The sequence below is a fragment of the Pelobates fuscus genome, chromosome 4 (assembly GCF_036172605.1).
Source record: "Pelobates fuscus isolate aPelFus1 chromosome 4, aPelFus1.pri, whole genome shotgun sequence".
NCBI classification, from domain to species: domain Eukaryota; kingdom Metazoa; phylum Chordata; class Amphibia; order Anura; family Pelobatidae; genus Pelobates; species Pelobates fuscus.
In genome coordinates, this window is record NC_086320.1 from 33,945,326 (window position 1) to 34,017,414 (window position 72,089).

Consider the following 72,089-nt stretch of genomic DNA (forward strand, 5'->3'; position numbering starts at 1 on the left):
TCCAATGCTTTCCTATTGAACCAATGCATCTCTATTGGGAGCGTTCAGCATCTCCATGCACACTGTGCAGCACTGACACAGGAAGCACTTCTAGTGTCCGTCTGAGTGACAGCCACTAGAGGTGTTACTAAACAGCAATATAAATACTGCCTATCCTCTGAAAGGCAGTGTTTAAATTGCTGAGCCAGCAGCGACATACTATACAAACCAGAACCACTACATTAAGCTGTAGAGGTTTGTTGTCTATAGTGTCCCTTTAATGACTCCTAATAGACAATGTACTCACAGTCTCTGCAGTTCCTGCAGAGCACACACATCTCTTCAGTATATTAGAGATCTACAGCAATAATAATTCAGAAGTTATTTTTACGTTTACTATTGAATTCAAAACGCTACAACTTTATTATGTACATTTGTTTTGTACAAGGAAAATATTGCATCTTAAATTAATGCGGTCAACGAGTATCACTCCAGGAACTAAAACTCTCAGGATACGTTGTCACTCATTTACATTGATGTCTTGGCTGTGTAGAATCTCTGTCTTTTGTGTAAGAAAATTTTCCATAGTGCTTTGCCTGTCAATAGACTGGGAGAGTATCTCGAGAGAGATGGCATTCTACAACAGCTTGGGGAGTTTCCCGTTGTCCTCTCCCTGCTTTAAATGTTCAATTGTCTGTTGCCTGCTCACCCCTGTGTCACTAAACCTGATACGTTTAGTGAATCGGCAATGCCTGATAAAATAATGCATTGTTCAAGTCTCTGGCAGATCAGATCTCTAATGATACAGCATGAAGTGGTTCGTGTTCTGGACGGGATACAGAATGACTGCCTTTTTTTTACTGGAAACCTTTAGTAAGCATTGATGAGATTACAGTCTCGGGAGAGACTGACGCACGACTGACCAGTTGCCACTGTTACGGTTCTTGATGAGAGATAGGATTGCTTGAAAAAATCCGAGCTGTAGCCACTCCCAGTGGAAACAAACACAAATGCATCCATTTCAGATACAACGTATTCCAATCCCACTCACAGACACATGACCAGGATCCAGTGCTTTGTTTATTTCCTGATTTCATGTGACTCACAGAACGAGCATCACACAACATGAGACATGAATCTCAATAAGTGACTGCTCACAAATACAAGTGTTTGGCCATACGTCTTCATTTAGTTATGTGTGTGCGTGGAGATTCATTTATTTATGTATCTAGTTAGAAACAGATATTGTGGAGAGAGAGAGAGAATTCGGTGAAAGCTGAACGTTGACACACGCATTCTATGAAAAAAATAATACCATCAGGGGTTTGGGATATATCAGAATGAACTATGAGAGAGACGTTCATTCTCTTCTGCCGGTATCTCAGAAATGAAGCTGAATTAAACCGTGTATTATGGGAAAATAATGCCGTCTTCAGTCTCGCGGTTAATGCTGATGTTTCAAGAATTGCTTTATTTTCCCATAATACTGTTAGTCTCTCGCCCTTCCTCTTTCTCTATATATATCACATTATACGTTCATTTATATCAACGAATTGAATGTATCACTTGTTACACCAATGTGATTACATTTTGACAAATCATGTCGCACAATAAAAAAAAGTTCTTGTTGGGCACGTTAAACTTCTTTATTTTTAGATGATTTATGAAAAGAAATGAAAAATAAATCAAATAAAAATGAATAAGAAATGAGACAGAAAGTGGTGGGGGCTCTGTAGAGACCGACACAATATTTTAGACTGTTATATCATTGGAAATCCAGTTATGACCACACATATTTCACTTTGCTGACATTCTACTACTGAAATATAGTTTCATCTTAATTTGGAATGAGTAAAAGGTCAATTTTCATTTCTGTCTGTCCTCTGGTCCTGAAGAAAAGTTTTAGAGTTGAAAAGTTAACCAGTTTTTCGTTTTTTCTTTTGCAAGGATTGCCCTATTCTGTTAGAGCCTGAGTAACTTAAAAGCAAAGCAGCGTCTGTTTCTTTAACAAGTTCTCTGCGTCCTTGTATATTTGATGTAAGGTACCGAGATCAAAGTAACAATTGCAGACATGATTTCCTAATAATCTTTACCTGGAATGCTGATCTGCAATACAACCACTGCAAACAGGACATACTGCTGAACAAACAGGTCTGCCGGCTTGCTTAAATATATAGATTTGTAGATATTGTCTCCTGACTGACCGTAAGTTCGTACAGTATAAAACCAGCTGTACAGCAGTACCTTTAGGTTCACCCCCCCCTCCTCCTTCTCCAGTAATGCTGAGAGCAAGTGTAATCTGGGTAGCAGACATGGGAAAAAAGAGGGGGGTTACTGGGACTCCAACTATGTAAACCTGGCAGAAAAAAGTTTATATGAATATCAGCTGTTCTGGGCCGCAAGCCAGATGTCAATTAAGGCCAGTTGAAAGAGCAAAGATACAGTCAGGATTCGATTCGAAGACCGACAATGTGCAGTCTACGGTGGTAAAATCACTAGGGAGGTATTGCCGCCTTCTCGGAGAGAGGTCATATGTTTGGCTTCATTAAAAGGTCATGAAGACGTTTCCTTTTTCCTACGACATCCACAAAGCAAATCATGGTTTTATTCACTGTGCCATCTATCAGGAATGCCATAGAAATTCTGTCGGGTCAGTTAACAGGAGGGTACCAATTATCTCACTGCTGGTTAGACGGAAAACTACAAGCAACATAACCACTACAGCGTATTGTAGTGGTTATGGTGCTAGGAAGTGCTCCCTGAAAACGCCCTTTTAAATCCTAAAAATGTAGATTTTTCAATGTATGGTGCCCGAACTCCACCCTGTCCATCATTTTGTTTAGCTTCTTCACTGGGCTGTCCACATGCTCATACAAAACATTAGTTAATGACAGATTTTTTTTTTAGAATGCCGATTATGTGTCTGCTTCTTATTTGCCCTCTCTTAAGCCTCCCACACACAGGGACAGTGGTCATTTACATTCTTTCACTACTATAAAAGCAATGTTCTATTGAGAATCTAATATGTCACCTGTCATATACGAGCAGATACGAGCAGGGGCCATAGTTTGGACTTGCAATGTTGTTCAGCCTGGGCTTCACCTGTGAAATCTAGGATAGGAATGAGTGCTAATTTTATGGGGGGAGACTTTTTCTGTTGTTGCCAGAAACATCATAAGAAATACAAAATCCAGGAAGAAATTCAAGGAGTCCTAACTCATGACGGTTTCATCAGACCTGGAAAATTGAGCATGTATGATTTTAAATGACTACGTGGAATTGTTGATCTTAGATCACTAGTTAATGCACCTAATACATTTTATATCCATCGTGCGGGGGTATGTGTCACCCTGTGTTCTTTTTGATAAATGTTACAGAAACTGGAGATGTACATTGAATTCTACTTTACTGAAAACGGTAATCCAAAGGTCCAATTTCAAGGAAAAGGAATTACCGTATTTTATGCCATTTCAGAAAGCCCTTGTACATGAACATGATAAATTAGATTTTAACCCAAATTTAAATACAGACATGGTTAAAATTTAGAAAAAATAACTATATAAATCATAAAAGGATAGCAACCTCACCTGACCTGGAGTAGACTGAGGCATGTGAAATCCTCCCAATCTATGCGTGAGACTTTCTCAAGGGATAAAGGGTATTTTTCAATTTCTAAAATGTTAGCGTTCAACCCCTTAGTGACCGCTTTTCAATATTCTTAGCGTTAAGGACCAGGGCTGTTTTTACATTTCTGCTGTGTTTGTGTTTAGCTGTAATTTTCCTCTTACTCATTTACTGTACCCACACATTATATACTGTTTGTTTGTTTTTTGCTATTAAATGGTCTTTCTAAATATACCATTATTTTCATCATATCATAATAATATGATGAAAAAAATTGAAAAAACACACTTTTTCTAACTTTGGCCCCCAAAATCTGTTACGCATTTACAATCACCATCACCTAATCTCCTTTTCTTTTTCTCTGGTATGTATGGCAATACTGACAATAACAGCATTGTTTATATCAGTGGTGTATCCTGGTTTTGTGCTGCCCTAGGCAGGACAAAACTCAGGCGTCCCTCCCCCCAACCCTTCCCCCCTGCCCCGCATTCTAAATACACACACATTCACTGACAGAAACACATACTCACTAACAGACACTCACTCACTAACAGGCAAACACACTCACACTCACTAACAGACACACACACACACTAACAGACAGGCACACACTGACAGGCAGACACACACACACACTAACAGACAGACACACACACTAACAGACACACACACTAACAGACACTAACAGACAGACACTAAGAGACAGACACACACACTAACAGACAGACACTAACAGACAGACACACACACTAACAGACAGACACTAACAGACACACTAAGAGACAGACACACACACTAAGAGACACACACTAACAGACAGACACTAACAGACACACACACACTAGCAGACAAACTCATTTTAACACTCACTTTTTTATTTTATTTATTTAGCCCCCCCCCAGCCTCCTTACCTTAAAGAATGCTGGGGGGGTTCTCCCTTTCCCTGGGGCTGCCGGTCGGGCTGCTGGGCTGGCTGCTAGGTGCAGGCGGCGCTGGCGAGGGAGCACTTTCCCCTGAGCTCTCTGCTCAGCTCCCGCGCGCGCCACCCAACGTCATATTCCGGCTCCCAGCCTCACTCTGCGGGCGGCGCGCGAGGGAGCTGAGCAGAGAGCTCAGGGGAAAGTGCTCCCTCACCAGCGCCGCCCGCGCCTAGCAGCCAGCCCATCTGGCATGCCAGTTAGCCGCAAGGCTAACAAGACATTTGCCCTGGGCGTTTGGGGGCGGCTTTTTTTGCCGCCCCCTGGAAAATGCCGCCCAAGGCAAATTCCTTGTTTGCCTCGCGGCTAATATGTCCCTGGTTTAGATTATACAGTGTACAGTTCCATAAACAGAACTTCCAAAACTGTGGACTTGGTGTTCACCCTTACAATATTAGATCCATGACTACATGCTAGTTTCCAAAAACATACAGCATAGCGTGACCATAGACAAGACAAGAAACAATGAAATGTGTGCCCTGGTTATGCCAAGACAGAAGTGAATTGTGATGTCAGTTACACTATGTTTAATATAAATGTAAATGAGCATCACACGAAAAAAAGAGTTAAAATGTACCAGTGATGGGTTATTAAAGTTAGGCTATATCCAACGCGTTGATTATATCATGTATCAATGTAATACATCATGTATTAAATATAAAAAATTAAATGCAGAATTTTGAGATGTACTCAAAAAATATGAGAACCTTGAGAACGAACAAAAGCTTAGTGGAACTCAGTAGCTTGTCCTTTGGTAAATGCCCGCTCAGGTCTCAACTTTTTTTTTTTGCTCACTCGTGCCATTACAGAGTGAACCAGTTTCAAGGCACATCAGACAGATCCCACCCATAAAGACAGAACCAAAATGACGGCAAGTTCTCTCTGCACAAATGATCGTTTCTGCCTTCTTTGGGCCTCATCAGCGAGGTGTAGATGATACCCCTCTAGGCACAGTGAGAACAGGGTACACATATGGTTTACACTTTTGTTGCAATATACTCATCACACCAATGATCTAGTGCCAGCATTTCTTCAGCTTAGTTGGTATTACTCTTCTTGTAACACCCATTTTTAGTCCACCCATGCTTCTAATCTCGTCACTGCTCGAGGATGCTTTTCCAAGCAGGACAAGCCTTTGTTGCCAGTATGCCGGCAACAGAACGGGCTGACATCATGTCACTCTGTTGCCGTACTCCCTAGTCAGTGCTAGCAGCGCTCCATGTCATATGGTTGCCATGAGTGGAGAGCAGTAGAACCGTGTGTGGAAGATCTTTCCTGCTCTCCCTTGTCAGTCAATTCTTTAGCATATAATCTATGGGGAACATTTGATCAACAGGTAGGACCTATTTTTGAATATGTTTTTCTCCCAAACTATACACTTGCTAGCAAAACATCTAGCACAATGTATAAATTGAATTTTATGGTCAATCAAAAGAGCGTAAGTTATAGGAGGCATGACAGATGCATTTAACAGAAGTTATAGGTGATTTTCAATGTTTTTAATTTTTTATTAAATGGTGTAATATCCAGAGATGTGTCAGTTTCCCTTTAAACCTTTTCCTATATTTGAAGAATGTTGTCCTAAATCACAATATTATAGACTGGCTTTATCAAGGCAAAACAGGTGTTATTTTGGGTACAAATTGCTAAATAAGTATAAGAATACTTATTCTCAGCACTTGGGTAATCGCGGGGTATTATTTGGTCATTGTTGATAGTGATGTCGCGAACATGAAATTTTCCGATCGCGAACGGCGAACGCGAACTTCCACAAATGTTCGCGAACGGGCGAACCCGGCGAACCGCCATAGACTTCAATGGGCAGGCGAATTTTAAAATCCACAGGGACTCTTTCTGGCCACAATAGTGATGGGAAAGTTGTTTCAAGGGGATTAACACCTGGACTGTGGCATGCCGGAGGGGGATCCATGGCAAAACTCCCATGGAAAATTACACAGTTGATGCAGAGTCTGGTTTTAATCCATAAAGTGCATAAATCACCTAACATTCCTAAATTGTTTGGAATAACGTGCTTTAAAACATCAGGTATGATGTTGTTTCGATCAGGTAGTGTAAGGGTTACGCCCGCTTCACAGTGACAGACCAAACTCCCCGTTTAACGCACCGCAAACAACCGCAAACAGTCCATTTGCACAACCGCAAACTCCCCATTTGCACAAGGTTGGATACCAAGCTAGCCATGTCCCGTTCCTTGTCCTCACTGATGTCATTGAAGGTCTCTTCCTGCACCCAGCCACGTACAACACCAAGGGTCCCTGAAATGTGACAACAAGCCCCCTGTATTTTTTTTTTTTTTAAATGTACACTACTGTTACACCAGATATGAGTTGCACTGGTGTGACACTGTGCCCTGGCAGGCCCTGAAACGCGCACGTGTGAAGGAAACTGACTGCTATTATTTCACAGTCAAATTTCTAGTTTTTTTTTTAACGTACAATACTGCTACACCAGATATGAGTTGCACTGGTGTGACACTGTGCCCTGGCAGGCCCTGAAACGCACACGTGTGAAGGAAACTGACTGCTATTATATTACAGTCAAACAAGTGTTTTTTTGTTTTTTTTAAATGCAAGCTATTGTGACACCAGATATGAGTGGTGGCACTGGGACCACCTTAAAAATATTGGATATCGCTAAAAATCATGATCAGTATATACTTTCTCTACAAACCTCTAAAACAAACCAAACTACTCATCCATCCGCTATACCACTTTATCCCACCTAGAACTAGTGCCCAGTTAAAATACTTGACTCTTACTTACCCACACTCAGTCATGCCACACACATTTCACCACTACTCTCACTGAATCCCTCTGACTACAGCTAAATTCATCTTCTACATCAGAACACTACTCCTAAGATTGGGTTATATCCATGTCTCGGGTCTTTCATTTAGAATAGGGGCAGCTTCGGTCTCCTTCAACACTGACACTCCAGTGCATATTATTAAAAGATTGGGCAGATGGAAATCCTCAGTCTACAACCGATATATTCCTCATCCCGAGAAAGAAATGAGGAAAGCTTTTAAAAGTTTGGCTTTGTAAATTTGATGCAATAAGTGTGTTTTTCTTTAATACCTTTTCACCCTCTTTGCATGAACCCGATTTACATATATTACTAATATGTTTCTGAACATATATATTATATTATTCACTCACTCACTCACTCTCTGGGCCGGCCTAAGACATCATGCTGCCTAGGTCCAACGATAAATGACTATGGGGGATAATGTATAATAAACACAGTTTACTGGCTATGGGAGGATAATGTATAATAAACACAGGTTACTGGCTATGGGAGGATAATGTATAATAAACACAGGTTACTGGCTATGGGGGATAATGTATAATAAACACAGGTTACTGGTTATGGGGGGGATAATGTATAATAAACACAGGTTACTGGCTATGGGAAGGATAATGTATAATAAACACAGGTTACTGGCTATGGGGGGATAATGTATAATAAACACAGGTTACTGGCTATGGGGGATAATGTATAATAAACACAGGTTACTGGCTATGGGGGGATTATGTATAACAAACACAGGTTACTGGCTATGGGAGGGATAATGTATAATAAACACAGGTTACTGGCTATGGGAGGATAATGTATAATAACACAGGTTACTGGCTATGGGGGGGAAATGTATAATAAACACAGGTTACTGGCTATGGGAGAGATAATGTATAATAAGCACAGGTTACTGGCTATGGGGGGATAATGTAAAATAAACACAGGTTACTGGCTATGGGAGGATAATGTATAATAAACACAGGTTACTGGCTATGGGGGGATAATGTATATTAAACACAGGTTACTGGCTATGGGGGATAATGTATAATAAACACAGGTTACTGGCTATGGGGGAATAATGTATAATAAACATAGGTTACTGGCTATGGGAGGGATACTGTATAATACACACAGGTTACTGGCTATGGGGGGATAATGTATAATAAACACAGGTTACTGGCTATGGAGGGATAATGTATAATAAACACAGGTTACTGGCTATGGGAGGATAATGTATAATAAACACAGGTTACTGGCTATGGGGGGATAATGTATAATAAACACAGGTTGCTGGTTGTGGGGGGATAATGTATAATAAACACAGGTTACTGGCTACGGGGGGATAATGTATAATAAACACAGGTTACTGGCTATGGGCGGATAATGTATAATAAACACAGGTTACTGGCTATGGGAGGATAATGTATAATAAACACAGGTTACTGGCTATGGGGGGATAATGTATAATAAACACAGGTTACTGGCTATGGGGGGATAATGTATAATAAACACAGGTTACTGGCTATGGGGGATAATGTATAATAAACACAGGTTACTGGCTATGGGGGGATAATGTATAACAAACACAGGTTACTGGCTATGGGAGGGATAATGTATAATAAACACAGGTTACTGGCTATGGGAGGATAATGTATATTAAACACAGGTTACTGGCTATGGGGGATAATGTATAATAAACACAGGTTACTGGCTATGGGGGAATAATGTATAATAAACATAGGTTACTGGCTATGGGAGGGATACTGTATAATACACACAGGTTACTGGCTATGGGGGGATAATGTATAATAAACACAGGTTACTGGCTATGGAGGGATAATGTATAATAAACACAGGTTACTGGCTATGGGAGGATAATGTATAATAAACACAGGTTACTGGCTATGGGGGGATAATGTATAATAAACACAGGTTGCTGGTTGTGGGGGGATAATGTATAATAAACACAGGTTACTGGCTACGGGGGGATAATGTATAATAAACACAGGTTACTGGCTATGGGGGGATAATGTATAATAAACACAGGTTACTGGCTATGGGAGGATAATGTATAATAAACACAGGTTACTGGCTATGGGGGGATAATGTATAATAAACACAGGTTACTGGCTATGGGGGGATAATGTATAATAAACACAGGTTACTGGCTATGGAGGATAATGTATAATAAACACAAACACAAAAAAAAATAACGAATGCAGCTTCAGAATTAATCTCAATTGTATGCTGTCTAGGAAGTGGGAGGGTCTGGGAGGGAGGGTCTGCTGCTGATTGGCTGGAATGTGTCTGCTGACTGTGAGGTACAGGGTCAAATTTTACTCAATGATGACGAATAGGGGGCGGACCGAACATCGCATATGTTCGCCATCTGTGGCGAACGCAAACACGCTATGTTCGCCAGGAACTATTCGCCTGCGAACCGTTCGGGACATCACTAATTGTTGATACACCACGTAAGTCCCTGAGGAAGTCCTGCAATTGGATGAAACGCGTAGGACACCAAGTGGTGACATGCATTGTTTTTAACTTAACTGTAAGTTATTACATTTCTTCTTTTTTATACTCTTGATGGTCTATTTCAACTTGATTTTATTTGCATTTTTTCCTCAGCTCATATATCTATGGAATAATGTGATGGAAGAATCCCGCTGACCTCTAAGAAGGCAATATTGTTCAAGGCTTTTTCACAACTGTGAGAGTGTGAGTGGCCATTTGTTACACAATCTGTGGTTCACCTATATACACAGTTATACGCTATGTGATAGCCCCCTATTTTTTGTATAAGTCGCGGGGTAGAATCTGAATTAGAATGATGCAAAAAAAAAAAAAAAAACAGATATAATCTAATTTAAGAGAAACAATTACAATGTTTAAAATAACAGTAGTGTGAATGTGCATTTTTTTTTTTTTTTTTACTTTTACAACCCATTTAAGTGGCAATCACTTTAAAAGTGAGGAAATCCCAGCTGTCGCCACTGGCTGGATCATGCCTGTTGTTTTATCTGGCTTTGGGGATTTGTAAAGTGCACATTTACAGACAGTAATATGGGACCTGCTGCATACATTGTATTCTGAACTCACATTATCTAACAGACGGAATCAGTGAGGCTTACATCAGCAGAGAATTTAAAGTGAACCCCTACAGGGGAGAGCTACCAGACTTTACATTTGATGCTGTTTAAACATGAGTGCTTAGTTGACCAGTGGGGTGTTAAAGGAGCGGGGTGACTGTCAATAAAGTAACAGATTTTTGTTTTCTGTAAACAAACCTACATGATATAATGCCCTGTAACACTATGTTTCACTGAATTTAGCTTTTACTGAACATCCTGGTGATTTTTTTAATATAAAAACAAATATTCGGTATCGATAGATTTGCTTGTAGAGATCTCTGGGTGGTGGAGACTCAGGGCAGGTTTTACCAAACCAAGACGTACTTCAATGAGGGAAAAATGTACAAGGTACACCAACTGTTCATATTGGATTTACACATCAGCTGCCCGTAGACACATAACTCTTAGTCACCCATTGCTTCCCCTCCCCCCAAAAAGACTAAAAACCATTTATATTCACTGTATATGTTTATGTAATATTTCCTATTTGAATCTGTACGTAGTGTGAGTATATGCTGATATGTAAATGCAGGTTACATTAGAAGTGGTTAGGTACAACTCTGATACAGGTGATACAAATCTCCCTATAAAATTATTTGGACAAAACTGGTTAAAGTGCATGGTCACAATTCTATCAAGTGAGGCTGGTCGTGATACACAAGATTGTACTGAGCGTGATGGAGAACGATTCTGGGAGTGAGATTTGGACCTGTGTCTGGGGGGCAGGTGGCCACAAAGGTATTTCAGCCCTGTTCACTTTAAGCACTTATATGTTTGTAAGTGTAACACTTCACATATCTGGATCTTTAATATTTTAACATTGGAAGTGTTATCTTTTTCTTAGTTCACTAAAAAGAATGGAAGAATTAGTCCACTGCATATGCTTTTCTTTATTTAACACTAGGGTGACATTGATAAGTGGAATGATTCTCAAGCTACAATTCACATTATGTTGGATTTATATAATAGCCATCCTACACCAGATTGTGTTTTTACCATAACGCTAGAATTCTCTAAAGATAACCTTGGCCTGACCAAGAGAGAGATTGACTGATAGTCCCATGCCAAGTGCCAAGAAACTTCAATGTAACACAGGAACTGCACTTAAGCTTCCAACCTTAGAACCAGGGTGCAACCAGATCCAGGGTTCAGCACCAAATCCCAAATGTAATACTTCAAAAGAAAGGATAAGGGCACTCCAAATGTTCAATTTCAGGCAATTCATTGTCACCAGAACGTGCAAAGCAACGTTTCGACCAGTGTGGTCTTTATCAAGCTGGATAATAAATATTTGACTCCTTTTACTTAGTACTTGGTGCCAAAACTCTTGTTGGCAATCATAGAGGTCAGACGCTACTTGTAGACGTTGTAGATGTTTCAAGTTTGCACACATCTCAGGAGGGATTTTGTAGATCCTCTCTAAGTCATTAAGGTTTCTAGTCTGACGTTTGGCAAATCGAACCTTCAGCTCCCTCCACAGATTTCCCATGGGATTAAGGTCTGGAGACTGGCTAGGTCACTCCAGGACCTTAATGTGCTTCTTGTTGAGCCACTCCTTTGTTGCCTTGGCTGTGTGTTTTGGGCCATTGTCATTCTGAAATACCCATCCACAACCCATTTTCAATGCTCTGGCTGAGGGAAGGAGGTTCTCACCCAAGATTTGACAGTACATGAACCGGTCCAACGTCCATTCGATGCGATGCAGTTGTCCTGTCCCCTTAGCATAAAAACACCCCCAATGCATAATGTTTCCATCTCCATGTTTGACGGTGGGGATGGTGTTCTTGGGGTCATAGGCAGTATTCCTCCTCCTCCAAACACGGCAAGTTGAGTTGTTGCCAAAGAGCTCGATTTTGGTCTCATCTGACCACAATACTTTCACCCAGTTCTCCTCTGAATAATTCAACTGTTCATTGGCAAACTTTAGACGGCATGTACATGTGCTTTCTTGAGCATAGGGATCTTGCAGGCGCTGCAGGATTTCAGTCCTTCATGGCGTAGTGTGTTAGCAGTTGTTTTCTTGGTGACTATGGTTCCAGCTGCCTTAAGATCATTAACAAGATCCTCCTGTGTAATTCTGGGCTGTTTCCTCACCATTCTCATGATCATTGAAACTCCAAGAATTGAGATCTTGCATGGAGCACCAGACCAAGGGAGACTGACAGTAGTTTTGTGTTTCTTCCATTTGCGAATAATCACACCAACTGTTGTAACCTTCTCACCAAGCTGCTTGGCAATGGTTTTCTAGCCCATTCCAGCCTTGTGTAGGTCTACAATCTTTTCCCTGACATCCTTGGACAGCTCTTTGGTCTTGGCCATGGTGGAGAGTTTGGAATCTTATAGATTGATTGCTTCTGTGGACAGGTATGTTTTATACATGTAACGAGCTGAGATTAGGAACACTTCCTTTAAGAGACTGCTCCTAATCTCAGCTTGTTACCTGTATAAAAGACACATGGGTTTCAGAAATCTTGCTGATTGATAGGGCATCAAATACTTATTTCACTCATTGACATGCAAATCAATTTATAACCTGTTTGACATGCGTTTTTCTGGATTTTTTTATTCTGTCTCTCACTGTTAAAATACACCTACCATTAAAATTATAGATTGATAATTTCTTTGTCAGTGGGCCAACCTTCAAAATCAGCATGGGGATCAAATACTTTTTTCCCTCACTGTAAGTGCCAAAATATAAACGAAAAGTAGACAAACAGGAAACTACAAAACATTTTTAAATACTGTTACAGAATTCTGTAACAAATCAGGAACACATTTTATTACGAGCCAGGAAATATGTTTTTGACATTCTACAATAACTATTTTTTTTTTATTTATTGTAGCAAATGCTAGTGATTTTGTTTGTTTGCTTTTTTTCCCACCATTTTCTTGGCATGAATAATTGAAAGACAAATATATCAAATCCATAGCTTATCATCATGTTACGTTTCTCTCCGTAATCCTTTTTCCAACAGGATACGAAGCAGCTGACTACCTAAAATCCCAGCTCGCCCCCTGCTAAAAAAAAAATCGAAACAAACCCACAAACTTAAAACTTAATACAAGATCAGTGGACCCCGATGACCGTAACCCTTTCAGGGTGAGCAAAGAGTTTCTCTGAAAAAATTATATTCCCACAATATAGGGGAGAATTTGTCATTTTGCCAAATATTCCCACACCCCTCCTTGTTTATCACATGGTAAGAATACAGATTTTTCCCATGCAGTATAATGTGACTTCACACTAAGAGCAACTGAGGATACTGAAGGATTTTTTCCTGCATTCAAAACAATATTAGTTGGCCTGGCAGCACTCCTTGAATGATTCTTCTTCGGCTATGACATGTCAATATAAGCAAAGGAAATTTAGTTTCCCTCTAAGTGCTAGATGAGGAGAGTGGAAACCGCGTGTTTTGCTTCCCTATCTTGATCTATGGCTTTATTATTGAATAGCTTGCAGCAACCACAGGTGTTGTGTTATTTTTGGAAATTCCCCATTAAAGATATGGATTTGGTTTGGAGCATTTGTTTCTTTACCGTTTCAACTCAAACTCTACCTCGTTTTATAGATGTTTGCTGCCAAGTTATAATAAACTGTAAAAGTCAAACTCTGAATTATTAATCAAAGTCTCACCTTACTGGGAGCATCTGACTTCCAATTTCACACAGCAATTCTAGGCTGTGACCACCTTGGGCTCTTCCATCTCCAGCGTTCTCAACCTATCAATGCTGTCCAAAGTTGGAAGTCTGATGCTCCCAGTGAAACGAGAGTTTGAGAAACGAGTAGTATCCTGTTTTTTTGTCAAACCACTCAAACAAAGTTTAACACAAAAACGGGATGGTAGCACACAAATTATCCTGCTTAGAGAACCTTTTCAATGTAGATTATTTTGACACCTAACAAAAGTCCAATGAAGGTTTTTGGAAGAACTGGTTTTATTAGACGTTATTAAGAACTTGACTTGTGTCTTGCAAAATACCTGTCAGCACCGGTGTGCCATATTGGCAAGCAGCTTTAGAAGACAAGGCATCTGAGGGTTACAGTTCAGCAAAAGATGGGAATCTAGCCTTTGACCACCCCTGTTTTTGGGCCAAAATATCTGCTTTGGAAAAATTCTCTAACTCAACTGTAGTCACATCTTTTTTAGTCTAAATTTAGAAAATCTGTTCTCAATTCAACTCATTTCACTGTGCCTTGGAAAACTGCCGATTTTATATAATTTAAGAAATTGCTTTTCAGCTGATTAAATATTTTTGGAAAAGCTTAAAAATATATATATCTTTTCTCTTCAAAATATCAAAAAAATATATCGTATAAAAGACAAAACAGTATAATATTTTTAAAAATATTAAATCATTTTCAAAGTTTATCCAAAAATATTTAATAATTTGAAAAGTTTATCTAGAAATAAGGCAACAGTAGGTGGTTTTGGACAATACCGCATCAGTCCTGCAGGATTCTGCATCAAGAAAATTCAAAGCACATAGACTGAAATCTATTATTACCAATATCTAAAAACTTCTGATAAAATAACATTAGCGCAGGACACAGACAGTTTATTAATGATCTTATAATTAACATAATGGTTTGTGTTTCCATGTGACGGGTCTACTGAGGCAGAACCCCGCAAGAATTATTTAAGGTCTTAAAGCAACTGAAATAATTAACACGAATCACTATAGCTATGCAAATTGAATGTTACACACTCACAGAAAGATCTCAAGAAGATATAGAGTTACTGGCCATTTGGTGTTGGTAGGAATGCTGACCAGTGTCTTCCCATAGCTTCTACTCTTGGAAGATCTGGGGTTATATTTGGACATCTATCCCCTTACCTCACTGGGTTTGCATAGGTCACATCAGTGCTACCCGCAGGCTGTAACCACTCCAGCATTGTGCTTCATTACGCAGCACATCCATGCATAGCTGTTGCATCTAAATTAAAACTTGGCACTGGTCGGTAATTTAAAACCTGTCTATTTCCAGATACCACCTTAGTGCTGTGAGTGATTGATGCCCCATCCGTGTAAAAAGATTTTACATGTGCACCGTGCCCTGAACATGGAATGTCAGTCATCAGAATGAATGAAACAAACCTGTTCTTCAAGCTTCACATTAAAGGGAAATGTCCAGTTATCATCGCAGAGGCTCGATATAACTCCCAGGGATTATGTATAATTAAGATTAATATCTTAATAAACTGGACAAACCTTTCATGATGTATATGTGCACAATTAACCATCATCATTAGATTTCTATATTTTATAGGTGTATTTGAAACCACGTGGCCAAATCTAAAAATGGAGAACTGTAATCAATAAAATACGGGGGCGGAGCCAAGCTGCCATGCGGATAGGTCGCACATGAGACAAGCTCCGTGCCAAAACGCTCTTATTCGACCCGAAAGTGGGCAAAAACCAACCAAAGCGACAAATAAACGACTTAAAGAAGTGAACACTTACCTGCAGAAGCCATGCTCCAACTTTTCCGACCAAAATCGGTGGCATCTACCCAGGGTTAGACCCGAGGCCTACTCGGACGAAGCGAGGAAGGCGCCCGACACCCACGCCGTCTGTAGCTACTCGCTCGGAGGTCTCCCAGGTACACTTCCTCCCCCCCCCCACCGGTGAGGGATATCCCGGTACCCTAAGCTCGAGACACAAAGGCAAAACCAAAACGGGGACCGTCCCACACGGCTGGAACAGCTCCGGCAACCACCAGGCAGCTGGAACGCAGCTAAGATGGCCGCCAAGCGAGAACCCCAAACGCGGAGCACACAAGCCCGACCATATACGTACCCCCTGGGGGAATTTGACCGGCTGTGCAAGAGCCTCTGGAACATGCTGCGTGAACGCGGTCTGTCTTACCACCGGGCAGCAAAGCTAGTGGCTACATGGATCCGTCCTGTAACCCGCCGGCGCCATTACAGGCACCCACCGCAGGCATCCGGGAAGGCTGCCAGGCTGCGCAAACACCGCCACTCTCAAGGGCAGGAAGCCACACCGTGCTATATGGATGACCACGCTGGCCCCCACATTAAGGAAACAACGACCACCAAACCAGCCTCCCACGCCAGCTACTCACCTGACCCGAAGACCGGCACCCGGAGGAGCTCGACTCTGTCCCCCCAAGCTACAACCGCAAACCGGGGTGACGCACGGCTATACACCCCACTGAATGCTGCTGGAACGGAGCCCCAGCCCAGGGACACCCTTTATGGCAAGAACCACGTCCACACTCCTGCGGCCCCCATGATTTCCCGGCTGAAAATGGGTATTGGCTGAAGGCCGGTATACAGAACCCCCTATCTCTAAAAGAGCAAGGTACCAAGGACTCTGTCACTGTTAACCCCAAAGGTCACTGCAACAGAGACACTCAGTGTGTACACCAGTTTGGCTCGCAATGAGACTCTTAAGGCACGGACTGTTTTGTTCCTAGATGTGTTACTCAGTTAGTCATATAGCCTATTTAACGAGGATGACAAGCTACTTATGCTCGCACGTTTTCAATATGTTATAACCTGTGCACAGCTTAACCTACCTAACCAGCTCTACCAGCTCTATGAATATTTGTTCTAGCTAGTATACGTATAGAAAAGACACCATCAATATGGTGCCTAGCATATCCTAAAAGCGTTTTAATAACTCTAGCCAGCCCGTACCAATCACCAGCATGTACCACAAACGTAGAACGTTAACTTACATTATCAACACAGACTGTTAGGCATGCCTACATTTTTATGTTATGTCAACCTACTGTCTTCTCACCTTAATTCAAAAAATGTGCTGTCTATTCTTATGCATTGCTATGCTTGTTTTGCCTGTTACCATACTACTTGCGACGGCTGTTGGGGCTACGCAAGCATACTGTTCTTTCATGCACAACGAAAAATAAAGAATAAAAAAAATAAATAAATAAATAAAATACGTGTAGAACATAACAAAAGAACAAAAGGCAGCTGGAAGAACTGGGCTGGAATTATTATTATTATTTATAAAGTATCAACAAATTCCGCAACGCTTAACATAGGTGGGCAAGTATTTGCAACAAGATGAGCTGAACGCACAGAAACAGAGGTGCTGAGGGACCTGCTCAAACAAGCTTAGATTCTAGAGGGAGTGGGGAAAAGTAACACAAGAGGTATACTGCAACATCTTCATATCTTGGAGAAATGGTGGAACAACAAAGGAGTGGCCTTCTCTAAGTTCCATATTTTATAAGAGCAGAAAAAGTACAGAGTTTTAGATCTTGATTAGGGAGAAAGTGGAATAGGCAGCACTGAAAAGTATTTGAGTTTGGGTGTTCTACTAGGTGCAACTCTATATCTAGAAAATGAGGAATTGCACAAAATATCCACAAGTTAAAGGAACACTGAAGCCTTAGGAATACAAACATATATTCCTAACCCTATAGTCTTCTCCTCCTCCCTATTTAGGCTCAGGGGTTTTACTTACCTTTTTTCCAGTGTTACAACTCACTCACTCGATGCAGCCACCTGCTCCTTCTACTATATCATCCCACAGGCATCGCTACTTCGTCTTCTTGTCCATTCCAATGATTTAGGACGAGAAGCATATGAGGAGCATTGAGAGGAGATGACATGTGAGAACCAAGTCTGACTTGGATCTCAAAGTGGAAGAACCTCTAGTGGGTGTCAGAAAGACAACCATTAGAGGTGTATTTTGCCCTGTAATGGAAAAGTGGCAGTATCTATTAAACAGCAATGTTTTACATTGCAGGGCTAAAACGCTAAAGGGACACTAAAACCACTCAGACTACTTCACTGAGATGAAGAGAGTGCAAAATACCTAATAATCCAACTTTTCTTTGAATATTCGAAATTTAGATTATTTTTACTCAAACTGACAACCACTACAAATATGCCTTTTTTTTTAATTAAAAACTGAAATATCATAACGTTTTTGACTTTTTAATTACATGACTCTGCTTACGCAGCACAATTTGAAATAGAAAGTCATGGTTAGGATCTTTGCAGTTTAACCTCTGTAGTCACACAAAATCTGTGTGCTGTAGCGATGGCCAACACCTTGAGAAAGAACACTATGTGGAAAAAGACACTGATATGCACAGGTGACTAGAACCTTATTTAATATAAATGCTGTTGGCTACTCGTTAATATTTGTTCACAGGGCACAACCAATTCGACATTCTCATCAAGAGAACAGAAGATTGTCACACTAGTCATGATAAATCAGTGATGTGATACAGTATGTCTCGTATATCCTGGAGGACACAGAAAAAGGCGTCAAAAATACCATTGTTGGACAGGCCTGGATTACAAATATTTGATAGTATTTGTGAGAAATGTTATATGTTTAAAACTGTCTTTATGAAAATATTTTGTTTATGACACTGCCAAAGTGGTAATTTTGAATGTGTTTCAAATCCCACTGGCTCTGAGAGAGTTAAATTCCCCCACCCCTCCTCTCCCCAGCCATAAATGTCATCTCTCACAAGACAATGACGTTAATAGCACAAGTCTGCCAGGCTACGTCCTCCATCATTGAGATGCAAAACTCTCCTCACGATACAAAGTGCTTTCTGTCTATATAAGTGTCTTGATCACGGACAAGCCTCCACTCAGTGTAATTGATATCAGTCACCAACTATGACTTAAAGCGAAAGAACCTTCATTTGGCGTACACACAACTGGTTGATTAAAGACTAGGCTGGCTGTTCCGACTTGCAGACAGCAGAAACTGGATCATCAGTGGTAGATGGCCGGCAGTTATAATGAGAACGATAACATACTCTATGTATAAATAACCTTCTAAACCCCCCCAAATGGTCAAAGTGTTCTTGTAGCAGGTTCAAGACCAGCCCGCACCTTCAGCTTAGAACACATGGCCCTGTAGACACGTACATGTGAGAATTCCAAAGATCATTTTAATTGGGCAACAAAGACTATTAATTAATTAATTAATGAGGTTTCCAAAAATATCTGCTGTCAACATTTAAAAAGGCCTTAATTATTCTTTTGAAACCTTGCAATACGGTGATGATTTCCCATGCACTGATACATTGAGTCAGTAGGCAGAGTTATGAGTTAAGTTTATATGTAGCTATTCACTGACTAGTGTGACTTAATAAGTCTTTACTGGAACCCTAACATGTTTATATGTAAATACATTATTAACAGAGAAATCAAATTTAGTAAACGTGATACATTTATTGTATAAGTAAGTATTTAGTTATCCAATACGTTTCAAACCTTTATTATTACTCGTCTTTTTGCTATGTATTCATAGTTAACACTCGACTAATCTTCACTCTTTATTAATTGAGTCACCTGAATTCAAGCAGGGATTTCTCCTTTGACACACTAGTACAAAAAAAACAGGGATCATGATGCCTGAAAATGAATTCAATAACTGTACAATATGACTAAGTCCCTGGCAGACTATGTTACAGCGAAACCCAGAATATCCCCCCACTGCTCCACAGACCACAATACATACAGGTAGCCACAGGAGATGTCCTTATTTAGTATCTTCATATCAGCATGCATCGGGAAGAAGTGTTTCAAGAATACGAGTCCCTGAGCAGAAATAATGTAACAACAGAGGACCATCTCTTATCTGTGCAGAATTCACATAATAAGCTTGATATCACCGTGTCTGTGCAACCGGTTATACTTTAATGTACACGGCATTTTGCCAACAACAGCGTGTGTCACAGACCCCACTCCATACTGACACCCACTGTATAAGGAAGCACTCTCGATTGGACACTCCTCAGTGGGCGCCCAAATGGGAACCTACATAGCCAATATGGAGCTTCTTGTTCCACTCAGGCCATATAGGCCTCCCGAACTACTGTACTGTTCTAAACGTAATCCACACTTCATGTTCAGTACAACATCTACACTTGCACATTGACTTGTTTAACTTACTGACATGCTATTGGCCGTTTTGTTTATAAAAAAATTTATATGTCACAAATTGACTTGAAGTATCTTCCTTGTCTATGCTCTCTTGGCCATATTGGCATAACTGTTTTACATGCACTGCAAAAATAAAGATTTTTTTAAAAATCTAATAAGAAAATAACTTGAAAAAACGAGTGACCATAGCTAAGAGTCCACCCATAGCTTCCCAGTATAAAGAGTTAACCATCCAGATGATCCAGGGCCCCTGTTCTAGTTGGGCCCTCTATTAACTGACGCATAAAACTGCAGGTTGAACATTTTGTTAAACTGAGCTGACAATTAGTTGTAATGATGGATTGCAGGTTAGTGACAATGAAAGCCACCAGTGAATTAAGGAATATGTTCTCAAAGTTGGTCTTTACAAATAATAACTCTAACAAAATCCATATTTCAGCAGCTTTCAATATAAATAATTGCAGACCTCTTTCACTCCACTCACCTGTGTTAATGCAATATAAGAATATATATATAAAAAAAAAACAAAAAAACATTCTAGACAGTATGCACTCTTTAGTAAACACGGAATAAATAAATAAAAAAAAGTGAATGGTTTAAGGTTGGATCAAACAAGCTTAAATATTTCTGTAAATTTTGTTATTTTTGTGTTTACCTGAAATAACCTGGATTATTTTGAATGTAACGGAAGTTGCATGCATACGCTGGGGCAGAAGAGGGTAGACAAATACAGGAAATAGTCATCGACCTGATGCTAATGCTTAGTAGGAAGAGGTGGAAAAGATTTGTTTTGGGAATACAAATAACCGGGTGAAAGCAGGACAGTCTGAAATGAAGGAAATCTGCTTAAGATTTTGACTTCCGCATCAATGCTTTGTTGTACGATATGTGCGCAAACGTGTGGAAAACGTCTGTCTGACCACTTCAAAAAATAGCTCAAATCAAATCAAGATATGGGACATATTCAACAAGAGTACATCGTAGCAATATGCATGCAGCTAGACAGCGGCAGATTGACTTGATACTAAACATCAGATGGAATGTTCAAAAATAAGAAAGAAAAAAAAACCTCGTCAATAAACCATTAACATAGAATGCCTGAATAAAGGGACTAGCACCAGTGAACTAACACGAATGTGAAAAATATATCGTTTTTAATTATTATTTTTTTCATATTTCTACCATTACATTTTTTTAAATTTGAACTTTTTCAAATTTTTCAATATGATAATGTGGTCCATTAAGTTTACATGTCATTATAGTGCCCGATTGTCACAATACAATTAGGACATTACATAGAAATAGTAAGGAAGTTAACATAGAATCATTTTCATCCCAAAATAGATTAACAAAGTGACCTGATGCTTGTTGCTATACAAAATTCTTCTTTTCTTTCTTGAATTTTACGTCTCTATCAAGCAGGTACATTAACTAGCTGGAAGTTTATGTTAAAGCGGTTAAACTGAAATCAGAGGTAGAAGAGATTCGTGGTACGGATATTACAATGATGTCATGTGTTTGTTTACACCAAGACTCAGGGACTTGCTGTAACATGAGTCCCATTGCTGGCAGTCAAGCTACGGGGACAATCTAGTCGTTCACCTTTGTTCTAGAAATCCTGTTGCATAACCTGGAGGATTACGACATGTTTATAGGGCCTATGTGGGAAATTAAAAAAAAGGAAACGCCAAGATGCCCGCTGCCAAAAACGATGGTTTTGCTTCAGGGTTGGTAAGATTGCCAGGCTGTACAGCACAGTGAGTCATTCTAAACACGGGACTCTCAATGCCGAATACTTTCCCATGACTATTGTGCTTGCTGACTGACGTACGGACAGGTAAGGCAATATTTACATATTCATTCAAACCGCGTGAGCTGTGTAGGAGATTTGGGAGGAAAGGGGTGGGGGGAGGGCATCCTTATACTGTTAAAGAATAATAACCGATTGATTACAAACCGCTCGCAATGCATAACGCTGAAGATATGTGTGCTTGGAAGATAATTCAACTGGACGGAAAAGATTTGGGACATTGAACATGCATGTCTTTAATCCTTTCACCTTTAACCCTATAACAGAACAAACTGTGCTCAAAACACACCATGTGCTCAAAAGGTTAAATTGATTCCCACTGTCTTAGTCCTGAACTGGCCTCTAAACTTGCCTCTGAGATGTCGTCATGTTAAAAAAAAAAGTATATAATGTGAACTGTATTACGGGGGTCAGATGACCTTGCCGATGCTATTTTTGTTCCATAATGTTGCTTTCATGTTAATCAATGTTCTCTTGTCCTTTGTTTCCATGAAATCTGCTTCCTCCATTACACCGTTCCGCTGAATTAAGTCTTGATGACATCACACATGCATGTGACTCGCTGGATGAAAAGGAAAGTGGATTCTGCATTTATTTGGGAGAAGGGGAGCTTTAAAGAGAATAAGAATTTGGACTAGCCGACAGTGACATGAACTTATAACTTTCCACAATGCTCATCTTACTGAGGGCATCTTTACATCGTTACATACACATATAGTCTGTACTAAAAAGGTGTACTTACATTTACATCAGTCACACTACAGAGGAAAGTTACAGTAAGTGCAATAGTTATACCATGTATATTTCAGTTACATCATACTAACAGATGCATCATGCACTTAGCACTTTACAGGTTACATTATGGTCAAGGAAGGAGCAGTAAGTGCAGTAGGTATACAGTGTATGTATATTGTATTTATACGGTGCTATCAGGTGTACTCAGCACTTTACAAGTTACATTAAAAACATAGAAACGTAGAATGAGACGGCAGATAAGAACCATTTGGCCCATCTAGTCTGCCCAATTTTCTAAATACTTTCATTAGTTCCTGGCCTTATCTTATATCTAGGATAACCTTCTGCCTATCCCACGCATGCTTAAACTCCTTTACTGTGTTAACCTCTACCACTTCAGCTGGAAGGCTATTCCATGCATCCACTACCATGCATAATACTTCCTGGTATTATTTTTAAGCCTTTCCCCTCTAATTTAAGACTATGACCTATTGTTGTGGTAGTTTTTTCTTCTTTTAAATATAGTCTCCTCCTTTACTGTGTTGATTCCCTTTATGTATTTAAATGTTTCTATCATATCCTCCCTGTCTCGTCTTTCCTCCAAGCTATATATTTTGAGTTCCTTTAACCTTTCCTGGTAAGTTTTATCCTGCAATCCATGAACCAGTTTAGTAGCCCTTCTCTGAACTCTCTCTAAAGTATCAATATCCTTCTGGAGATACGGTCTCCAGTGCTGCGTACAATACTCCAAGTGAGGTCTCACCAGTGTTCTGTACAATGGCATGAGCACTTCCCTCTTTCTACTGCTAATACCTCTCCCTATACAACCAAGAATTCTGCTAGCATTTCCTGCTGCTCTATTACATTGTCTGCCTACCTGTAAATCATCTGAAATAATAAAAAAAAACAGATGTTGAGGTTAGGACTCTATCAAATATTCTGTACTCTGCCCTTGGGTTTTTATGTCCAAGATGCATTATCTTGCACTTATCCACATTAAATGTCAGCTGCCACAACTCTGACCATTTTTCTAGTTTACCTAAATCATTTGACATTTGGCTTATCCCTCCTGGAACATCAACCCTGTTACATATCTTAGTATCATCCGCAAAAAGACACACCTTACCATCAAGACCTTCTGCAATATCACTAATAAAAACAATAAAGAGAATGGGTCCAAATACAGATCCCTGAGGTACCCCACTGGTGACAAGCCCAAGCTTCGAATATACTCCATTGACTACAACCCTCTGTTGCCTGTCACTCAGCCACTGCCTTACCCATTCAACAATATTAGAATCCAAACTTAAAGGTTGCAGTTTATTGATAAGCCGTCTATGTGCAACAGTGTCAACAGCCTTACTGAAATCTAGGTAAGCAATGTCTACTGCACCACCCTGATCTATTATTATAGTTTTCCAATCAAATAAATCAATAAGATTAGTTTGGCATGATCTTCCTGAAGTAAACCCATGTTGTATCTGATCTTGAAATCCATCCAACAATCTTATCCTTTAACATGGTTTCCATCACTTTCCCCACTTCTGAAGTAAGGCTTACTGACCTATAGTTGCCCGACTGCTCCCTACTATCTTTTTTATGAATGGGCACAATATTCGCTAACTTCCAATCTCCTGGGACTACTCCTGTTAACAATGATTGGTTAAATAAATTTGTTAATGGTTTTTCTAGTAAACCACTAAGCTCTTTTAATAACTTTGGGTGTATTCCATCAGGCCCCATTGACTTATTTGTCTTTACTTTTGACAATTGAAACATAACCTTTTCCTCTGTAAACTCAATGTAACAAATGACTCATTTGTCCTTTTTCCTAACTGAGGTCTCTCTCCTTCATTTTCATCTGAAAATACTGAACAAAAATATTCATTGAGGCAATCAGGTAGACCTTTATCCTCTTCTACATGCCTCCCTTCTTTTGTTTTTTATTTAACTAATCCTTGTTTTACTTTTCTTTTCTCATTTATGTATCTAAAAAATGTTTTGTCCCCTTTTTTACTGACTGGGCTGTTTTCTCTTCTGTGTGTGATTTGGAAGCTCTTATGACTTGCTTAGCCTCTTTCTGCCTAATCTTATAGATTCTTATTCTGTGTTCCTCACTCTGGTTTTTTTTATAATTACTAAATGCTAACTTTTAGTTGTTTTTACTATTTTGGCCACATCTGCGGAGTACCACAGCCGGTTTGTTAATTTTTTTGCTTTTACTGACAAGCCTAATGCAATTTTCTGTTGCCGTCAGCAGTGCAACTTTTAAATATTCCCATTTCTCTTGGACTCCATTTAAACTGCTCCAGTCTGATAATGACAGTGGAGGGATGTGAAGTAAGTGCAGTAGGTGTACAAGGTATGTATATTTTATTTATACAGTGCTATCAGGAGTACCCAGCACTTTACAAGTTACATTGCAGTACAAGGATGTATAGTAAGGGCAGTAATTAATTAAAAATCACACAAATTACTCTCAGTAGCATACAGGAATGTCTTTATTGTCAAGACAGTAAAATATGGCGAATTGAAACATGTGTAATTCAGTTATCAATTAATCGCAATTTTATGGATACCATCCCTCACCCTTCCTCAATTTCTGGTACCAAATGACTGAATGCACAAGATGTTGGCAATAAAATACAGCCCCCTCCAGATGTTTCAAGGAGCAGAGCTCCCAAGATGTTCTGTAACCCTATGGGTGGGAAAGAATCGTAGAAAAAAATAGTCAGCATCTGGTGTGATCTGATTTTAACATTCCAGCGGTACCCTATGGTAATGTATCAGAAGAGTAGTTACTTAGCACTACAGCAATTAATCTCTTTCTAGATGCATGCCTTGATCTTCCTTCTCCTGCGATATAAAAGCTTACTTTAATGCAAAAATCTTAGCTATGAATTTCATCTTTATGTGCATTTCATAAAAGGGCCCTCTTGTGATGCTAATCCCTTCTGTCTGGGAATTTTGGATTTCAGATGTTGACATATAAAGGGTATTACATAATCTCTCCTCTCAGCAGTGAGAACGCATGACATTGCACTTGTAATATATAGTGTAAATAAAAAGGGGACGGGGGTCTTTTTCTCAAATTTCCGATTCTACAGCATAAAATATGTTGCTTTTTTTTTATTTCCAGGCTTACTTACAGACCCAATAAAAGCCGTAGTGGTCTCTAACAGCAGGAGCTTGTGACAGGAACACAGACGCAATCAAATGAGCAGTTGTGTCTATCACCCAGTTCCGAGGCTTTGTAAGAAAGCAGCAACGTCACTTTAAGATCACATGGACGTGAGTTTCTCGATACAGAAGCAGGAGGACAACATCCGCATACATCCCTGGGCACAGGATCTTCGCTGGTTTCTAAGCATTAATTAGTATCACAGGAAAAGATCGATAACATGTGTCGGGGTGATCATATGCTTTTCATTTTGCACCATACATGTAGCTCATAAAATATCCCGAACACTCTGCACACAGTACACATTATAAAAAGTACAGTTTCCAAACAAAATGGGTCATTCATAGATTCAATAATGCTACAGGCTGTGTGATGTCATTGTCAGTCCAAACTCACATGGGGAATAATTACTTCTGAAAGCAACAGCTCATTTATATATCTTGTGCATTGCTTGGTTCACTTTTACTTTAGTGAGTTATATTCACTGATTAAAAGATTTGCGGCATGTTACAGAGACGTTAACTAACCAAAATATATATATAAAGTTGTACTTAAAAGTTACCCTGGCAGAAATTGGGAAATGTTGGCATTGATTTCGAAAAATATGACTGATCATGCAAAAGAATGTTTTTTATAGAAGGATAGTGATCACCTGAAGCCATGTATTATCAAATAGTTGTTTGGCTCATTTTTAAATCGTAATGATAACCAAAATTGCCCAAATGGCCCCGATCAAAAGTTTACATACCATTGAATGTTTGGCCTTGTTACAAACAAACAAGGTGACTCACACGGGTTAAAATGGCAATTAAAGGAAATTTTCCACACCTGTGGCTTTTTAAATTACAATTAGTGTCTGTGTATAAATAGTCAATGAGTTTGTAAGCTCTCACATGGATGCACTGAGCAGGCTAGATACTGAGCCGTGGGGAGCAGAAAAGAACTGACAAAAGACCTGCGTAACAAGTTAATGGAACTTTATAAAGATTGAAAAGTATGGGACGCTCTTTGACTTTCCATCATGACAATGACCCTAAGCACAAGGCCAAGTTGACCCTCCAGTGGTTACAGCAGACCTTAATATCATTGAGCCACTCTAGGGAGATCTCAAACGTGCGGTTCATGCAAGATGACCAATGACTTTGCATGACCTGGAGGCATTTTGCTGAGACGACTGGGCAGCTATAGCACCTACAAGAATCAGGGACCTAATAGACAACTATTACAAAAGACGGCACAATTTCATTTATGCTAAAAGGGGCAATACACAGTATTTGGAACTAAGGGTATGCAGACTTTTGAATAGGGGTAATTTCATTTTTTTTCGTTGTTGCCATGTTTCGTTTTATAATTGTGCCATTCTGTTATAACCTACAGTTTAATATGAATCGCACAAGAAATAAAAGAAGTGTGTTTTGTCTGCTCACTCATGTTTTCTTTAAAAATGGTACATATATTACCAATTCTCCAAGGGTATGCAAACTTTGGAGCACAACTGAATATATATATATAAAAATAAAGGCAGTATGCCTGGAGTTATGGGAGGGTTATTCTTTTGCTGGCCTCTACCTACACCCCTCCCAGTTTCCTCCTGATGTTCTGCCGAAATTTTGGAACCTTACCCACCTCTCCCTGATTTTACTCTTTCAATAGGTGTGCCCTCTTTTTTCTGGCCTACAGCATTTGTCGGTTTCGGCACACCACAACCAACTTATGGTATAGCTCAAACCTTTTTATGATGCCTCAGCATTTGACCCAGACTAGACCTCAATATAATATACATAATAATTCACAACATCTTGAGCTTGAGGACTGCAGCAAATTAAGGCTGCCAGTGGTCAGAAGAACAGAATTAGAAATTAACAAAAGACCAACAATCCCAGTTATTACTGCAAAATAAAAAATAACTAAATTCAAGTTCGTGTTGCAATTTTAACAGAAAACTTTAATCAGGTCCTAAGCTGAATATATGTACCATTAAAGGGACAAGTTTGCACCATATAAAAGTGCACATATCATTATTCCTCTTCCATTAAACTTTGTAGTTGGCACTATGCAGTCAGGCTTGAAGAGTTGAGAAGTTGGCATCCTATGGCAGCCATTTTAAACGACACAGAGGTGCAGTACAGGGCATTCTATGGCTTGACTGATTTAATGGACCTGTCAAAAATGGGTAAGAGAGATATTGCTACATCCACTAATTAAAATGGATGCCCACATGCCTTTTTGTCCATGCAGTGTTACTTTGTTAATGTTAAAGGAAAATCCAGTCTTTCTCAAAGACAAGCATTTCTTTCTATAATATATTTATATATATTATTGACATGTTTATTGTGACTTTCAATATTATATGACATATCAATACATGTAAATATACATTAATATTCCTCTGTTTGATGGCAGTGCTACTATTACTATTATTGAAAAATGTATCAAGAAAAATGATTGAAAAGGAAAATCCTGTCTTGCTGAAGAAGTTTAGGAATCCACAGAAGGTCCCCTCTTTCATATTTTATAAAAGTCTCCTGGCTGTCAATTAGACAGGGTGCCTCTTCTCACTAAGAGTGAGTCTGAGGGCATCTCTATAAGGTGCATTGAAATTGCGGCAATTGCATATGCAATAGGTTCCCGACGCTCTATGACAAGATTTGGTTTGGACAAAGATCAACTATTCCATTTTGGCAGCATAAACAGGTGTGTGGAACAAACATGAACTAGATGGACTTGCGTCTTCTTCAACCTATACTATTATGTAACTATAAAGCTAATCTATGGGCCATAGTCCAAACATTAGTCAACACATTGTCAGGATGCTATTGAACTATATAGATATATTGAGTTGTGTTTCAAAGCTGCTGTATACTGCTGCTGTATACAGCAAACACAAACTCCAAGGAATCCATGTTTAAAATGGAATAATGAGGTAAGAATGTGATTCTTTGTTGAACTAATTTGCATATGTCCACCCAGAATACTTTGCAACACTGCAATTTTGTGATTTCTATGGGAAAAGTCTTATGGCTTGACTTTTGTGCAGATATATGTTTAACATTGTATTGACTATCCACTGACTTCAGGTGCAAGGGGTTTTCAATCACAATTTTCCCCCACCATAAGGAAGGGTTACATTTACGGTTCCACACTGGCCCAGCTTAAAAGGAATCCAGAAGTTAAAGTTAACAGAAAAGTACAACAATAACCAGCACATTACACAAAGAGGAGACAAGTTTATGTTAATCCTTTTAAAGGGATTATCTTGACAATATTAGTAAACATTGTAACCTGAAGTTTAAGGTCACAGTGACGGGCCTGATCTCCACCTCCACGCTGATATCTTCTATTTTCAATCATGAATTATTTTCTTAACCACTATGTCCTAAGGGGTCATATATCATGTGGTGGAGCTGCTACAGGATGTTAGTGTGAACACTTCAATGATCAGAAAGAGCCAAGCCCCTCAACAATACAACAGCCAGCTGCCAAGTTTATACTGGTGGAAATTTCAAACAATGGCTCTCACCTCGCCAAAGGTTTTAGAGATGTAGTGTCAGACAAGAGAAGGTTTCAGCTTTCATTTCTTTTTTTTTCAGCTGCTTGCAATTCCTAAACAGTGGGAGCTAAATATTTGTACAATGCTCTGTGTTTGTTTAATATCCTGTCCCCTCTTGTTAAAACGTGGCTATGTTTGAACCAGGTTACATCTGGGTTCCTTACTGGAAATAGCACACAAATGAGCACGTGTGGATTCAATTCTACGTTCTGCCGGAACCCTTCAATTAGGTATTAGCATTCACCCTTGGAGGAATACAGCAGGCTAATTAAACTCACATTCACAATATGAGTTGCGCCAAATTGACTCCCAAGCTGATAATTGTCGTATTAAAATTTGATAATTATCTTTCCAGCTACTTTCTAGAACAATTTATGGGGATAGTAAATTACATAGGGGACCCACCAGCCTTTTACCTCCTTACCGTAAGCCAAACTACAAATAATTAGCTTGAAAATATAACATGTGCTGGTACAGTTCTACAAACTGAGCTCATTTAATGTTCTGCTGCATTGTAAAAACTTATATAGGCAGTCAAACAATGCTAGGGCACCTTCTCCATTAATATATTCTCCTTCCACAATTTCACCATCTGAGGTTGGAATTTCAAACTTTATCATGCTCAAAACTCTGATCTACAGAGTGCGGCAGAGTGCCAGTAAAATCGCGAGAACTCAGTAGTATCTTAATGGAAATTGGCAATTGCCTGTATTCAGACAAGGTTCAATCCAGGGGAAAGCAAGTGTCTGCCAGGAGTTTCAAGCCTGGAGTTTTCAACCTGGAGTTTTTGCTAACTAACTTTTTAAATAACATGCAAATTCTGTAACTCTGTTAGCTTATGGTAATACCGTATTGCCTTATACTTCCTGTTTAATTCTGACCTGAATGTAGTTCTATAGCCTAACATGGTTCCTCACAATAAAAGCTGGTAGTGTTGCCATTGCTATAACTGAAGCACATGCCACCCCAACTCCCACAGAACATTGGATTGGGTATCTATTGAAAATTAATAGATGGGTTACCAACACATACATTATATTTTTCTGGGCGTTCCATAAGCCTTAAATGTAGCAGTTTAGAAAATAATGAGTATTATGTATCTGTTAAACTAAGTTGAATATATTTAGACTAGGTATATAATGTTCTCAAAAATACAAACATCATGAAATTGGGCATATACTCTGAATACCTTTTCCTTTTTGTTGGAATTCATTTGAACTGTTTTCATGGAACAATGCTTTGATTACCTACGATGCCTTATTAAATAAATATAAGGACCCAAAGGTTAAATGGTGTGAAATGGGCAGTAGTGAAAATGTTTAGCAGTGTCACAAGTCCATAATATCCCCGTGTCAGTAGGAACCAGTGAATGGATAACTTCTCATTTAAAAATTTAAAGTGATCATGGGACACAGCATGTTATATATCCAGTATGTCCTGATAGGATTAAGAGTCAGATGTTATATCTCATAATGGTCTTTGGGTAAGCTCAGAAAATCTTGTCCTATTATTTGAAGGGGATTAAAACACTTTGGTATGGATCACACCCTGAAAAGTGCATTGGACCATTTACAATCTGAATTTGTGCTTTAACGCGTCTTCCAACTTCTGGGGTCTTTGCATATTCTACAAAGGCGCCAACAATGACATCACTGCTTGGTGTGTCACAGCCCAGGGGTGCAGCGAAGGTTTGTTCTATTTACCTTACAATGTCCCCCGTAACTGCTTCCACCTTTTTCAGTTCCTGGCATTTCATCTGCCAAGAGACCACGTCAGTACTGTACTTTCACACACATGCTATAGTACTACACTGATGTCTATGGAGGATCCATGACCGCCGGGGGCCTCCAATGAGCAAAAATAATGCTTCATTTCCCACAAATAAGGGAAGTGACCAAACTTGATGGCAGCAGCTCCCTACTTTGTCTAACTTGTCTTTTCACTGATTTAGAGTTTTTAAGAAATTCCAACACAGCTTTCATGAGCATTTCATAGAAATGTTTTGATAAATGAAAAAACTTGCTTTCTGTACATTTACTGTAAACATTACAGGTTGGCAAAATATCCTTTGACGTGGTGTATGAAGTAAAGAGGATTTGTTATGCAAAAACTATGTAATGTCACAGTAAGGTTAAAAGCACACTCCAGGTACACTTGGAGTCGAGGCCAAAGGATATTGAAGCCATAGCCTCGGAGCAGCAGGCAGGAGAGGGTATCAGTGTTGGTAGGGAGATCAAAGATGTCCCTCAATAGCTAGCCCATCCTCCTGCCGTGTGACGAGGCCAACAGGGAGATCTCCTGCAAGGCTGGTACTCAAATATAGATGAGATTTTATTGTTTGACAGCGTTTCCGCAGGCTACCTGTGCAATACTCTGATACAAATCACCTGGTTAGAAGTAGCTGTATGTGCCTACTCAGGTGCAGACAGCAGCATCTTCCACCAGACCACCAGGGTTCAGGTTCCCTCCTCCTCAGCCCAAGGTTAGCATCAGGGACACTGGAATACAATTTAGGTGTTTTTGTTTTAAAAAATATTTTAGGCTGCCATTGACAACCACTCTACAGTCCCAGTCCTCTCATGAATGCCCTCCACTACAGCCACTATAGCTCCCCCACTAAAGGCCCTGTCCTTCCACTATATCCACTGCCTCTCACTACAGCTCCTACCCCCCTACCACAGTCAATAACCCTCCACTACAGCCCCTATCCCCATCACTGCTGGCTCTATTTCCACCACTACAACCCCCAGCCAGAAGGAGCTGTCTGCGCCTCCCATTAAAGGCCCCTCTCCCCCACTACATCCCCTTTCCCCACCACTGCAGCCCCTATTTCCACCACAGCCCCTATCCCCACTATAGTTCCTAATACCACTACAGTCCCTATCCTCCACCTACTCCCCCACTATGGCTACTACCCCTCCCCCCACTTGAGACCCTATCCCCCACACCACAGTCCCTTTCCTCCCACTACAGCCCCTATCCTCCACCTACTCCCCCACTATGGCTACTACCCCCTCCCCACCCCCCCTACAGTCCCTATCCTCCACCTACTCCACCACTATGGCTACTACCCTCCCCCCCACTAGAGACCCTATCCCCCACACCACAGCCCCTTTCCTCCCACTACAGCCCCTATCCTCCACCTACTCCCCCACTATCCTCCACCACAGACCCTATCCCCTCCTCTCCCACAGCACCTGTCCTCCCACTACAGCCCCTATCCACCAACTACTCCCCCACTATGGCTACACCCCCCCCCCCCCCCACTAGAGACCCTTTCCCCCACACCACAGCACCTGTCCTCCCACAATCAATTCTACATACTAAAAGGGTGCATTTCCAAGAGCTGTCAATCAACATGATGAAATGTGTGTTCACAAAACAGTAGATGATGACCCTATCTGGGCAGCAATTACCTCTTACCAAAATTGTTAATATTATGTTTGCCTATCCCTATATTTAATACATAATGTGTCATTGAGGTGAGAAAAAATTAAATTCAATTTAAAAATCCACACCTCATATTGCTGCAAATGGGCACCTCCATCCTAGCCCCCTGTCAATCACTGTTATTAGCTATGTCCTGTGCACCTGTCAGTCAGCATCGAGAAAACAGATGGAAAAGAAGAAATTAAACAATGTTTCTATTTCTCCTCTTCATTGGCAATGTAAACCCTGGTTTTGCCAAGTCTGAACTTGATTATGATGTAATTTGCTAAATAGAACAGAGAGAAAACTAAAGCAAGAATTTGAGGCCAAAGTGTCCCTTAAACGAGAGTGTCCCATGCAGTTTAGGTATTTTGACTTTGTAATTAAATGCGTTAAAAAAATCAAATAAATTCTCCTTTGCCTAGGAGGCTGGTGTAAAACTGTGTCTGTGTGTGTAACTGCTTCCAGAAAATGCTAATTCTCCTTTACTCTCCGAAAGCTCCCTAATGCATTCCTATACACAATTCAATTTATTGGCTGCTTTTCAATTAGAAAATGGGTTACAACTGGTTGATGCTAATGCGGACTTGTACTAACCAGCTGTTACACTGCATACAAGCTGCTATTGGCTCCTCTAAGTATGACAGACGTTTATGAATTAGATCTTTACATTTTCTCCTACAATGAAAATGTCACATAAAACAAATGAAAGTGGTTTAACCAGCTTCACAGATCTGGACGTTTCACAAATACGCCCTGGTTTAATGCCTTCTCATCACCGCATGCTTCTTTCAATGGGCCCTCCTCCGTCTCCGTGTCACTTTCCCGCATTGTTCTTCTTTTTGTCTTTGCATCTGTCTGGGATAAGTGAATTTAATGCTGTTAAGTCATTCGATACATTAGGCTAACCAGCTGTTTCTCGCAAATGGTGAACTTGGATGCTTATTACAAAAACAAAACACTCAGACAGAAGAGCCGTAAGTGCGCCTGGCGTGCAAATACTGTATATGTGATAACTTTATAAACTGGTAGAAAATGTATAGAAATAGCTTGTAAACTGAAAGCTCTAAGCCACCTTTACACGTCTTCAAAGAGGGAAAGAGTAAAATAATCAGCTTTATTTTTTTTGTGTTCACACAAACTTTATTTTTTATTTATATTCTTTTATGTTTTATTTTATGTTTTTTTTAAACAGTAAATTTTTCCCCCATAGTAGGAAGCATGCTTCACCGTTTGGTATCTTTTATATCACATGATATTTTTAGATTAGCTTAAAGGGACACTATAGTCACCTGAACAACTTCAGCTTAATGAGGTTGTTCAGGTGAGTGCTACAGCTACCCGGAGCCTTTTTCTTGTAAGCACTGTATTTTCTGAGAAAATGCAGTGTTTACATTGGAAGCTTGGAACACCTCTTGTTGCAGTCAATCAGACGGCCACCAGAGGGACTTCCGAGTTCAGAGGCCCTAAAAAGGCCTCTCGTCCGATGCATTCTGGGTGAATGCATCAGACGGGCTATCAGCACACAAAGCACTGTGAACGCGCTTTGTGTGCTGATAGCCTGTCAGCACTGCTGCGGGCGTGGCTTCAGCTGACAGCTTCAGCTTCAGCTGACAGCTGAAGCCCGAACCCACAGGGAGCTGACTGTCCACAATAGTGGTTGAAGGGGGGGGGGGGGGGGGGGGAGACCTACTCTCCTTCCCCCCCCCCCCGGCCCCCACCGCTGTGCGGCGGGTGGGGGCCCTAAAATTATCAATAAGGGGGGGGACCTACTGTCCCCCCCCCGGCCCCCACCCCTGTGCGGCGGGTGGGGGCCCTAAAATTATCAATAAGGGGGGGACCTACTGTCCCCCCCCGGACAGTAGGTCCAATAAGGGGGGGACCTACTGTCCCCCCCCGGCCCCCACCCCTGTGCGGCGGGTGGGGGCCCTAAAATTATCAATAAGGGGGACCTACTGTCCCCCCCCCCCCGGCCCCCACCCCTGTGCGGCGGGTGGGGGCCCTAAAATTAAAATTATCAATAAGGGGGGGACCTATTGTCCCCCCCCGGCCCCCACCCCTGAGCGGTGGGTGGGGGCCCTAAAATTATCGATAAGGGGGGGGGCCTACTGTCCCCCCCGGCCCCCACCCCTGTGCGGCGGGTGGGGGCCCTAAAATTATCAGTAAGGGGGGGACCTACTGTCCCCCCCCGGCCCCCACCCCTGTGCGGCGGGTGGGGGCCCTAAAATTATCAATAAGGGGGGGACCTACTGTCCCCCCCCGGCCCCCACCCCTGTGCGGCGGGTGGGGGCCCTAAAATTATCAATAAGGGGGGGACCTACTGTCCCCCCCGGCCCCCACCCCTGAGCGGTGGGTGGGGGCCCTAAATACAAAGGGGGGGGGACCCTAGTTAACCCTCCCCCCCCCCCCCCCAAAAAAAAATTATCTCCCTACCTACCCCCCTCACCCTAAAAATAATGAGGGGGGGAACATTAACTAAAAACCTGTAAAAAAATAAAAAGAGATAAAAAAAACTTACCATTCGATGTTTTCTTTCTTCTAAAATCTTCTTTCTTCAGCCCAAAAAAGGCCAAATAAAAATCCATAATAACCGACGCAATTAAAAAAAAAAAAAAAAAAAAACCGAGCGCAAAAAAAATAATCCATCTTCACCCATGGAGGGCTCCGCGCAGACTGAGCTCCGCAGGGTGGGCAAGGCTTATAAAGCCTTGCCCCGCCCTGCAATTAGGCTAAGAACACTCTGATTGGTGGGTTTAAACCAATCACAGTGCTCTTTGTCATTTTACAAGCGTGGGAAAGTTCTTTGGAATTTTCCCACGCTTGTAAAATGACACAGAGCACTGTGATTGGATGGATTTCAAGCCATCCAATCACAGTGCTCTGTGTCATTTTACAAGCGTGGGAAAGTTCTTTGGAATTTTCCCACGCTTGTAAAATGACACAGAGCACTGTGATTGGATGGCTTGAAACCCATCCAATCACAGTGCTCTGTGTCATTTTACAAGCGTGGGGAAATTCCAAAGAACTTTCCCACGCTTGTAAAATGACAAAGAGCACTGTGATTGGATGGCTTGAAATCCATCCAATCACAGTGCTCTGTGTCATTTTACAAGCGTGGGAAAATTCCAAAGAACTTTCCCACGCTTGTAAAATGACACAGAGCACTGTGATTGGATGGCTTGAAATCCATCCAATCACAGTGCTCTGTGTCATTTTACAAGCGTGGGAAAATTCCAAAAAACTTTCCCACGCTTGTAAAATGACAAAGAGCACTCTGATTGGCTCAAACCCACCAATCAGAGTGTTCTTAGCCTAATTGCAGGGCGGGGCAAGGCTTTATAAGCCTTCCCCACCCTGCGGAGCTCAGTCTGCGCGGAGCCCTCCATGGGTGAAGATGGATTATTTTTTTTTGCGCTCGTTTTTTTTTTTTTTTTTTTAATTGCGTCGGTTATTATGGATTTTTATTTGGCCTTTTTTGGGGCTGAAGAAAGAAGATTTTAGAAGAAAGAAAACATCGAATGGTAAGTTGATTTTATCTCATTTTTTCTTTTTTACAGGTTTTTAGTTAATGGTCCCCCCTCATTATTTTTAGGGTGAGGGGGGTAGGTAGGGAGATATTTTTTTTTGGGGGGGGGGGGGAGGGTTAACTAGGGTCCCCCCCCCTTTGTATTTAGGGCCCCCACCCACCGCTCAGGGGTGGGGGCCGGGGGGGACAGTAGGTCCCCCCCTTATTGATCATTTTAGGGCCCCCACCCACCGCTCAGGGGTGGGGGCCGGGGGGGGACAATAGGTCCCCCCCTTATTGATAATTTTAGGGCCCCCACCCGCCGCACAGGGGTGGGGGCCGGGGGGGGACAGTAGGTCCCCCCCTTATTGATAATTTTAGGGCCCCCACCCGCCGCACAGGGGTGGGGGCCGGGGGGGGACAGTACGTCCCCCCCTTATTGATAATTGTAGGGCCCCCACCCGCCGCTCAGGGGTGGGGGCCGGGGGGGGGACAGTAGGTCCCCCCCCTCATTGATAATTTTAGGGCCCCCACCCGCCGCACAGGGGTGGGGGCCGGGGGGGACAGTAGGTCCCCCCCTTATTGATAATTGTAGGGCCCCCACCCGCCGCTCAGGGGTGGGGGCCGGGGGGGGGACAGTAGGTCCCCCCCCTCATTGATAATTTTAGGGCCCCCACCCGCCGCTCAGGGGTGGGGGCCGGGGGGGGGACAGTAGGTCCCCCCCCTCATTGATAATTTTAGGGCCCCCACCCGCCGCACAGGGGTGGGGGCCGGGGGGGGCAGTAGGTCCCCCCCCTCATTGATCATTTTAGGGCCCCCACCCGCCGCACAGGGGTGGGGGCCGGGGGGGGACAGTAGGTCCCCCCCCCATTGATAATTTTAGGGCCCCCACCCGCCGCTCAGGGGTGGGGGCCGGGGGGGGACAGTAGGTCCCCCCCCTTATTGATAATTTTAGGGCCCCCACCCGCCGCTCAGGGGTGGGGGCCGGGGGGGGACAGTAGGTCCCCCCCCTTATTGATAATTTTAGGGCCCCCACCCGCCGCTCAGGGGTGGGGGCCGGGGGGGGACAGTAGGTCCCCCCCCTTATTGATAATTTTAGAAAGCGAGCTGAGCTGTCAGTCAGACAGCTCAGCTCGCGAACGCGCATTCCGCGCACATGCGCGGTAAAGCGCTCAGGTTCTTCATAGGGCGGCATTCAATGCCGCTCTATGAAGAACGCGATTGGTCCAGCGCGAAGCCGTCCCATTGGGCCCCGCGATTTCGTCATTTTGACGAAAAAGGGGGCGCGGCCTAGCGGGGAGCTCGGCGCTGGAACGGAGGTAAGTTTTTAATATAAAAACACCGATTTTTTTTTTTTAATTAATGAAAGTTCATATAAAAGCAAGAAGGAAGGCTGGGGGACCTGTCTTTCTTGCTTTTATATGGTGACTATAGAGTCCCTTTAACAGTGTTATTTACTGAAGTAGGAATTGTTGGGAATTCAAAGTGCATTTCAAATCTAAGTCCAAAATAGATCACCGTATATACTCGAGTAGAAGTCGAGTTTTTCAGCACATTTTTTGTGCTGAAAAACCCCAACTCGACTTGTACTCGAGTCAATGTCTGTATTATGGCAATTTACATTGCCATAATACAGACAGGGGGCTGTGTAGGAGGGGGGCTGGCAAGGAGCTCTTACTTACCTTTCCAGCATCTCCTGTCAGCTCCCTTCTCCTCCGCGCCGGTCCGGTCAGCTCCCCTGTCAGCTCCCAGTGTAAGTCTCGCGAGAGCCGCGGGGTCATAGCGCGGCTCTCGCGAGACTTACACTGGGACTTGCAGAGGGAGCTGACCGGACCGGCGCGGAGGAGAAGGGAGCTGACAGGAGCTGCAGGAGAGGTAAGTAACAGCTCTCTGCCAGCCCCCCTCCACTGAACTGCCAATGCCACTGGACCACCCGGGAGTGAGAGCCCCCCTCCCTGCCATGTATCAAGCAGGGAGGGGGGATGAAAAAAAATATAAATAAAATAATAATACTTATAAAATAAAAAATAATAATAAAAAAATATTAAAATAATAACATTATAACAAAAAAAATTAAAATAATAATTAAAAAAAATAATAATAAAAATGCCCACCCCCCACCAAGGCTCTGCAACACATACACAAACACACACTGCATCACACACACACACTGCACTCATACACACACACTGCACTCCTATACACACACTGCATTCATACACGCATTGCACTCATACACACACACTGCACTCATACATACACACACTACACTCATACACACACTGCACTCATACATACACACTGCACTCATACATACACACACACTGCACTCATACACACACTGCACTCATACATACACACACTGCATTCATACACACACACTGCACTCATACATACACACACTGCATTCATACACACACTGCACTCATACACACACACACTGCACTAATACACACACTACACTCATACAAACACACTGCACTCATACACACACACTACACTCACACTGTATTCATACACACACACTGCACTCACACTGCATTCATACAAACTCACTGCACTCATACACACACACACACTGCATTCATACACACACACACACTGCATTCATACACACACACTGCACTCACACTGCACTCATACACACACACTGCATTCATACACACACACTGCACTCATACACACACTGCACTCATACACACACACACTGCATTCATACACACACACTGCATTCATACACACACACTGTAAATAAATATTCAATTAATATAATTTTTTTTAGGATCTCATTTTATTTAGAAATTTACCAGTAGCTGCTGCATTTCCCACCCTAGTCTTATACTCGAGTCAATAAGTTTTCCCAGTTTTTTGGGGTACAAATATTCGGGTAATATACGGTAAATGGAAAAATTGTCCAAGTCTGTGCGCTTCCGGTTTGGCTATTTTGGTTTAAAAGTTGAAATTCACTTTGGATTCAATTTGTATTCATGACAATTATTTAGTAAACACAAAGCTGTAATCCTAGCACTATAGCTGTCTATAGCCCCCCCCCCCCCATCCTCCTCCCCCGCACTGTAAGGGTTAATAAACCTCTGGGGGTCAACATTCCGCTTCCTCTGACATCACCCAATGGGGGGTGGGGCTAATGCACATAAGCGGTCATTACTGCAAGCGCGTTAGGCCCTCTAGAGAGAAAAGCATTGCTGCAATGCTTTCCTGAGGGGTTGAGGATGTCCGGAACAGTTAGGCGACAAAAAGTCACCTAACAATCAGAAAGTGAGTCTAGTGGCTGTCTGATTGCAGTACAGAACTATGGGTTTTACCATTGCCTGCATTGTGTGTGTGGGCTCACCAGGCAAGCTATGCATTGTGGGTTACAGGGGAACACAGGCATTGCTTGCCTTACTGTGCAATCAGATATGATTTCAGAAAATCTGTCAGCCTAGAGCAGGTTATGGGCCTTGTGATGATGCAATCCATTGGTCGTCCCTAGCCCCGCCCCTTCACTCCGCTGTCCTGTTGCTCATTACTCCTGGCTCTCTTCCACCACTTCATGAAAACATGGCTGCACATTGCAGAGAAGAACGTTTAAACAGCCTACCTTCACATATCTAGTCTACTGCTGGTGGTAAGGACAAGTTTACATGAGAGCATGCAATGTGTGCTTATGTCAATGTGAGTGCTTGTGTCAATGTGTTCTTGAGACAGTGTGTGCTTGTGTCAATGTGCTCTTGTGTCTATGTGTTTTTGTCAGTGTTAGTGCTTGTGACAGTGTTTGCTTGTATCAATGTGATCTTGTGTCAATGTGTGCTTGTGACAGTGTGTGCTTGTGTTAATGTGTTCTTCTGTCATTATGTGCTTGTGACAGAGTGTGCTTGTGGCAATATGTTCTTCTGACAGTATGTGCTTGTGTCAATGTGTTATTGTGCCATTATGTGCTTGTGTCAGTGTGTGCTTGCGTGACAGAGTGCATGTCTGTCTCTTTGTGTCAGTGTGTTCTTGCATCAGTGAGTGCTTGTGTCATTGAGTGTTTGTGTCAGTGTGTGTCTGTGATGCACAATTCCATACGAACATGGGTTGTGGGATTGGCCTTAAGGCACCCTATCTGGCGAGCAGAGAAGGCAAATCCGTCCCGGAGCATCCCAAGTGTAACTCCCACCAATATTAAATTGACTGGACATGTACATTATGGACCCCGGACTGCACAGAGGTGATCCATGCATTATTGCCTCGTCATTAACACACCAGTTAATATAACAAACACACACAGACACACATGTCAAAAAGCATGTTTCAATTCCTTAATTCTTTCTTTCTTCCTTTCTTTCTCTCTCTCCGCCTCTCTCCATGGTATGTATAAGTATTTGAGCTGCTGGTTAGCACAGAGATACAAGATTTTAATGGTAGATATGCATTCTCAAGTAAAGAATCTAGAAGGGTGTGATACATTTAAAGAGACATTTCCGGGTCGTTTGGCCAAGCCATGCTGCCATCAGGGTGTGTTAAAACCGCAGAACTTTCATTCAAGAAAATATTTGTACTGGAAGAATGAATTCCTTGGTCTTCTTTTTATATAGAGAAGCAGCGTGTACCATTCAAGGACAGAGGAAGAACACGTGTTTTAGGCAACTATCATTTGAAAATGCTGAGTGTACCTGTACGTGTTTAATAGTGTATCTGGCAACAATTGGACCTGGAATATTTGGACCTGGAATATGTGAGCCCGTCCCCTTTCTAGACTGGATCTCAAAGAGGCCAAAAGTTATATATTCTTGATTAATAAAAATGTATAAAAGTTAAGAACATACACAATGAGTATGGACTTTGCCATAAACTATTACACATAAAGCAAAATGTATAATCACTTGGAGGATTACATCATTACTTCCAGGTGTTGCAGAGGGATCGTTCTAAGCTTTATGGAAGGCTGGTGATCCAACTTCAATTGCAAAGTTCATCACAGACGGCAGATAGCAAAATAACACGACATTCACAGCTCATACTTTTATATTTTTAAAAAAAAACTTTACTGACTGCAGGTTGTGTGAACATTCAGGGAGGAAGCGTTTCATAGCAAACCTATATGTTACTATGAAGAAATATCCGGGGATAGCTAGCTCTAGGAGTACAAGTAAGAAAAGAAAATATGCATAAGAAAACGTATTCATCCTTCAGTCTCCACATCTCTAAACAATAGTTATATAGGTTTGTAGTCGCAGCCTCAAGGCTTTCAGACACCCTGTGTGAAACAGAAAGGTGCCATCTCCAATGCCCACGAGACTATAATTATTGACCATCATTTAATTTTAAAATATTATTAAATGTTATTTAAATAAAGATTACAAATATAGTTTGTGCTATATTAGTGTGTGTGAGGGTTTCTATGTCTAGAACCATTGTGAATGCATATGACTATGTCTATGACTATGTCTTTATATAATGTTATTTTGTATTGTGTGTGCAGTGTCAATGTGCATCAGAGTTTGTGTCTGCACTATCAATCAATATCAGTTTATATATGTGTGCATACATCCCAACTTTGGCGTCCTGTCAAATGGGATTGTGGTGGGTAGGGTAGAAGGGGGTGGGCCAGTGATACAAATTGTGTGGCTGCTGCCACTCAAAGGGGGCAGACGTACCCAGGAAAAAAGGCTGGCGTGCCTGAATAATCTACTTGTTACCCTTGTGTGAATGCACAACAGGCTGTCTGCCAATCATAGAGGCAAGCCCACTTAATGTGGCCATGCAGGGAGTACAACACTGACACGGCTCCTGGCAATTGACGCGCCCAGAGCTAAAGAGTACTGCAGGAGGAAGATGGCGGCAGCTGCAAGGGACAGCTAGGGGTAAGTAAAACTTACCTTCCACTGCAACCCATGGCCAACAGACAAACACCAGATCTGTGATTTTTGTGGGTAATGGGATTTGTCACTTTTGGGGGATACATAGTATGTGGAGTAGGAGAAACAGCAACAATACTTCTGTTTCTTCCCCTCCAATGCAATGTGTCCCTTAGCTATTCCAGTCTTGAAGTGGATTCCAATGTCAATTTAAAAAATACATTAAAAAAGAGCATGACGTAAAAAACAAAAATCTAATTCTTATGCCCCGATTTATACAAGACAAAACCTAACTGGAGTTAGCAACTGTGGGTTGACATTGCACATTGTTGCCTAGTTTGTTGTCTATAACAATTCCCAAATCTGTATTGTTACTATCACAAATTCACTACCATTTAGAGTTGCTTGTGTATTCTTTACCCGGAAGTGCATAACTTGCATTTTCCTACATTAAATTTGATCTTCCATTTGAGTGCCCAGTCCTTAAATTTATCTAATTCCATCGGCAGAGTATCCCTGCCACTCTCAGATTTAGTACATCAGGAAGAATGCCTAGTGAAGGAAAATATATATATTTAAAAAAAAAAAAAAAAAAAAACAGCTACAAGTGATTTGTAAATGTTAAGCATAACAAAAGTATTGTATGCACAAAGAATTCACAGCCCACATCCCAGCAGAAAATAACATTGGCTTTGACTGCATCATTTGTCCTTGAATAGAACTTGACTGTTTATGCACGACACCCTGCCAAGTCAATGTGTCTGGTGACAAAACAGAGAGAGTGTTATTTAAAAATTACACATCTGATTTCATTAATTACATCACCTTGAAGAGTTCCAGAATAGTGCGGAGTCATTGACCTTAACAAGTGACCTTACTGCACAGCCCGGATAAGCACTCGTGAGGTACATGGTAGATGTAACGGCCGGCCAATACGAAGGGGGAAAAAAAATCAGCCTTGTAAAAAATGCTTTTAGGAAATTGAAATGACACAGCGCTGGTGGAAGGCTTGGCCAGACTGGGAAAATCATTTTGGCAACAAACAGACAACAACGCAGAGATGATTCATAAGGATTTCTCCCATTAAAGCTTTGATCGACTTCAAATAAGTCACCCTGGCTACAAACATTCTACAGTAGAAAATACACTATAACCATATATGTCTCGAATATACAGTCTTGTGCATCTCTGGTTAATCATAATAGACTTTCCGTACTCGTACTGTACTAATTGAACTGAAAAAAAAAAAGACAATAAAAATTAAACTTGGAAAATTATTTGTTCGTTCAGGAAATGAACTGTGGGCTTACCAAGAATGAGCAACAAGGAACAGCAAATTAATGATGTAATTCTAGTTCCTTTTACTTCAAAGTCAGACTATTAGATTTATAAAGTAATTGGCCGAGGGCCTTGGGATACGCTGTATAACAGTAGAGAGCTTAGTCCCTTCCTGAATAATTGGCCATGGTAATGTTCAGTGTGTGCCTTCTCTGACTGGCTCTGTAAATAGGTGATATGGGAAAAATGGTGAAGGTATTCATCCAGTTCCATGCTGAGGATCCGTATCACAACTCCCAAAACTTCAAATAGACTTAGAGGGACTCTTTAATTTTAGGGGTGTGAGTGGGGTGTGTGAGGCCAAGGGAAGGGATGTTCTGAGAGATTTTAATAACAATTTGTTCACATAAAATGTTATTTAGAACAATGTGTTTTATTTACACAGACTGTTTTACAAACACATCTATTGTAGTCTAAAGACACATTACTGGGAGTATTATTGCTATGGAGCTCTGTTATACACTCAGACACATTACTGGGAGTATTATTGCTGGGGAGCTCTGTTATACACTCAGACACATTACTGGGAGTATTATTGCTGTGGAGCTCTGTTATACACTCAGACACATTACTGGGAGCATTATTGCTGTGGAGTTCTGTTATACACTCAGACACATTACTGGGAGTATTATTGCTGTGGAGCTCTGTTATACACTCAGACACATTATTGCTGTGGAGTTCTGTTATACACTCAGACACATTACTGGGAGTATTATTGCTGTGGAGCTCTGTTATACACTCAGACACATTACTGTGAGTATTATTGCTGTGGAGTTCTGTTATACACTCAGACACCTTACTGGGAGTATTATTGCTGTGGAGCTCTGTTACACACTCAGACACATTACTGGGATTATTATTGCTGTGGAGCTCTGTTATACACTCAGACACAATACTGGGAGTATTATTGTTGTGGAGCTCTGTTATATACTCAGACACATTAATGGGAGTATTATTGCTGTGGAGCTCCGTTATACACTCAGTCACATTACTGGGAGTATTATTGCTGTGGAGCTCAGTTATACACTCAGATACATTACTGGGAGTATGATTGCTGTGGAGCTCTGTTATACACTCAGACACATTACTGGGAGCATTATTGCTGTGGAGTTCTGTTATACACTCAGACACCTTACTGGGAGTATTATTGCTGTGGAGCTCTGTTATACACTCAGACACATTATTGCTGTGGAGTTCTGTTATACACTCAGACACATTACTGTGAGTATTATTGCTGTGGAGTTCTGTTATACACTCAGACACCTTACTGGGAGTATTATTGCTGTGGAGCTCTGTTATACACTCAGACACAATACTGGGAGTGTTATTGCTGTGGAGCTCTGTTATATACTCAGACACATTAATGGGAGTATTATTGCTGTGGAGCTCCGTTATACACTCAGTCACATTACTGGGAGTATTATTGCTGTGGAGCTCAGTTATACACTCAGACACATTACTGGGAGTATTATTGCTGTGGAGCTCTGTTATACACTCAGACACATTACTGGGAGTAATATTACTGTGGAGCTCTGTTATACACTCAGACACATTAATGGGAGTAGTATTGCCGTGGAGCTCTGTTATACGCTCAGACACTTTACTGGGAGTATTATTGCAGTGGAGCTCTGTTATACACTCAGACACATTGCTGGGAGTATTATTACTGTGGAGCTCTGTTATACACTCAGACACATTACTGGGAGTTTTATTGCTGTGGAGCTCTGTTATACACTCAGACACATTACTGGGAGTATTATTGCTGTTGAGCTCTGTTATACACTCAGTCACATTACTGGGAGTATCATTGCTATGGAGCTCAGTTATACACTCAGACACATTACTTGGAGTATTATTGCTGTGGAGCTCTGTTATACACTCAGACACATTACTGGGAGTATTATTGCTGTGTAGCTCTGTTATGCACGCAGACACATTACTGGGAGTATTATTGCTGTGGAGCTCTGTCATACACTCAGACACATTACTGGGAGTATTATTGCTTTGGAGCTCTGTTATACACTCAGACACATTACTGGGAGTATTATTGCTGTGGAGCTCTGTTATACACCCAGATGCATTACTGGGAGTATTATTGCTGTGGAGCTCTGTTATACACTCAGACACATCGCTGGGAGTATTATTGCTGTGGAGCTCTGTTATACACTCAGACACATTACTGGGAGTATTATTGCTATGGAGCTCTGTTATACACTCAGACACATTACTGGGAGTATTATAGCTCTGGAGCTCTGTTATACACTCAGACACATTACTGGGAGTATTATAGCTGTGGAGCTCTGTTATACATTTAGACACATTACTGGGAGCATTATTGCGGTGGAGCTCTGTTATACACTGAGACACATTACTGGGAGTATTATTGCAGTGGAGCTCTGTCATACACTCAGACACATTACTGGGAGTATTATTGCTGTGGGGCTCTGTTATACACTCAGACACATCGCTGGGAGTATTATTGCTGTGGAGCTCTGTTATACACTCAGACACATTACTGGGAGTATTATTGCTATGGAGCTCTGTTATACACTCAGACACATTACTGGGAATATTATAGCTCTGGAGCTCTGTTATACACTCAGACACATTACTGGGAGTATTATAGCTGTGGAGCTCTGTTATACACTCAGACACATTACTGGTAGCATTATTGCGGTGGAGCTCCGTTATACACTGAGACACATTACTGGGAGTATTATTGCTGTGGAGCTCTGTTATACACTCAGACACATTACTGGGAGCATTATTGCGGTGGAGCTCCGTTATACACTGAGACACATTACTGGGAGTATTATTGCAGTGGAGCTCTGTCATACACTCAGACACATTACTGGGAGTATTATTGCAGTGGAGCTCTGTCATATACTCAGACACATTACTGGGAGCATTATTGCAGTGGAGCTCTGGTATACACTCAGACACATTACTTGGAGTATTATTGCAGTGGAGCTCTGTCATACACTCAGAAATTAGGATAGAAAAGTGAGACAGATGAAAAATGAAAAAAACTTTATGTATATATTATATACAGTTGTAATCAAAATTATTCAACCCTCTTTGAAAATCAGACTTTCAGCTGTTTGCAATGAACAAATCAAATTGTTATTTGTCAAAATTGAAGTTTCTTGCCATGCACAAGGTTAGTGTACTGGATGTTACTGGGCACCTAACGTCATCTTATATCCAATATATTTATTAAGAACATAAAGTTTGCTCCACACAGGTTTCAATAAAGTTATCAATGTTCACAATAATTGTCAACTAATCTGAAAACCAGACGGCCATTAGGAATAACACGTCTTCATACAAACAACTGACACAAACTTTGAAAGGAGCAAATAGTAAATTACATTGTCCTTACATATACACAGTAGAACGCAGTATTCTGAATAAAGACACACTATGCACTGTACTTTGGTGTATAAACATAGACGTTAAATGTTTGTTTATTACTATTAAGGAAAAAAAATTATAAAAATATTTCTGGAATGCCAAACAGTCCTTGAAAGAAAACCTTGCTCTACAGACATCCTTCAGTGCTGAAAAATGCCATGTCATACGCTGAAACATGCTAATTCATACCTTATTTTCATTCGCTTGACTTACATGCTGCCTTTGAACACTATGTACCAAGAGGCATCACAGACTTACACAGGTGACACATCACCTGACAGGTTATTAAAGGCCTCTCTGTTTAGAATGTTACCAGGAATTACTGCAAGTTCATTGGATTTTGCTCAGGATGATATCATCATTTGCTTAGGTGCCGAAAGGCCCCAAAATCTGCCAGAATGGTCCCATATTTTGGGGGTACTGTCACTGCATTTTGAAATCTACCAGCAGTTGTACAAATGCAGGAAGGGACTGGGCAGTAGAATCAGGCACTGAACGCTCCAGCGACGACTCTGGGCAGAGCCTGCTTGAGATGTCAGGCTGTTCATGGGCGCACCCCCCTTGGTGGGTAGGCCAGCCCCCAACACAGTGCTCTGTTCAGCTTGAACTTCCACAAGCTAAGCAGTGAAGTTTAGCAGCTATGTGATATGTGATGCTTTATCTAAACCGTACAAAAAAAACTAAACATGTTTTAGTAATGGAGTTTTTCATTATTACTGCAAAATATGAAGAAAAACTGCTTCAAGCATGCCTCTATTCTGCCTCTTATTTCATTCTCCATAAAGCTCCAGTTAGTACACTTCGCTAAACTAGATCCTGGCTTCTTTGCTAGACATCTTCATCACCAACCTGCATCTCCTTTGGGCTGCTAGGCTTCTCTCTTCAAAACTTTACTGCACCTCTCTATAACCGATGTGTTTGTATTTTTCTTCTCTTAGACCTCAATGTGACACTGCTCTCGACATCTCCATAACCATCATGCCTTCCTTCATACACATTTTTGTGAGTCACTCCTTATCCCTTTCCAGTGGATCTCCCCACACAAACCCGCCTCTGTTCTTGCACAAATAAGGACCTTATTAAATATAAAATGAATGTGCCGATCCAGCTGTCACTAGTGTTTTCCACACATCTATGAGACTAAAGTAAGGGCTCAAAATGTTTGGCCACTGCGGGTACATGACACACCCACCAGAAGTGGATTCATACTCCTCTAGAGTTTTACTTGCCAATGGCTTGATCCCTGCTCAAGTGAAGCATCAGTCAGGTGGTTTAGGTAGAGGTGCAGAAAACTAACGAAGGGACAAGCTATTTACTTTACCATCACCTTATCTCATAACCCAATAGCTCTTCAAACTTCCTGCTTTAACGCAAATCTTTAACTCTAGCTAGTGACACTTCGTCTTCTTATCATTCATCAACTGGGTTTCTTTGGAGAATGATTTTTTCATCTTGGCCTTCATAAACCTGGACTCCATGACTCTTGGTGATTCTGTTTTTCTTGTACACCTCTTCCCCTCAAAAAAAAGCTAAATGTTACTAGTCCATATAACCATTTCTAAATAGAAAAGGACTGGGCCCTTCCAACAACATCAACATGAAAAGACAAAATGGTTTAGCTGAGATTTTCATTTAACAAAAGTATTTGTATGAGTGTTTTATTTTATTTTTAAAAAACCAGCTGCTGATATCATAATCATCACTGAACCCTTCCTTTAGATGACCCTCTGCCTCTTACCAATGTGTCCTCTATCTTCTAGCATTGTTCTCAAACCTTTCCATTTTATAAACCATATACTGGCATCCTATATTAATTAGAATACATTGTAAAGTTCCAGTTCTCATCTTCAGAATTCTCCAAATATTTAACTTAAAGCGGCACTGTCATGCCGAACTTACCTTTCCTCAATCTCTTCCTCTTCTCCCCCTCTCTCAGGATCTGTTATTCTTTTCTTCCTGTCTTCTTTAGTTTTCTTTAAAACCATAAGACAAAGTAGGGACTCTTTGTCTTATGGGATTCCTCCGCTTGACCAGCTCTGACCAGCGGAGGAGCAAAGTGTGCTTCATTTCCGCTGGTCAGAGCAATTTTCCCATGATCCCTAGCTTTCCTCCCAGTTCCCACAATACTTCCTGTCAGTATTGCCGAAAGTCCTGTCACTTAGACAGAACGCCGGCAAAACTGCCGAATTGCATCCTAACAGAATGAGCACCGTTTCTCCATTGGTGTTAGGATGCAATTCGGTACTTTGTTCGGATCGGAATTTCATTCAAATGAATGAAACTCCGATCCTATTCATTGCTGTGGCTGCATCTTGCAGCCGCTTAGTAGATAACTCCCTAATTCCCACGGTATCAGGGAGCTATCTACTAAAAGGCTGAAAGACCTAAATTGGTCTTTCAGCCAAATTTACTAACACCAAGTAAAAATGACTTGGTATTAGTAAATAATATGCCCCTACTCGCTATACCGCGAGTAGGGGCATGTCTAGTAAGCAGTGAGCAGCCTGTGGCTGCTCACTGTAGAAAAAAAATAAAAAAAATATTGCCCCCCACCCCTAAATGACGGGTGGGGGCCGTAAAGTAAAATAAGGGAGGGAGACCTATTGTCCCCCCCCCCGGCCCCCACCCCTGAGCGGTGGGTGGGGGCCATAAAGATAATGAGGGGGGGGGACCTACTGTCCTCCCCCCCGGCCCCCACCCCTGGGCGGCGGGTGGGGGCCATAATAGTAATAAGGGGGGGGGGGATCTACTGTCCTCCCCCCCCCCGGCCCCCACCCCTGGGCGGCGGGTGGGGGCCATAACGATAATGGGGGGGGGACCTACTGTCCTCCCCCCCGCCCCCACCCCTGGGCGGCGGGTGGGGGCACTAAGTAAATTCCCCCCCCCCCCCATCAAGGTGACTAGGGGTGCCCAAGCCCCTAGTCACCCACCCCCCCACCCAAATAAAAAATGCCCCTACCTACCCCCCTCACCCTAAAAAATAGTGAGGGGGGAATAAAATTGCTAACCTGTAAAGTAAAATTAAACTTACCATTCGACGTCTTCTTTTTTCTAAAATCTTCATTTTTCAGCCCCAAAAAAGGCCAAATAAAAAACCATCATAGCCGTCGAACTAAAAATAAAATAAAAAACCCGAGCGCAAAAAAAAAAACCCGACGAAAAGAAAAAACCCGAGCGCACAAAAAAATAATCCATCTTCACCCATGGAGGGCTCCGCGCAGACTGAGCTCCGCAGGGCGGGGCAAGGCTTATAAAGCCTTGCCCCGCCCTGCAATTAGCCTAAGAACACTCTGATTGGTGGGTTTAAGCCAATCAGAGTGCTCTTTGTCATTTTACAAGCGTGGGAAAGTTCTTTGGAATTTTCCCACGCTTGTAAAATGACACAGAGCACTGTGATTGGATGGCTTGAAAGCCATCCAATCACAGTGCTCTGTGTCATTTTACAAGCGTGGGAAAGTTCTTTGGAACTTTCCCACGCTTGTAAAATGACACAGAGCACTGTGATTGGATGGATTTAAAGCCATCCAATCACAGTGCTCTGTGTCATTTTACAAGCGTGGGAAAATTCCAAAGAACTTTCCCACGCTTGTAAAATGACACAGAGCACTGTGATTGGATGGCTTGAAATCCATCCAATCACAGTGCTCTGTGTCATTTTACAAGCGTGGGAAAATTCCAAAGAACTTTCCCACGCTTGTAAAATGACACAGAGCACTGTGATTGGATGGATTTAAAGCCATCCAATCACAGTGCTCTGTGTCATTTTACAAGCGTGGGAAAATTCCAAAGAACTTTCCCACGCTTGTAAAATGACACAGAGCACTGTGATTGGATGGCTTGAAATCCATCCAATCACAGTGCTCTGTGTCATTTTACAAGCGTGGGAAAATTCCAAAGAACTTTCCCACGCTTGTAAAATGACACAGAGCACTGTGATTGGATGGATTTCAAGCCATCCAATCACAGTGCTCTGTGACACTTTACAAGCGTGGGAAAATTCCAAAGAACTTTCCCACGCTTGTAAAATGACAAAGAGCACTCTGATTGGCTTAAACCCACCAATCAGAGTGTTCTTAGGCTAATTGCAGGGCGGGGCAAGGCTTTATAAGCCTTGCCCCGCCCTGCGGAGCTCAGTCTGCGCGGAGCCCTCCATGGGTGAAGATGGATTATTTTTGTGTGCGCTCGGGTTTTTTCTTTTTCGTCGGGTTTTTTTTTTGCGCACGGGTTTTTTATTTTATTTTTAGTTCGACGGCTATGATGGTTTTTTATTTGGCCTTTTTTGGGGCTGAAAAATGAAGATTTTAGAAAAAAGAAGACGTCGAATGGTAAGTTTAATTTTACTTTACAGGTTAGCAATTTTATTCCCCCCTCACTATTTTTTAGGGTGAGGGGGGTAGGAAGGGGCATTTTTTATTTGGGTGGGGGGTGGGTGACTAGGGGCTTGGGCACCCCTAGTCACCTTGATGGGGGGGGGGGGGGGGAATTTACTTAGTGCCCCCACCCGCCGCCCAGGGGTGGGGGCGGGGGGAGGACAGTAGGTCCCCCCCCATTATCGTTATGGCCCCCACCCGCCGCCCAGGGGTGGGGGCCGGGGGGGGGGAAGGACAGTAGACCCCCCCCCCCTTATTACTATTATGGCCCCCACCCGCCGCCCAGGGGTGGGGGCCGGGGGGAGGACAGTAGGTCCCCCCCCCCTTTTTTCCATTAGGGCCCCCACCCGCCGCCCAGGGGTGGGGGCCGGGGGCTGGAGGACAGTAGGTCCCCCCCCTTATTACTATTATGGCCCCCACCCGCCGCCCAGGGGTGGGGGCCGGGGGCTGGAGGACAGTAGGTCCCCCCCCCTTATTACTATTATGGCCCCCACCCGCCGCCCAGGGGTGGGGGCCGGGGGCTGGAGGACAGTAGGTCCCCCCCCCTTATTACTATTATGGCCCCCACCCGCCGCCCAGGGGGGGGGCCGGGGGGTGGAGGACAGTAGGTCCCCCCCCCCCTATTACTATTATGGCCCCCACCCGCCGCCCAGGGGTGGGGGCCGGGGGGTGGAGGACAGTAGGTCCCCCCCCCCTTATTACTATTATGGCCCCCACCCGCCGCCCAGGGGTGGGGGCCTGAGGGGAGGACAGTAGGTCCCCCCTCATTCCCATTATGGCCCCCACCCGCCGTCCAGGGGTGGGGGCCGGCGGGGGAGGACAGTAGGCCCCCCGTCCCCCCCTTATTACCCTTTTTTTTTTTTTTTTACAGTGAGCAGCTACAGGCTGCTCACTGTTTAGTGGACATGCCCCTACTCGCGATATAGCGAGTAGGGGCATTGGGGAGATTTTAATCTCCCTTGTGCTATTATGGGGGTCATATTGACCCCCATAGAGTGAGGGGGGGACCTGGGGGGCTTATGAAGTGGTGGGGAGCTCTGCTCCCTGCCGCTTCTATAGTTACATATTACAAGGAGGGAGCTGCACGCCGGTAGCTCCCTCCTTGTAATAAACTGAACGAACAAACTAACACTGATACTCAGTGTTAGTTTGTTCGTCTGATTTTTTCTATTCATTCATTCGTCTGTCTGATGAATGAATGAATAGGTGAAATTCCCGTTCGCATGTCCAGGTGTTTCACTGGGCATGTGCGGGAATCTCACAGTCTGTGTAGTGTGGGTAGATGACGTGTCCCATAGGGACTTCACCTACCCACACAAAGATGGCGGCACCCTGAATAAAGATCGGGCAGAAAATAAAGAATAAAAAATAGGTAATGTGGGGGGCATAGGGGCATTTGGGGGTGACTAGGGGGTCGATTGGATGTAGTTGAGGCGGGAGGGGGGTTAAAAAAAAACGGAATTCGGCATGACAGTGCCGCTTTAATATATATTGTGTCTTTAATCATAAAATGCATCTTGGTCGCAACATTCTGTCAGCCTTGACCTTCTTCTGTTCCCTGTTCACATGTTCACCCTTGACTATCTTCCCAAATCTTTCTTGATCTCCAAATCTGATCTTCTGTTAGTCTCTTGGTCTAAATATTTAATCTACTAACCACCTTAGCTATTGTCTTCTGAAACTCTCCATTCCTTGTTCTTCTGAACTTTGACATAATCCACCACACCTCCACACATCTTTTTTGGTCAGTCTTTGTAATATCTTTAATGAATCTTTTCATAGCACACCTGCCTCTATCAGCCAGGCATCAATGTCTCTTCTTTATATTTTTGCGGCAAGTATTGTTATCCTTCGATAGAAATAAAACTACTGTAAAGACAGGCGATACATGAATTATTATTTGGTGTTTGAAACCTTAGCCTCAATTAGTCACCAAAACTGGTAAAGCTTGGACACGGATGATATAACTAGAATGAATAACTCAGCTGCTGGTACGGTCAAATCAATATACTGTATGTATAGATAAAAAAAAAAACAAAGCTAAGCACTGCTTTGATATATGAGATTAAAGAGTACAGTAAAGTGTGTAGGAGTTTGGGAATAATGACAAAGTCTTTCATCAGTAAAACCTAAATTACCCACTCCACACACACAAGCCTATCATCTCCTCTGCGGTGTACAGCTACTTATTACAAAGATGCCCTTACCGTAATCTGACTTTCAGGGAAACGAGAGAAGCCAGCATTGCTTTTCAAAGATTTTATTTTCTGGACTCTCTGGGGAGAGATCAGCTGTCGGAAACACATGCCTAACTATAGAATAAAAAACAAAAAAAGAAAAAGAAAAAAAAACACATAAGTGAGTTCAATGACCATCTGCCGGAGAAGGCTGAGTAATAATATCTAATGAGAACTCCAGCCTGACCCACCAGACTGCTGATTTTTAATTTGGCCGCTGTCGGGAAGTGGAGTCTGCCAGCAACCAATTTAACATAGAGCTGTATTTTCGAGGCTTTGGCCAATAACACAAACTGAGATTTAAAAAAACCACAACTGATTCCTTAAACCCAAGCCTCCTACTTGCATCTCAAGGGCACATTCCTTCTCCATAGTCAGCTGCACATGTTAACTAGGAAACAGACAATGCAAGCACACATACACATTATGTTTCCATTTACATAACCAGGCGTGAGTTCCTTCCCCTGCTTCCACCAGACATTTTAATCAGTTTCCACAGCAATTCTGACCTTAGTTAAGTCACTATCTTTTTCGTGAAACTGAGAAGAAAATACATATCTTCCGGTTGTGGATTTTCTTTTTTTCTCTAACAGAAAAACTGCATATGGAGAGGAAAACAGTAAATCGAGGATTCCTTGCTTTCTTTTCCCTCTTATTGATGCAAAACTATCAAAATGAGTCATGTGGTCAGTGGAAGGTCCACTGTTAGATGTGTCAGTGGAAAAGTCTGTAGATAGCAGGTCAGAATTCTGTCAAACTGTCAGTCCATGTTTATATTGCAACTTGTTTTATTAATTAATGTTGACCCAATCCAGACCACATGGAGCCAGTCATTTATATCTAGGTGATACCAGTATCCTCTGGAGCCAGCTTATCTGAAGAAGGTTAAGATCTTGTTGTGGCACTCTGAGTATCAGCTGAGGATGACAGATGGTACAGTGGGCAGTGTGTGTCCATGTGAGTACAATAAAGTATATTCCTGTTTTGAAAAGTATTTCTATACATACTCCAAGATCACTTGTGGCAAAGTAGGTTTAGCTGTTTTATTTATAAGAATGTATAACGCAAACAGGTAAGGGTTTGACGTCATAAGAAGAGGGGAACACATGCAGGTGATATACTGACTATTGCTACTAATTTAGAGGAGACATAATCCATTCCTGCCCCTTGTCCCTACTCCTTCCTTTCTCTTGATACTGGACCCAGCATCCTATTCCTAGTCTGTCTGAACAGACTGAGTGGAACAAGCACTGGTCAAGAAATTGGTCTGTTAATCCCTTATAAATGCTTATTGTAACTGGAAGTAGTCGCAATGAGAATGGCTAAGACAAGTGGGTTTGGATCTGGAGGCTTGACCTGCAGGCATCGAAAAAGTAGCATCTGCGCTGATTTACAGGAACACTCCACGCACCATAAGCCCTGATGCTTGCCCTGGCACTATCCTACGATAAGATAGAAACCATTTTAGCACCCATACATCATCTTCTGCATTTGCTCTTCTCCATCAGGAGAATCCAGATTACTCGGTAGAGCAGAGTGAGCCAATGCAGGACTATTCATTGTTTGAGAGGGCATTCAGCTGATATTCGCAGCCAATGAGTGTGGCTCTGCTTTGCTGCAAACAGTAAACTTTGGCTTATCCTGCTGGAGTAGCCGGAATTAAGTGCTGGCTGCATTGTACTAAAATGGTGTGACACCTTGCCGTAAGAGGGCACCAGGGCACTATTGGCACCATAACCACTAGGTATAGTTATTCTTGGCTCCATAACCACAAGATACTTTTCCCTTAAAGCTCAACTCCAGCCTATATCCTGTTGGTTGCTACATCTGTAAATACATATCTATGTACATTGCTTCAGAACATAAACAAGGAAATAAAACGGTTTGTTTTAAACTCTATTGAGGAAACAAATAAAATATTTATAGAAGACCTCAGTCCTTGATAAACAACACTGCTTTAGAGATATCCTTCAAAAGTCTGTATTTCAAAACTGTCCTTCAGAAAAATCAAGGCTGCGTACAGTCAATATAACGGCCACACAATGTCTCTGTTTGGATGTTGGAAGATGATTCATAGCTGGTTAATGCGCAGTTAATGTTCAATACAATATTTTGCATTCTTAGATTACTAGTAGTGTTATTGCTTTCATTCAGAGCTCTGCCATAAATAAATCGCTAAAGAGCTATTTTCTGACAACAACTCAACAACATCCAGTAGGACTATATTCATTGTGGCACCATTCATTACAAGGACACTTTACAGTTCTCTTGGACCTTGGACATGTTTTCTAAGCTGTTCAGACAGTTTTAAATATATTACACAAGAAAAAAAATGAAAATACAGCAATTCTTGTAGAAAGTTTTATGTTTTCTTGTGCAACATTACTGACTGTGTTGGAACGCTTTATACTTTACTCGTAATGTGACGAGTTAGTAATATCAGGAGTAGGAATCCTCACTTAAGGCACAGAAGGTTTCCTAAGATAAAGTTCATGCAAACACCGATACTGTAACCTCAAACATGAAGGCGCCAAAATACGCTGGTCGGGGAGTTGCCTCTACCTCCAGGTTGGATGTTGGTCTCTGTTATTGGGTGATGCAAGAATCATGTGGGAGATGGGTGATTTTATACTAGGAATGTTAGAGGTGTTAAAGGTGACCTGTTACATCTCTGGAAATTAGAACATTGAATAAACCAATGAAAATCACCTATAACTTGTGTTGACCTCTATCTCCTGTGATGCTCCATTTCTTTAAATTTACATATAAGACATAGCAACTGACATCACAATCCAGTTTAGTCCTGGGACAGTCAGGGCACACGTTGCATTAGAGGAGGAGCAATGGAAACCCTCTTTCTCCTCTCTAGACTTTCGCTGCATTGACTGACAGGTGCAATGGGCTGAGCTTGTAACAGCTATTGATGGACAGCCAATACATCAGGGTGGATTTCTTGATGGACAGCCAATACATCAGGGTGGATTTCTATATTTAACTTTATTGTTCAGACCTCAAACACACTTATCATTTTAAATATAGCAAATAAGTGGACCTAATATTAAAATTCTGGGGAGGTGACTATTCCACTTTAATTATGCATGAACATAACCCAATATCGTTCTTGTCACCATTAAATGACAGCTCAGCGTGCATTTTGAAATGTTATTTCTGTCTTACATTGCTTGCACCCTTCTTTCTTGCCCCTGGCACCACACCTTTGATTCTGACAGCTAACCTTGCATAGACACACACACAAGCAAGCATGTGCACACACAAACACACCCTGATGTTGCTCTTTTCTGCATATTAACACTGACCCACACACATGCATACTTACATCCCTGACACCCTTCTCGTACCTTTATACAAACAATGACCCTTATACATTCATGTTTACACACACCATTATATATGCATTGATAGACACGTGCAACATCATACACTCATACATATTTAATGAATAAAGCTATACAAGGTTGGGCACATCTGATGTTCTCTCATAGCTACTTATCCCACAAAGAATTGTACTACATGGATACTACATCCAAGTACTTGTATGGACAGAGGATGCATCGATTCCCACATTATGTCATTGAGAGGCTAATAGCTGATTGTTGGCCATTGCTGCAGCTATAACGTGACACAATAGGGTCCCAAACCATTTTGTCTCAATGAAGCAGTCTGGGTGCAGTTCTCCATTCATTGTAATCCTGCAAAGACACCTATAGTAGCTGTCTTCCAGACAGTCACTAGAGGCAATTCTACTGCAATAACAGAGTTGCGCTTGGCTCTTGAATCTAATGCATCTCACAGAAAGCACTTGATTAGACGAGCATGGAGTTTTGATGCACATGCATATCTCTATGAGAAGCATTGAATTGGACGAGTACAAGGAAGACGTCAGCAAACTTGCTGACGAGTAGAAGGGGATCGGGCAACTGCAGTAGCGGTGTCTCTGTGCTGCAAAAGAGGTAAGGAAAATGTAGTTAGCTTAACGTTTTACACATCAAAGATGGATGGAGAGAGGTCACGTAACTTGAAGAGAACTTACAGTCCTGAAAAAAGATTCTTATTTTCAGTACTACTGGCTCCCTTGAAGTAACAGAGTGCAGGAGTCATGGACAGGACGTGGATATTGTGCCTGGAATGTTCCTTTAGGACTTGATCTCTGATCAGACATTGTCAAAGTCAAATTTCTAATTCTATTAGGGTGATATCAGGCAATTCAAAAATCATAGAAGCATGAACAGCACCATATTTGTTGAAAAGACAAAACGGGCTTGTAATGGAATCCAAATCCTCTTCTGAACACAGGAATCAATGAGCATCGCCGGAATCCCCATAGGAAAGCACTGAATAATGCTTTCCTATGGGGAGGTGTAATGCGCGCACGCGGACATGCGCCTTGGGTCTTCCCCGCCGGCCTAACGGCGCTGGATTCCGGTTAAGTGTCTGCAGGGGTTTTAACCCCTTCAGCAACGTGGGATGGGGGGCGGGAGGGAGAATCCCTTTAACAATAGAGCACTGGGTTGGCTTCTGCAGGAATTTTTTTTTTTTTTTTTTTTAAATGACACAATGATCTGCAGTTTTACAGGAAAAGAAATGGAAAAAATCTGAAACTGGGCAGAACGTCTGCAGGAAAATAAAGGAAAATTCTACAGGGGCTGAACTTTTATTTTTTTTAATTATTGTACTACAATAAGTAAAATAAAAATGCAACTGTGCTTTTGTCCCAAAAAAAAAAAAAAAGGAGAAAGAACTTCCACAGAATAAAAAAAAAAGGAAAACACATTTATCGACCACATAAATTCCTCAAAAAGCACTCACAGACCTTGGCTTTACCGCACTCGGATACACATTCCACAACACTGAGGCAGTGATTAACTTCAGATCAAAAATTCCAAAGGTATCAACAGTCATATAGTAACAGAAATGGAATTTCCTTCTTAGTCACCCAGAGTAACGGGACCAGCATGAGAAAACTGCATCGAGTTACAGAATGATGACTTAGCCCTTCGAAAAGAGAAAACTCTTTTTGTGTTCAGTTGTCTTCACAAACACTGGCATGTGTGCATACATAAACATTTGGTTATTCATATCCTCTATGGCTTAGAACGTTTGAACTTGAAATGGTTTCATTCAAGTTTTTGCATTTATTTAATACCAAGCAAAAGCATTCAGGAACAAAAAGCAAACCATGAGAGTCTTTAAAATGTGACCTTTACACATTAACACTTAGTCATTATACTTAAAGGCACACTCCAAGCATCGTAATAGTATATAGTCTTCCCACAAATTAAAGTAATGTCGCTGTCTCTCCAATATGCTAAAATTGCTGCAGGTGCAATCCCAGACCATCAAACAGATGCATTAGGTGCTTCCCTGAACACACAAGTGCTTGTGTGTTGTTTGTCCACAGCTCCCAACAGTTTGGACAGCAGAGCAGCATCAGAGATGTTTTATCACAAATGGAATTAGTTGTTTATGCTGAACTACATATCCTATAAACCCTGAAAAGCAGGTGTTTATGGGATGTAAACAGCACACCCATTGAGAAAGAAGAGATTGGCTAGGATTGGCTGACAGGTGTACTCCATTGGCTACTTTATTGTCCGAGCAGAGTTCACTCAACGTAGACACTTCGAAGGCTAGCATATTTTTATAGTTTACATATATTTTTGAATATATATATTTTTTATGTGTTATCTACACTAATCAGCAACAATATTAAAACCACCTGTCAAATATCATGAAGGTTGTTCCACCACATCCCACAGATGCTAATTCGGATTGAGATCTGGGGAATTTGGAGGCCAAGTCCCTTGGACTCTTTGTCATGATCCTCAAACTATCGCTGAATAATTTATGCAGTGTTGCAGGCCACACGCACCTGGCCACCCACCTGATCTAAAATAAAACAGGATTCATCAGACTAGTCAACATCCTTCCATTACTCCATGGTCTAGTTCTGATGCTCACGTCCACATTGAGGTCATTATAGGCACTCTGACCAGTCACACGCAGCAAACTGAGATGCGTGACTCCTTTCTATCTATTTGATCTACAGTAGCATTACTGTGTGATCAAACTAAACAGGCTATTCTTTGTTCCCCACGTGCATCAATAAGCCTTGGGTGGTTGTCCTTCCTTGCACCACTTTCAATAAGTACTGACCATTGCAAACTTGTTAGAGTTGTCTTTTGGAGATGCTCTTCACTATTATGTCCTTGTTAAACTCACTCAGATCTTTTTGCTACCCTGAAATTAAAGAACTGACTGTTTACTTGCTGCCTAATATATTCCCCCCATGACAGGTGCAATTGTAATTATAATCAATGTCATTCATTTAACCTGCTAGCAGTTAAATTAATAACATTTAACTGCTAGTGATTAGTGTATATAATGCATTAAATAAATTGTGGAACCCTTAATATGCTATAATTACCCCTAGACATATGACGTCTTTATTCAAACTGCCCTTTTTGGAAACCCTCACAACTTTTTCTACATGTTGAGACCTATATTGCAAGGTTCTGCTCTTCCTCTATGGGACAATGGTGAGAATTACATTTGGTAACAAATGGCTTTATGTAGGTACAGACCTGTTTAATCCCTTAAGGACACATGACATGTCTGACATGTCATGATTCCCTTTTATTCCAGAAGTTTGGTCCTTAAGGGGTTAAAAAAAACAAAAAAAAAAAAACATAAAAAATGCAGCATATGAACCATGGTTTACTAGAGTCTGGCACACCTGAGCAAGCAACTTATGAGTTTCAAGTACAAGACATTTCTTAAAACATGCTCTATTGTGCATGTATTGAATAGCCTCTATTTGTTACTATAGAGGAAGCACGTCAAACCATGCAAAAGTGTGTGCCCTTCACATGTATATGAGCAGCGTAGTTGTGCTCTCTCACTGAAAGGAAAGGTGTTTAGCGATTCGCTAAACCAGTCATTGAACTTATAATGTAAGATCTTTTTAAAGAGCATAACATTTTATCTGTCCATTATGATAGGTTTGCTAGCAAATATACATATTGGGAGGAAAATCTATTTATTTTAATCAATATGCCGAAGAATTGTCTGACAAGGGACATCAGTAAAGACTTCCCACAGGTGGTCCTTCTGCTCCCTATACATAGCAACCACAGCACAAAGATGGTGCTAAGGCACCAGGAGCTAAAGAGGACCCACCAGAAGAAGGTGGCCACGCCAATGAGGAACAGGTACATATAAATAGAACTCACCTTTACCTGTCCCTCCCACCCCCTCCCAGGCCACCGAACCCCAAGTGGCGATGTCACGGCCTTGGTGTTTGCCCCCAGAAGATGACAGTGCTCTTTTAAATGTACTTCTAACTCACTAGACTCTGGTAGCACTGGTTTATTCAGACGTGGGCATGATGACATCACTGAAGTTTTGCCCTGCTTAGCCAACTAAATAAACAACCGACCTGCTCGATAGACACAGGGAGATTTATCAAAGGCAAAAACAGAATATTCTGTGGCATCTTTACAACCTTTACAACTGTAAAGGAGAATTCACAAAGATATTGCCACTGGTGGTCCAGTGGCTAGGGCAGGTAAAGGTGAGTTCTATTTACCTGAACCTGTCTGGCGGTCCTCTTCAGCTCCTGGACTTTCAGTGCCAGGAGCCGATGCCACTGCTGTACACTTTCTTATTTCACTTTCCCTCAGTATACTCCTTCAGGCCTGATAAATATTTCTCGGAAGTAAGCACCCAATTGGTAAATGCAGAATTTTGGGAACATTCAGTAAGTAGATCAATAAACATTTAGATAGTTTTAAGTGCTGTACACCTTTCATATAATGAATTGAGAGTAACAGGCCAACTTGAAACTTGAATCATATGCATCCTATCATGAAGCCTAAACCTTGTTAAAAAATAACACTCAAGTTAAATTTAAATAATTTCCTTGTAAAGTTACAGTGTTTTGTTAGCTAAATATTCTGCAACAAGTCTCACCTTGTCTTGACCTGCTGCACGTTGCTTCTTCTAAAATGAGGCCCACGCACCTCACTCATAACTTACACTCACTCATTTCATATACTGAGACTAAGGGACACTTCTTAAAATGATACTCTCCACCTCTTCAAACATTTGTATTTCAGAAATCTAGAATCTTTATGAAAAGCTAACATTGTGTTTAAATTTCACTGAAATTCCAACCCAGTCTATAGATATACTGAATGGACTACTTAGCCTCTTCATGTCTCCTCCACCTGAGATGGTGGAGCTACCACCGTCTAGAAGTGATGGCTGCAGGAAATTTGCCCTGTCCGCAGAGGATCCCGCAGTCTTGTGGGATCTTCCAAAGACCTTAACGCTGTATTCTTCAGAAGTGATGTCAGCTATATCCGTTAGGGACAGGTTCAGGTAAGTAGTACTCAGCTTTCCTCCCCACCCACCCCCCCAGGCCACCGGGCAATTTCTACAAAGTCCCCAAATGATGACAGTTTTAAATGTTCATCTGCCATAAATTAAATAGTTAGCGGAGGGCACACCATTCATTCTGGAAAAATCCCACTTACTCAAAACATTTACTGTACATTTGTGGTACCATTAAAATATATAAAAAATATATAAAAACAGGTTAAAAAGACAAGATATTCTGACAGCTTACATAACAGATAGAAGGTATTTCACGGAGTCACACAGATCTTTTCCCAGACACATTCTCAATGGAAATATTCATAAGCAGACATATATGTAGACACATATTCACCAAATTCTTTGACAAAATAGTAGAATATATAATGGCTATACAGTTTAGAGCAGTGCACTTATTGTATATGCAGCTTAGAACAGAACAGTTTCTGTATATTCAGCGTAGAACAGAATGCGTACTGTACGGCATAAATGGTTTAATGAGTAATATATATATATATATATACACAGCTTTCATTGCTCCACTAATAGTGAATGGGACTTTCTTTAACAAGCACCAGATAATTATAGGCAATCCAGCGTGTTCAACCTAATCATTACTGCTATCGTACACATTAATTGTGGTGAGAGAAAGTTAACGTAATGCCCGAGGGAAGGATTGAATCTGGGTGTCTGGGCAGGGCTGTAAAGCAGGTTCATAGCAGGAATGTTTATATAATAGAAGAGAAGGAAATTTACTAGAAAAAGGCTGAATGCAACTTAAATAACATAAAAAGTGAAATTACAGTGCCGAACTGTAGCTCCAGCTGTTTGGGGACTACACGCCCTATAACTGTCTGACAGCTATATCCAGGCTAAGGATTTTGGAAGTTGTAGTCCAATAATATCTGGGGTGCAGTTTAAATCTGTCTACACACACGGATAACACCTGAACTGTGGGAAATGAAATGGCTTTCCAGAAAGTAGCGTTAACTATTATAGATGTTATAGCTCTGGCCTAAATAATATCGGAGTTTTAAAACGCACATAAAATATCTTCTGCAACATTATGTATCTTAATTTGCCCCTCCTCTTTAATTCCAAGATATTTTGTTGTTGTTGATTCTTAAACAGCGGTACAGCAGTACCATAAGTCTACTGGTTCTGTATCTCCCTTCCTAAAAGTATTTCTCCAAGAACATAGGACACTGTGAAAATCACAGTGAGAAGACGCTGACGTCCATAGGAAAGCATTGAGAAATGCTTTCCTATGGACTGATTGAATGCACGTGCGGCTCTTGCTGCGCATGCGCATTCAGCGCTGACTTCAAAAGAGGGAGAAGAGTTCCTCAGTGCCGAGGGAGTGCGGCGCTGGAGAAAGGTAAGTGTTTCACCTCTTCAGTCCCCATCAGCCAGGCGGGAGGGGGGCCATGAGGGTGGGGGAGACCCTATAGTGCCAGGAAAACAAGTTTGTTCTCCTGGAACTATAGTGCTCCTTTAATATTGTAACACATAAGTTGACAATGCTGATAAAGGAATTAACAAAAATCCCTATTATGATAAGAACTGAGGTTGTGCACAGAGAGCATTGAAATCTGCTAGTTAGCAGTCTGACAGATTTACAGGTGTGAATTATCTCACTAGGACACTCCAGATGTTGTGGACTGCGTCTCCCACAGGAAGCCACAATACAGGCAAAGCATTAGGAGATATGTAGTCCACAACATCAGGAGTGCCAAAGATTGCCCTAACGATCTGAAGTGTGGGTATTTACAAATACAGCAACTGTAAATGTATTTGTAAATGTATTTCTAGAATTTTGTATTGGTTCTTTTTACATACATATATTTTAAATTCATTATCCATGTAAAAACATTTAAAAATAATGGGTCAATCCCAGCCTTTCAGCCCCTTTAAACATGGTTGGTATGTACAGTATACAGAACAAGTAACACATGATTAATGTATTATTACTGGGTACATAGTAACACTTTTATGCTAGATTTTAGAGAAACTGGTTGGCATGACAGGCAGTATTCTCAATTTATAGCCGATATTTATATGTATTTATAAAATATTTTACCAGGAAGGATACATTGAGATTTCTCTCATTTTCAAGTATGTCCTGGGTGAAATTTAACAAGCTATGAAATTAGATGGATATTCATTTTATATGTGACACTAACAGGGGCAATCTTAGCACCATAAGCACTACAGCTTAGGGTATAGGTTATAATGCAAAGCAATTGTGATTCCTTTTCATCGTTTTTAGTTAATGCATTGTTGGTAGAGCGGAAGGAGGGGTTGGGGGGGAAGGGTACAAGGAAAAACCCAATTGTTTTAGACAAGTGTTTCAAATTGGTCTGAAAGAGTACATCCATTTATTCTTTGCACCGTAACCACTATAGGTTTGTGTATTATTTCTATACAAACTCTGCACTGGGTCCATGTGATGGATAATGCAGAGATTAATTAACAACATTAGTAACAACAACCTCTGTATTATCTTCCCCGGTGCAAAGCAACACACTGGCTGTCCCCCTCCCCTCCAAACTGTACATCCATTCATAAAAATGGTCACATTTTAAGAAGGAACCTTTGACAGACACACCCAAACTGATCGAGTAACAGGTTCTCAGGACCCCTCCAGTATTCTCCAAATTTAGAGGTGCGGGCATACCGGCACATACTATAAATACCCTTCATTTCTCTCCGTGTCAGTATTTCGAGGTGCTGTCAATCATCACAAGCAGTTCAGTGGCCAAAATATCTGGCATTGTTGAGATATAGAATCAGTGAGGAAATGCCAGAATTAGTGAATTATTGCATAGTTGACACTAGCAGTTGCCCAAGAATAATTAACCACTAACAAGTGGCTCATGTCTTGTCTGACAATGCGCATGGTTTTCATGCTTAGCCGCAAAGATACCAATGCTAAATTAGCACAATCCATTCAAAATACTGGTGCTCATTGACTAAACACATAATTGTGGTTAATTGAAAACTTAATTGGAAAATTGAATCAACAATAACGAATTTAATATCTAAATCATCAATGTCACAGCTCGGTCGCTTATTTATATTTTACAGACTGTGTGTAGCTTTGCATCGTGTGTCTTGCCAGGATTTAACTGGCTTATAAAGTAAATTGCTAAATCTTTAATATTTATACATATATATATATATATATATATATATATATATATATATAGAGAGAGAGAGAGAGAGAGAGAGAGAGAGAGAGAGTTCACAACATCTTGTGTGCCAAAGATTGACTGGCGGCACTACGCGCTTCCTGGAACAGAGATTTCAAAAGCCAATGCCGTTAGGGGAGGAGTGATATCGGCGCTGGAGGCTCACTTTGGGATTCAATTGTTTAAATCCCAAAGTGATATAAATTATATATCACTTTGGGAAATATAAATTAAAAGGCAGTGTCTCATAATGAAAACAAACAAAAAAAAACTGTTAACGGAAGTTAGAACTGAATTTAGTTCAAAGTGTAATTTCCAGAAAAGTAAGAGTTGCCCTTTCACCCCATTTAGGCAGAACTCTGTCCCCAAACTATCATTGTTACCTAACCCTGGGAGGGACAGACCCGCAAGGCAGAGGTGTGCTTCAGTGCATAAAAGAAAGTATGCATTTAAATCATTCAGGATATTACCGGTTAGTAACAAGGAACCATAAAATTCATTCCGCATTCCATTCAAATAACTTCACTATCCTGAATTTTGGGTATTTTGGATTTGTACACCAGAATAGCTAATCTGGAATATTTGGCCTGCAATGAGCAATTCCATTTGACGATCCCTTACAATTCACAGTTTGGAGAATTAAGCCTAAAATTAACATGGGTTTTATTCACTAAACAGTAACTTGCAGAGAATTGAAAATTGCTAAATATAGCCCAAAGTAGCCAAACTATAAAAACAGCAGAGGTGGGTGAATGCTTCCCAGGTGTTGCAGTCCATATAAGGGAGAGCAATTATCACATTTCTGGACCTCACTGGGGTGTAAACTAAATGCATAGACCCCCAGGTTGGCAATGCATGATGGGAGCCGCAGTTTAATAACAGCTGGAGAACTAATGTTCTTCCACCGCTGACCTAGACTCCTGCACCTGTAAAGGCCAGAGGGTGAAGAGATGAACGCGTGCAGTGGGAAGCTCATAAATAGTCCCCATGATAAGTTCTGCCGCTGCTTGCCAAACTTTTATCCACCAATTATCTGCCCAGGAGGGTGCCATGAACAGGCTCCAGGGACGACAACGTAACTTTAACATTAACATGAACAGAACAGCATGGAACAAAACGCTCTCCTGTTGTAGCTAAATATTGTAAATCTCCCTGAGCGAGCCTGTTCAGTTCGTGTCCATGAAGGGCACTAAAGGATTAAGCATTCTGTGTGCTCAAGCAGTGAGTCAGTGCTGCAATGTGTCTGCAATGTGCCAACACAGTTTTTTCAGGTTCATGCAATCATGTGTAATTCTGCATTGGCACACAGTCTCCTATATTGTTACCGTAATCCTAAAATCAACTGTGCGTCTCTACAGCTTGCCCGAGAAAAGAAAGAAAAGGGAAAAAAATAAATCAGCCAGCTTCATTAAAAACACCATGCCTTGTTCGCCTCAGCTCGCCTCTGACCTTCCTTTGTTTGACACGGACCGTGTAAAAACAATCCATCTGGGTCAGTGCGCTTGATGGAGATTAGTAAGTGGTCAGGGCATGTAGTAGCACAGTGACTGCAGAGAGCTGGGCACAGAAAAAAACAACAGTATTTACACTTTGGGGTCTATTAGCTAAACGGTGAGTTGCAGGAAAATGGCTTCCAAATTGTTAGGGTTACTGGAAGCACAATGACCACTTCACTGATTTGAAGTGGTCATGGTGCCCTGAGTCTGTGTTTTGCTATGAATAGCTGCACATATGGAGATTAACCCCTCTGCTGCTTGAGCCATTTAGGCATCATCAGTTTCAGGCTGGCTAATGTCAATTCTGTGCATGTTTCTCTGTACAGAATTGAATCATTGGCTGAGAGTGGTCAGCTGATATTCTCAGCCAATGGGACAGTAATGTGGGGGATTGGGGCTGTGATGTGGTTATTAGGGAGACAGGGGTTGTCATGAGGGAGATAGGGGCTGTGATGGGGAGGTAGGGACTGAGATGGGAAAGGTAGGGACCAAGATGGGGGAGGTAGGTGCTGAGGTGGGAAAGGTAGGGACCGAGATGGCGGAGGTAAGGGCTGAGGTGGGGGAGGTAAGAGCTAAGATGGGGGAGGATTGGGGAAGTAGGGGCTTAGATGGGGGATGGGGAATTGGGATGAGATTTGGAGGTAGAGGCTGAGATAGAGGCTGAAATTAGGTTTATAGGGGAGACAAGGGCTGAGATGTGGGAGGTAAGGGCTGAGATGGGGGAGGTAGGGGCTGAGGTTGGGGGTTTGGGGCTGAGACGGATGAGGTAAGGGCTGAGATCGGAGAGGTAAGGGCTGAGACGGGGGAGGTAGGGGCTGAGATGAGGGAGGTAGGGGCTGAGATGGGGGAGGTAGGGGCTGAGATAGGGGATAAAATGGGGCTTACAGGGGAGATAGAGGCTGAGATCAGGGGGTTGGGGTTGAGATGGGGAAAGTATGGGCTGAGGTGGAGGATTGGGGCTTAGATGGGGGCTAATATGGGGCTTATAGGATAAATAGGGGCTGAGATGGGGGAGTTAGGGGCTGAGATGGGGAGGATTGGGGCGGCAATAGGGGAGGTAGGGGCCTGAGGTGGGGGGTTGGGATGGGGAGGTAGGGGCTGAGGTGGGGGATTGGGGCTGAGATGGGGGCTGTGGTTGTGAAATAGCGGCTTATAGGGGAAATAGGGGCTGAGATGGGAAGTAAGGGGCTGAGATGGAGTGGATTGGGGCTGAGGTGGGGAGGTAGGGGATTTGGACTGAGATGGGGGGTTGGGCTAAAATGGGGCTTATAGGGGAGATAGAGGCTGAGATGGGGAGTTGGGGAAGTAGGGTCTGAGGTGGGCGATTGGGGCTGATATGGGGCTTATAGGGGAAATAGGGGCTAAGATGGGGGAGTTGGGGGCTGAGATGGGGGAGGTAGGGGCCCAAGGTGGGGGATTTGGGTTGAGAAGGGGTGTCACGGTAATATACCCCAACACGCAAGAATAGTCCAGATAGTCTAGAGGCAAGAAAACAAGATACGTCTTACCGGACCTTAGAATGGCCGGACTAGACGAGGACAAGAAAAGACAGAGTCCAGAACAAGCCGAGGTCAAGAGGACAGAGAGACAACATAAACTAGAACAAGCCATGGACTGGTACACAGGAGAGCAAACCGAACAAGACAAGCAGGATAAAGAGAAAGCAGAGTCAGGAACAAAGCCAAGATCTAGCACCAAAAAAACAACTGAACGATACAAGCACTAAAGGGAACTGAACAGAAACCACGATAGGGCACGGTACTAAGGAACAGATGAGTATAAATACCCTAGACTTCACTTTGATTGGCCCCTGTCATATCCATGCCCCCAAATGTGAGTGTATGGGTAATGTGGCATGACAGGGGCCAATGGGAGACCGTTTCAAAATTTGGCTCCCACTGTCCCTTTAAGAGCGCGCCCGAGACACGCGGCACGCTCTTAGAGTCAGGCGGGACACGTGACCGCTTCTCGCGGTCACTGCCCACCTTCCTGATTTCGCCATCGGATGAGCCGCACGCAGCTCGTGCAGAAGCAGGACCGCGTGCGGCGAGAACAGAGGTCCCCGGCCGGCCCTTTGATAGGGTAAGTACCGCTACAAGGGGGAAGTAGGACTGAGATAGGGGGTGGGGTTGGGGCTGAGATGGGGGGTGGGGTTGGGGCTGAGATAGAGTGGGGTGGGGCTGACATGGGGGAGATGGAGGAGTTAAGGGCTGAAATGGAGGAAATATGTGTAGTGATAAAAATAAGAGTTAAGTCTATTCCCCCCCTCCCTGAGGCTTACCTTTGACAAGGGAGGGGGAATCCTGTTCTTTGATGGTCCGGTGGGAGACGTGCTACTTTGTCAGCAGCTTCTTCTGGCCGCGGACTGGGAAGTAACAGAGCATTGCCGCGGCTCTGACAGTAGGAGGGAGAACTCCCTCCTCTGGGCGGCCATAGATAAACATTCTCCTCCCGGGCCGGCACTAGACAAGTGCTGGTCTACTAGGGGCTGGACAGGGAGATCCCTTGATTACATATGTTGGCCCTGTGTGCCATGCCGGAGCTCGGCCACGCTACATAAACAGACCGGCAGGAGAGGAGCGCTGTGCGCTTCCCTCCTGCTGGTTACCGGACATTTGCGCCCCCAGGCTGGTGCACCCTAAGGCGGCCGCCTGGGCTGCCTTATGGTAGCGCTGGCCCTGTACATGAGTCTAATGATCAGAGCTGTCAGCCCGGCCACGGGGGTGCTGCGGCCCACCAGGGAAATTTCCCTGTATCCCGCTGGGCCAGTCTTGCCCTGGCTTAGGGGTAGGCAATCTTCAGCACTGTAGATGTTGTGGACTGCATCTCCCATAATTCTTTTACATCCAGAATGCTGGCAGGAAAACTGCTTCCCTCCCTTGCAGACTTGCATGTACATGTCGCATAATGCTTTATGGCTCAGCTTGGGAATGCAGTAGACAAATTGGCAACTAGTCAATATTTTGCACTATACTTTCATTTTGTATAAAGGTATATTAAATATTTACACATCTATTTATTTAATCCTGCCGATGTTTAGAAAGGCATATTAATTATTATTAGATAACCGGGACTATTCACTAAAAGGGAATTGTGCAAATTGAAAAGAGACTTGTAAATGTAAGATCAAAACCTGATATATTTAGTGTAGTTACAGCTCACTTTAATGCGTAGGAAAAGGGATCGTTGGCCTATCATGCTGCCATCATGTCCACACCCAGCTCCGTACGCAATATCACTCAGCACTACCATTGGAGACCATGTAGAAAAAAAACACAATTTTCTGAACGGACCACTCTGCTACCCAATAGCAATACGACAATATACACTCAGCTCCGCAGAACTGTCACATTGACACTTTCGAGGATATAGGAGGAACTAGCTGCCAAAAAAGGGAGTGTGAAAACTGTGCATTATACAATGATTGTTCACCGCTCAGATTAGGGGTCGGGTTATGTTATGAGTGTTCCTTTAATCTAAGGGCAGTACAGCAGCATTAATGTACTTATCTGCTTTAGACTGGTGGGTGTCTCCATCCCAGACAGCAGCTGCCACCATTAATTTAGTCCCTAAAAATGATATGTCTGAAGAGGAGCTAGGAGGCCAGATTTATGCAGTTTTTTTCTCCTCTGGAAAACTTTCACTGCGTACAGGCAGCAAAACCACCGAGAATTACACAATGATTATGTCACTCAATGGAACATATATTACATACAGTGATGTCATTTGATAATTTGTATAATGTTCCATTGGCTTATGTATGCTGTAACTCTATTTAACCATTGATCAGGTAATTACTATTAATCTATGTAAAAGGTTAAGAGCTGGATAAGAGCACTGCCTAAGAAATGACTACGATAATATGGATTACAGATATCCAATGCAATGATGAAGGCCTAAAAACACAGAAGACCTGTTGGTTTCTTAAACATTTTGGCACATATCCGTGCAATAGGTGCTGAAACGTTGTCTTGCGTTGTATTTGCTACTACTGCATTTATTTGGGAACCTGACCCTCCCAGTTTGGAGGCACCCTGTTGGGATGCATCATCTCTCAATGTGGAAAATGAAACCACGGGAGACACAGACAAGATGTGTACCTATCTTTCTGATTGAAGACTGGAGCACACAATGCATCAAGACCCATAACTTGCTAAGGTGATGTTTATATAACAGGACAGTGTGATTGCTCTCTTATCGCAGCCTATCTACAAGCCTGAACATCAGAAATGAAATAACTGACTTGTTTAACATCAGAAGGTATATAGATGATGTATAGCACAGATCTTTGTTTCCCTTATTTATTGAACTGTTGTAATTTTTACTGTATAGGCACATAGGATAATAATATGTATTCACTAGAATGGAAAATGTCAGAGACTGGCTGAGGGATTACAAATGTTGGGACACAATTCACATAAAATATGTAATCCCCATATCCATCCTACATTATCCCCTCTTTCGTGATTAAACAGCAATAGTGTGATTGAACTTTTCCAAGGAGGTTAAAATATATACTAAGAACTACTTGCTTATAACAAAACAAGCCGCCGCGCATTTATGAAAAATTGGATGGTTGCCAAGTTGCGATCATCATCTACAGATCAATATGCCATTTGCAACATTTAAGACGTGTATCCCGAAGCAACCTCATCTTTAGTCAATAATACAGGATGTGGATCTAATTTGTATAACTGTAAAAACTGAGCTATTAAGAAAAGAAAAGGGATAAAAATCACTCAGTAAGAAATTTCAATAAATTAGGTGGATTTAGATGTAAAGGAGCACTTTAGAAAGCACTACAGCTCAGTGTATCGTGACAATTTGCTGCATTATTACTGCTCTGTGTATTATTACCGCTCTGTGTATTATTATAGCTTGGTGTATTATCACCCCTCTGTGTATTATTATAGCTCGGTGTATTATTACTGCTCTGTGTATTAGTATAGCCTGGTGTATTATTACTGCTCGGTGTATTATTACTGATCTGATTATTATTAAAGCTTGGTGTATTATTACTGCTCTGTGTATTATTATAGATCAATGTATTATTACCGCAATGTGTATTATTATAGCTTAATGTATTATCACTGCTCTGTGTATTATGATAGATCGGTGTATTATTACTGCTATGTGTATTATTATAGCCTGGTGTATTATTAC